Raw genomic sequence first — 72,089 nt, 5'->3', positions numbered from 1 at the left:
TCAATTTCACCTTTCAAATACTCTTTCAAAATCTTTGCTTCACCCATGTTTACTTACAATGTTTTGTTGCTATTCAATTTTAAATGTTTTCTCCCTTTCCTCTGTAGAGATTTGAGCAAATGTCGACGCTGCCATTTTGTTCTGCTACAGACAAAACAATGTGACGTCAATATTCTAAGGGCAACTACTCTAATTTTAAAAAAAATTCAAAGGGCAACTACTCCAAATACTTTAAGAACTTACGGCATGCAGTTTATGTATAAAATAATATGAAATGTCGAAATGAATAAGCGAAGCGTCGACCAATGACGGCCATATTGCCTAATATTATTTCTCACAGAACAAATATAGAGATATATGAGGCAATCACGTGCTATGTTTAAACCAATGAAAATGTTACATTTCAGTCCAAGGGAAAACAAATGGCCATATTGGCCCCACCCTAGAGCCAGAACCCCTGACCCAGGGGCCATAAATTTCACAATTTTGGTAGAGGGCCTCATGAACATCATAACCATGCATTCAGTTTTTTCCTCACATGTGTGGAAGTAGAGAAGAAGATTTTTGAAAATTTGGCTTTTTTTGCATATTTGGCCCCGCCCGTGGCACCCCAGGGGTGGTAGAGCCATAAATTTCACAATTTAGATTCTTCTTACCATAGAGATGCTTCACATTAAAAATGGTAACGATTGGCCGGGTAGTTTTCAAGAAGAAGTTAAAAATGTAAAATTGTTAACGCACGACGACGGACGAAGACCAATTGCAATAGGTCACCTGAGTAACTCAGGTGACCTAAAAATTACTGAAATTGTAAATCATGCCAGTAATAAGAAATAACTGCTGTAAATGTGATTTATATATATATATATATATATATATATATATATATATATAAGATCGAATTTTCAACTCCAAAGGCTCCAGAACGTATCTGGAATTGGAGGAGAATTTGATGGAGCATTGCTTGGCTGTCTCTGCTCAACGATTTTTGACCGTGGTGTTCTGCGTAGCGTAAGCAATTGTCTTCTCACTATGATGGGTGTGTACGTTGTACCAGGGTTTACCGGAGATGGTGATTCTCTTGATGCTGTGTATGTTCCATTTTTCCTTAAAGGCGTTAATTTACAATTAGGTCTTGATTTGCCAGGAGGTAAAAGAGGTTACCGAGTTGTTCGCCATATTGTAATTTTTGACGACTCATTTTGTGCAGCTATAAACTCGGAAACCGTAAGAGATATGAATATGAAATTTTCAGGATAGGAAGACTATAGTTTGAAGTTGTGCAGCATGTACATTGTAGTTGTTTAATGCCTGTTGCGCAATTTCTTGGAGCTCGCCTGGGCACGAAAATTGGGTACGAATTTTCATTCAAAGTTTTCACACGTTTTGATTTATATCTTTCTACCTATCAACAACAATTAATTAAATATGTTACAAGTATATTATGCATTATTTTAACATATAGTTCAATAGTTTAAAAAGTATTATGACTACAATACTGTAGAATATTAAACATAATTGGACATAGCAAGTACCTTGAATAGGAAGAGACTTTGTAAGGGCATTGTTAGGTGGTTTGTCTTTGTTATCAGTAGTCAAAGCTGATCTTCCAACAGTAATGGCATTCAACTGTCTTGGGGTCCTTCCACTGACATATTCTTACACAGGAGATGGTGAGGATTCATCAGCATTGGATGGTGTAGTGGTCCCAGTTGATTTCACCGGTGTTAAACATTGACGTAACTCACGTTTTTTTTAGGAAGAGAGGACACACATTCACCTTTAAAATAGTAAAATAAAGCACATCAGTTCATAAAAATAAGATTTAGGGACTGTTCTATGGATGTGCAGTATGGTTTAAAAAAATTAAATTTCATCCAGGGAGTCAAATAGTAACAGGAAATTGACGTTTATCACTTCAACAAAAACCATATATCCCAGAAATCTTCTTATGATTCACTAGACAGATTACGAAGGTCAATCAAAAAATACGAAGACTTTTGTCATAGCTATGTTACTTAACGTCATATCATTACTAAATTTGGTAGACATATTTTAGCAAGAGTTTCAAACAGTTTCCAAGGAAAAAAGTTAATAGATTCCTTTATTTCTAAGAATTATTTAGAATCTAATCCTGCAAAAATGAGGTCACGGCGCACGGTCAACATTTGTGTAATGTCAACAATAATCCATATAATGTTGAAAGTAATATCTCTATAAATTGGGCTTAAAAACAAACGATATTGAAACCTCTAATTAAGTTTTGTCTTGGTATTCTAAGTTCCAAACACTGACAGGATAGATTGTTTCGGTGAACAGATATTATTAACAAAAGACAGATAGTCCTCTTTAAAATTGACTAAAAACATCGACGTCGCCGGACGTCACGGCGCAACGAGAGGTACAAACAAAATGGATTTAACCCAGAAAAAAGCCGACACAAGCTGTGAAAATGCTCAATGGTGCAAAAAATAAGTCAACAATTATTTGCAAGTTTGTTTTTAACTGTAATAAATTTTGTTGGGGTGGTGATAATTGTATTTTGCATATAAAACAGTCCGAAAGAGTAGAATATCTTTAAATATTTGGTAAAAAAAAAAAATAAGTAACGTCAACTGACTTCTAGGGTTATCCTTGCTGTAAACTAAGAGATACACGGTTAGAAAATGAAAACTTTGAAGAACTAACTTATGATTCTCGAACAGATGTGTGCAAGTAAGATGTTAAGTGGTTCAGTGCCATTTTAAATTGTAGGGAGAAAGGCACAAGAGACTAAGCGTGATAAAAAGATGAGGTATATCTATAAACTGTGCTTGTTTAATCTTGACGTCGTATTTTGAACGGTACCGTGCGCCGTGGTGACAAAACATGTTGTTTTTAAAAAGGGATAACAAAAATACCGTTTCATCAAATGGACTAAAACTTCGCATATCAATAACATAAGTGTTGGTGCACAGATTAATCTGTTATGTATGACTCTCATTAAAAATATATGATAGACAGGCACATTGTCTTCGTATATTTTGATTGACCCTCGTATATCTTTGGATTTAATAGGAACCGTTCTATAGATGTGCATTACGGTTTGAAAAATGAAATTTAACCCTGCGCCCCATTACCTACATACCGTTTGTAGCCCTTTAAGGATCAAGGATATATATGGTTATGGAGTGGGGATCTCAACCGTTTTCGAGATATTCGTGCACTTTGAGGGTGAGGGGCGTTACGACCACCCCAGGAGCCTATGACTTACATACCGGTTGATGCCTCTCCTTAGTGCTTTCAACACCTTTTGGAATTGAATAATATATAATAAATAAACATGTACCTAATTCAGTGCTTTCATATTTAATTTGTTTGTTATATTACACGGACATGTAAAATTATCAAAAACATAATCAAATATCAAAATTAAAAATATACACTTGTTTTGTGTAAGTAATTAAATAAACATATGCCAACTTCCATATGCAAAACAAATAAGTGTATTTCACCAAATATGAAGTCAGAAAAGATCCTCTTCTGGGGTTTTCTCTTAGGCATAATTTCGTCGTCAATACCACTTTCTTCCTCGTTGTTGTGTAATCATATTGTTCACATTCTTTCTTACTATCTAAAAGTAAAATTCAGCTTGAAAAAAAGGTAAACAGTCAAATTAACTTACAGATTTTCTAGCGCGCCATTCTGTTTAAAAAAAATAACCAATACTGTTTTATAAGGAATTATGGTAATAAAACCGACATTCATTTTTTTTTATTGACCATAATTTGTGTCCTTATTTTAAAATACCTCATTATCTGTCTCGGAAATTTTCTCAATTCCAGCTTCGTCCAAAGGCATCTCCTTTACACAAAAATTACACATATCAAAATATTGATCTATTTAAACAGCTTGCAGATAAAAAAAAAATGAACTGAATTAAGATTGAACGTAATTGTACTTACAAGAGCAAAATCATCAGCCTCATTTTTCGACAAAATGTCACTCGAACTCTGTATTCTTGCTCTTTTGGTGTCTGCAAATCCAATTAAAACAATAAAGAACGTTACACTTTGAGTTACAAAAGCCAAGTTTAACGCCTCACAACTTTTTTTCAAAGAAGACTTGCGCTCCGAAACACTTTTTACCTCTTTTTACCCAATTTTGGACATCCGTGTTTTTGTGGAATATGTCAAAAATTCAATAAGACCTGAGTGCAGCTTTGTTACCTCTAAACTGACAAACGAATCAACCGACTGAAATGCTTTCTTAGAACTAGTCTAAAAGCTTATTCAGTTGGTTTTTGAAGCTTTCTCCTGTAAGTTTTCAAAAAACTTCAAATAACAGCAAATTGACTTCCAAGATTCATCAGAATGGACGGTTCCGCTTGGCAAGTATTGTTTGATTGCTTTGTTTTTTCCTCTAATATAAAATCAAGGTCTTGGCCTTTCGATTTGTCTCCGCTAACTGTAAAAGACGCATTTTGATCCTATATTTCACGTTTGGCATAAATTATTGCATCAAAAAGTTCAATATCTTAATAATGGGGATGAAAAAGACCGTAAAAAAGTTCTTTGATGTGAAATTTTGCGCTTCTTACAAGCTCTGCATAATTTCGCCGAATGCCCATTCTAAAATTGATAATAGCCTGAGAAAATCGAAAGACTTGCATATCAAATATGCACAATTCGGATTTTCGGACATTTTATTTTAGTAATACCTTATAAAGGACTCGACTGATGTTGGTTGAGATCTTTGGCATGCTGTATGTAAGGATACACCATTGTTTGCAATGCTGTCATGTGAAATGTTAGCAACAGCTGCCAAGCGACGTGGTGGTCTTTGCAGAATTTTGCAAAATGTTTTGCATACTCTGTATTAAATCCCATCAATTCACACATTTACCCTAAGTAAGGGATCGAACTAAGTTCAAAGAAAGCTTTGACTGCATTCATTTCAAAGTTCCCAGCGCCAATTCTCATATAGCACCAGGCAAATCTTGAGCATAATGGGATACATTCTTTGTGGTTTTCTATATGGTGTTGTTTGTAAGATGTTCAAGCAAGGCTCATTGCAATGGCCATAAATTATAGCCTCGTCCAATATCCTTTGAAAAAGGCTATGTGGCCTGCCATCACAGAATGCAAACATCCACTGTCGGTATTTTCCTCGATATCTTGTTATCCCGCCGTTCATACCGATATGTCGTAGAACAAAATACACTGCTTCATTGCTGTTTGGGTTGACAAATGTTGACATCCAAAGCGTGACATCAGCTGGTGTTTTGTGGTTCGTTGGACATGTTGGTACCTTTCAGTTTCTTCTTTCTATTCCGTTGTCTCTTCCACACTAATTGGAACGGGCTTTGGCTTAGGAATATTTTGTTTTTCTTGCGCGTGCGTCTTTTTGTCCTTCCCTCCTGTTAAAGCCATCACAAACCTGTTTCCGTCTCGAATGTTCTTCTCCCCACAACAAGAAAACAAGAATGTTGTTCGTTCTTCCGGTATGGTGCATAGTTTCTTCAATATGATAACCAGATTTACTCGTGGCGCCATACTGTTTTTTTGAGACAGTATTTATGGCATTTTGGATGGAGTGGTGAAGTTACACAGAAGAGTTCCACACATTTCAAAGTAAAATAATCAGAAGCAAAAGTTTAACACAAATCTATAATGTGAACATTTATTTTTTCAAATAAAAACATTTAAAACCGAGTTAAAGTAATGTTGTATGCTATGCTATGATAGGTATGCTATGCTATGACGAATGAGATTGTATGCTATGGTATGATATTCCAATGTTATGCTATGAGATTTCAATGCTATGCTATGAGATTTCAATGCTATGCTATGGAGTATGTTGTAAAAGATATGCTTGAACCGACTGTACCTCCTTTGGAACCGGGGTATGATAACAACAATCACATGTGCTACTCAGCATAGTACATCAATGTGACATTAGAGTACATGTATATCGCTCAGCATATTGCCATAATAATACTATAGTTTTGAGTTTGCATGGACCAAGCCTAAAGAATAGTCAGGTTCTGATTTAAAGTCCACTTGTGTCTTGCTTGTGCACTATAATATCAAAATATGACCACTTCTTTAGCATAGTACAAAGAAAATAAAGCACAATAAATTGCAAAATACAATCAAATATCTACTACGCATACTTCCATTTAACCTTTTTATGATTTCTCATTTTTCTAGCAATTATGAAAATAAGTTCCTGTAATCATTTCTTAGTTCTTCGTGTAAGCCTCTCTAATTCAAGTATAAAATTAAAGGGGGTTGAAATGAAGAAGTGGTTCACAGTTTGAAAAAAAGAAAAGAAACAGAACTTAATAATGTATAATAGGATAAATGCATTGTGATTTTCTTGCTCTTATTCGCTATTTTGTGACCTATTATTGTGTCAACAAGTATGACTCTTTACTATATTACAATATTTTTAGTAATATCACATATTCTAACAGTATTTCTTTTTGTATTTTTCATTTTTTTAAGGGAAAATTGTCTACCATGTTAAATTCTGTAGAAAATGCTATTTTGCTGGTCATTGTTTTGATAAATGTAAAGAACATTTTATCAGGATTGTAGGACAGATATATACAGACGATTAACAACATCTGATCAGAAAAGCTCACTTGATCCTAGGTTCTGGTAAGCTAAATAGCTTACTTTGAATATATCACATTCATGACCAATGTTGTCTCATACCTGATCACTTTCTTCAGCTGCGTCATCCTTTGTAGGTGAACCAGTTGTAAAATCACTCAGGCAAGCTTCTTCTTGTACACCTTTAAATTTTATGATTTTTTTTTTATCAGGCTAAAATAATAATTTAAAGCAGCAACTGATATATTGAACATGTTTTCAAAATAAATTTCAACTCTTTCAGCATTACATATTTTCTCTTAAATCAAAAATGATCTTAAACAGTATATAATTGTGCAACAGAATCTGAAATGTATATTAATCATATCATTAATGCATAATAATAGTCACCACTTGGGTCTGTAGCGTTTGCAACATCTGCTAGTAGGTTCTTGAATCTTTGTTCGGACTCCTCTCTTTCAGATGATTCATCTGCCTCTGAGCCATGATCAATCCATGAATTTGTATTTATGTCAAAATAGCTGGCATAGTGTCGATAGAAGCTCCTCTGTGGAAAATCTTCATGGCATATTGGACATTTTTTACGCATTGGCATGACAACCTATTAAAAAATGATAATTATACATTAAAAGAATGTAAAGGCAGTATAAATAACAATGGGTCTGTACCCCGTAGGAATGTCAGACATCTAGGCCCAACAACACCTGGACCCATCGACAGCTCAGCTTAATAGACAGGTCGGCCCAAAATTTGATACACCTCAGCTCAAGGAAAATTAAATTATTTTATTTTTCATATACATGTATATATTTTATATTTTATACATATCAATAAAAACACCAAAGAAACTGAATTAATGGAAAAATGAAAGACAATTAAGTTCTTGATGTTAAATTAAAGGTACAAGAAAGTAAATAATGAAAAATCAATAATCAAGTACTTAATAGTTAAACAAACAAACTCTCAAACTAGTGTCACTGGTGACAATGAGGATTTAATTACGAGCAGGCTTAATTATAAGGCGATAATCACTGATGTATATACATTCCCTTCCAATGATCATGAACGCTGAATTTACCAACAAAATTCAAAGGTGAATTTTTATTAATTCATAAACACCTCAAAATCACACTGAGATTTTATTCATCAATTTTGCAATCTGTAAGATATGAAATATGATAGTTATCATGGATGGATCGGCTATCTTGAAAGCTACAAATGGTGTATTTGAACTAAAAAAAATGCTTAAGACTACATTATATACATATATTATATACATATGTCAGGGACCATTCCGGAGTAAATCAGTCACCATTCAATCATCATTCAGTTCACTGGATGGTCGATGTTCATCCTGTGATCATTACATGTTTTGGCGATCCATAGACCTTATAAAGCGGGTTTTATGCAATTGACAAATGAAGCAACGTGTAAACATTCCGTACATCTAGGCCTAATTCCCCGACCCTCAGATTGCACTAATAGTAACATCAGTGTTACTGTTAGACTTGCCGTTATACCTAGCATATTTACCATTATAGCCGCTCTTTGAAACTGACCTATTTTTTCCGTATCAATGATTGTTTTCGAGAGTATTCGATTATATCCGTAACTTTACGAGAAGCATTACGATATCGGTTATTTGTTGTTTTCATTTGTTGAGTATATACTGTAAATTTTTTAAAAAAATTAAATCTATGTCTTTTTAAATATATGTTTAGAGAGAGAGAGAGATACTCTAACACATTGATGTTATTTCAAAACAGTTATTTTACGTCAACTGCATCTTATGCAACACACACACATGTTAATCTTATCAATATTTTATAATAACTTTTAATTGCAAACATCATTATGGTGATGTGCTTAACACATTCTATCTTTAATCATAATTTTAGAAAAAATACCAGTAAGGGTGTTATCCGCTTCACTGGTGTAGTATTCCGGAATTGTCTTTGTCTTATCATGTTGGTTTTGTCTGTTATTTGTCATTGTATGTTTTCCGCCCTAATAAACTACATGTGTTTTGTGTGACTGATTTCTGACTAACTTTTTGGACAGAACAGTGGCGACGAGGATTAAAATGTCAAGATGACAGCAGTTTTCGGGAAAATTGATTCTTTCGAGGAGGGCAAAGAGACATGGGAACATTACTGTGAGCGTCTGGGACATTATTTCATAGCAAATGGAATCGGTGACACCGAAGAGGCGGATAAAAAAAAGAGGCGGTCTATTTTGCTCAGTGTGTGTGGCAGTAAAATATATAAGCTGATGAGTGACCTATTAGCACCAAATAAACCAGGTACGAAAACTTTTGATGAACTTGTAAAATTAGTGCAAGATCATTATGCACCCAAACCCTCGGAAATAGTCCAAAGATTCAAATTCCATAATCGTTTTCGCAGACCAGGAGAGTCTGTGGCCTCGTTTGTGGCCGAATTACGTCATTTAACGGAACATTGCAATTTTGGTGCGGCTATTGAAGTGATGATTAGGGACCGTCTGGTTTGCGGGATCATGGACGATAAGATACAGAGACGCCTGCTAGCGGAGAAGGATTTGACTTTAAAGAAAGCATATGAAACTGCAATATCAATGGAAACTGCAGCGAAGGGAGTACTTGATCTACAGAGTGGAACTCCACATGCTGAAACTGTAAACAAAGTGAGTGATGGTGAAAAACCACAAAAAGACAAAAGTAGCATAAAGTGTTATTATTGTCACTTGTTTGGACACTTTGCCGCAGAGTGTAGGAAAAAGAAGGCCGACCAAGTTGCTAATCGGGGAAAAGGAAGAGGAAACTCGAGAGGCAATTTTTGGAGTAACAAACCAAGGGATCAGTTCAGAAGAGAAAATGTGCACAATGTATGTGATACACCTGATGAAGAAGAAGACCCCACTGAGTATACCTTGTATCATATGATGGAGCCGGGCAAGCAGCCACCATATCGTGTGTTTTTAGCATTGAATGGAGTAGATCAGTCTATGGAGTTGGATACGGGAGCCAGTAAGACCGTGATTAGTGAAGAAGTATACAAGACTTTATGTAAATCTGACTCTCGGTTGAACTTAGAACCTTCATGCACAAAATTGCGTACTTACACTGGGGAACTTATTCCCATCCTAGGAACAGTACAGTTGATTGTGAAGTACAAAGATAAACAGTATGATCTGAAAGCAGAAGTGGTAAAAGGGAAGACACCGTGTTTACTTGGCCGTGATTGGCTTGATGTCATTAAACTGTGCTGGGATGAAGTATTTCAGATTAAAACAGAAGTACAGTCTGATGTGGAACAGATTCTGAAAAAATATGAAGTTGTGTTCAAGAAAGAATTGGGGACAGTCCAAGGAGTGAAAGCAAAAATATATGTTGACTCTCAGGAAAAACCGAGATACTTTAAAAGTCGTTCACCACCTTTTGCCTTGAAAGAGAAAATTGAACATGAGTTGGACAGATTAGTTCGTGAAGGAACTGTTACACCTGTAGAGTTTTCAGAGTGGGCAACGCCTATCGTACCAATAGTAAAGAGCGACAAGACCGTACGTATTTGCGGTGATTATAAAGTCACAGTGAATAGAGTTTCGAAGCTGGACAACTATCCTATTCCAAAAACGGAGGATCTATTTGCAATATTAGGGGGTGGCGAACATTTTTCCAAACTCGACCTGAGTCAAGCCTATCAGCAGTTAGAGTTAGATGAGGAATCCAAGAAATACACCACTATTAACACACATAAGGGGCTTTTTCAGTATAATCGTCTACCTTTCGGAATCTCATCTGCTCCTGGCATATTTCAGAGAACTATTGAAAACCTGCTCCAGGGCATATCCAGTGTTATTGTTCGATTAGATGATATACTTGTGACTGGAAAAACCCGTGGTGAACATTTACAAAATCTTGCGGAAGTGTTAAAGAAGTTGGAAGCAGCTGGAGTTCGACTGAAAAGAGAGAAGTGTGTTTTCTTGGCAGATGAAGTTACATACCTTGGACATCGCATAAATAAGCATGGAAGACAGCCAACTGAAGACAAGGTGCAAGCGATCAAGAACTTACCTGAACCAAATAACGTTAAAGAATTACAGGCTTTTCTTGGAATGCTTAACTACTATGGTTGCTACTTACCAAATCTGTCAACTGTATTAGCACCATTACATGAACTCTTAGGAAAAGATGTTGCATGGTCTTGGGGTCCTAAACAGTCAAATGCAATGCAGGAGTCAAAAAACCTTTTGAGATCTTCATCTATACTAGTTCATTTTGATTCAGCCAAGAAGCTTGTCATGTCCTGTGATGCCTCGCCAACTGGGTTGGGTGTTGTGTTGTCACACATTACAGAAGAAGGAGAGAAGCCAATAGCTTATGTGTCACGAACCCTGGCACCAGCAGAAAAGAACTACTCTCAGTTGGAAAAGGAGGGACTTGCAATTATATTCGGAGTGAAAAAACTTCATCAGTACCTGTATGGTCATCATTTTGTTATCTATACTGACCACAAACCATTATTGGGCCTGTTTAAACCTGACCGAGCCATTCCAACCATGGCTGCCGCTCGAATTCAGAGATGGGCTCTGATCCTGGCCGGATACGAGTATGAAATATTGTACAAGGAGGGTAAGAAGAATGGTAATGCAGATTGTTTGAGTCGTCTTCCACTCAAGGAGAGTGTGGATGTACCTGTACCGGGGGAGACTATTTTACTCATTGAACACTTAAACAGTACACCAGTACATGCTGAAGAAATTGAAGAATGGACACAGTTGGACCCACTCCTGCGTCAAGTAACCTTTTGTATAAAAAATGGATGGAAAGAGAAAAATAAGGATGAGGAACTTCGTCCTTATTTTAGCAGACGAAACGAACTAAGTGCTCATGAAGGGTGTATTCTATGGGGAAGTCGTGTGGTGATCCCAGAACCAGGAAGAGAAAAATTATTGGATTTGTTGCATGAAGGACATCCTGGAATAGTCAGGATGAAAAACCTGGCAAGGAGCTACTTGTGGTGGCCAGGAATTGATGAAGCTATTGAGACCAAAGTACGGGGATGTGAAGATTGCCAGGCACAAAGCGCCATGCCGGCAGTGGCGCCCTTGCATCCCTGGGAATGGCCAGATCGCCCCTGGTCTAGAGTACATGCAGATTATGCAGGACCTTTTATGGGATCCATGTTTTTGATCCTAATTGACGCTTATAGCAAGTGGATTGAGGTCTATAAGTCATCTACTTCTACATCTGAAGTGACCATCGAAAAATTCAGACAGGCATTTGCAACACATGGAATCCCTGATGTACTTGTTACGGACAATGGGACCTGTTTTACAAGTCATGAATTTTCCTGTTTTACATCGGAGAATGGTATTCTACATGTGAAGACCTCACCATACCACCCCGCATCCAATGGGTTGGCTGAGCGGGCTGTTCGAATTTTTAAGGAAGGGATGAAGAAGATGGATAAAGGCCCTGGATCATTGATGACCAAGTTGCAAAGGTTTTTGTTAAACTACCGAACAACTCCACATACTACGACTGGTGTAACTCCAGCAGAACTCCTCATGAATAGGAAATTACGAACAAAGCTAGACTTCGTCAAACCTGAAATTCGAGAACGAGTAGAAAATCGACAGAAGAAATTCAAGCACTACCATGATGCACATGCAAAAGGACGAACCTTTATGGAAGGAGATGCCGTTATTGTGAAAAGTTTTCCAAGTGGACAGTGGAAATGTGGGGAAATTACACAAAAGACAGGACCAGTATCATACAGAGTCGCACTACCAGACGGAGGAATCGCACGCAGACATGTCGATCATATCAAGCAGCGACATTTTAAACCATCTATGGAACTGGACAATCCTGATGGAAGCGACTATACTCATACCCCAGTAACCATAGAAGAGAGTCCTACATCCAAAGCATCCGACTGCGAGTCCGTGACCGATACGACTTTACCATTATCCACTACATGTACTTCAACATCGTCCAGCGCTCCAAGCGTAACCAGTCCACGCAGATCATCTCGTTCTGTTAAAAAACCAGCCTATCTGGACGACTACGTAACTCCATAAATAAACTGTTGAAATGGAAGGGACAGATTTGTGCCTTTATGTTGTGTGTACCCACCTTTTGAACTGTTAAAGTTAACGATATAATAACTATAATTTTGAAGATATTGCATATACTGATATATATGTAAGTAGTTTTAATATGTTTTATTTACAGTTGATGATCTAGTCAAAATCATTATGAAATTAACTTAAAGGGGGAGGAATGTAGTATTCCGGAATTGTCTTTGTCTTATCATGTTGGTTTTGTCTGTTATTTGTCATTGTATGTTTTCCGCCCTAATAAACTACATGTGTTTTGTGTGACTGATTTCTGACTAACTTTTTGGACAGAACAACTGGTATCATCTGAGCCTGGAAACATGACATGCATCAATGCATCTCAGCTGTCTGACATTCTGGCCCGCCTTTCTTTCAATTCCATGGATGACGGCTCTCTGTTTGGTGGAATGAAGGAGGATGCAGTAGTACTTATCATGTCAGGACTGTCTTCATGATCTGCATCCGATGTTGCAGACTCTGTTTCCGCATGTGGTTTCTAAAATTTAAGAGGAAATGTGTCAATCAAACAGCCTGTTGTGAAACACCAGTTATTTGATGGAATTTGGAAGCAGAACGTTGCAAGAAATATACCTGGCTTTATTTCCCAATAGCCAAGTTGGGAATCTGAAGCCTCTGGTTAATCTGTCGACCTATCGAAAAGGGGTGTTGTGTAATGGTACACAGGTGGCCAAGTCAGTGTGTAGATACGTCTAAGCTGGTCAAAGAAACATGTGTAAATGTTGGCCTTCACATCTGCCCTCCACATGATCTCTGCCAAATGACCGTCGGATTGAGTTAACTTTGTTCCGGCCATTTTTCTGAAGTGATCCTTAGCATGTTTCTACGCACCTTTAATTCTGATCGTGTGAAAATCCACCTCTTCCTTTGTTTCCTTGTTTACATACGTTTTCTTGAATGCGTATTTGCTCAATACAGTGAAATGTTGATAGCCGAGATCATTTAGAGGGCAATATGCAGACCAACCGTCACTGTAAATGGACGGCCCTTTTTCAACGTGTCTCTCTATGATGGGAAGAAGTGTAGACTTAGTTCGATTGGACACAGGATATAGAAGAAGCCTATTTGATTCCCTCTCAACTAATCCAAAAATCCATATCTAGAGAAAATGTTACGCTGTTGTTAATTAGACCACAGGGGCCAAGCCCGTTTTAACATTAATTTCAATGTAACCATAAATAAAGAAAGGGGTCGAACGCTGACCCAAATAAAAAAACTACCAACTCGCTTCAAAGGCCTAATAAACAATTAAATTTTAAAACACTCGCAATATGCATGTATTTTTCGGAAAAGTAATGTCTGAAATACACTTGTGCCGAATTTCAAGTTGATTGGTCTTAAAAAAGCAGAGATGTTTTGTAGTCACACAAGACTGTCACCTTAATATTGTTTTGTAGATTTTTTTAATGTAGAAAATATAATCATCTTAAAATAAATGTAACGTGTAATGATAATTATCATGATTATTTTGATTTACATGTGAACATGTAATTCCATAAAATTGAAGTGTGATGGAATAATGGTGTATGTCTGTAATATTAATATGCATGTAAACACTCAAAGACAGCATTTAAAACACTCAAAGACATGAATAATATAATAAAAGTACATGTATCCCCCTCCCCTTTAAAGTGTTACTATTATTTATGTACTATATTACATTGAAATACCATCTTCCCAATAATTTTAAATCAATATTCAATATACATGGTAATAAAAAAAATCCAAACTTTAATAGTGAAGTAAATCAAGCATTTGCATATTTAATACTGACGCGCCATGTTTGAAAACAGAAAACATGTACTTGACCACCAGTGTAAATAACTACTTTACTGCTGTATTTATATACATAGACACACACACATATGCCTAACCTCTGTTGTCTCTTTCAATAAATCAAAGGAATCATCATCATTATCCTCATCAACTGGTACAGTAAAAGAAAATTCAGTATTACTCAATCCAACTTTTTTCCTAGATAAACCCATGTCATTATATATTGAGTCATACCTCAAATCATTCATTATTTAATGTTTTGAATTCAGTTACGGTTTTCATAATAATTAGTAATTAACAACAACTAGTACCTTTGATTTCCTCTCTATTTACTCTATATTTAAAAACAGACAAAAAGTGCATATACTAGTCTATGTGCAGAACAATTTTCATTCTCATTCCTTCATTAACAATACAAGTTTATTTTACACCCTTTTAAATTTACACTTAATCGGTAATCATGAGAAGTCAAATACTGTTTCCGCAAAATACTGTTACGTATGCATGTACTTAAAGAGGAGGTTTCATATTCTAGCGCTTCTGGTGCAAAATGACGTTGCTTTAATTTATGATTAGTTAATAAATGAATGCAATAGATGATCTGTGATGACCTCTTGTCTAGTATTAGTTAATGCCAAGTTACGAGGGTTGTCCCAAAATAATGTAGACAGGACACATAATTTATAATCTGTTCACTGGAATTTCATTAGACTTCTATGTTTTCTTCTGACCCTTTGGCAAACAATGCTGAAAAGTTCAAATCTGTACTTTATTTATTTCTCGAGAAAATGAATAATTAGTAACAACAAGTTTTGTCACGCGGCGGCAATGTGCGACGTCAAAAATTTCCAGTTTTACGTTGTTGCTAAACCCTTCACATCGTTCACGATAACATTTACGTTTTATTTCCGAAAATGTCTTAGAAAAAATATTATCTTTGAACATGTACTCTGCGTGCTTATTCAATATATATTTCTAGTTTTGTTTTGTTTTTGAATATTTTCTAAGTACAAACGATTTGTCGGCTCCAAACTTGCCCTGTATTACTTGTTGTCTAACGTCCGTCTTACCGAAATGTGTCGTTCAACATTTTGACGTCCATTGATATCGTTCGGGGTTTCTTTTTTCCACTTATTGTCATCATACTTGTTCAAATATTTTCAATGTTGTTTAACTACTTATGCACAAAACGCATTTATCATCGATTTTGTTAATTTCATTTACTTCCAAAGCCGCTTAGGATTTATTTTATGGTCTTTACAAAATTGCATCAGTTACTGCTGCGCCGCCTTAAACGCTGAAAACGTCATTTTATTACCACTTAACTTTTCAACTTGTCACAAAACGCGCTATAAAATATTTAAAAGTTTTGTTATAGCCAAAACATTTTCTGAGTAAATAATAGAATTATTATCAAATATCGGTGAATGTTTTATTTGAATTTTTTCATTCGAAAAGTACTTTTCCGCCCAATTTTTAATTCAATATGTTGATTTTAACTTTTTGTTTTTGACATTGCGCCGCATGTAGAATTTCTGATCTAACATGCTTTCATTTCACTAATTTAATCTCAAACAATATTCGATTTTAAAACATTATTTGAATGCAAATTTCTTGAACCATTTGTGGCACAAATTTCATCTTCCTTTGTCTTCGATTAACTGAATAACGCCACTTGTCTACGCCATTTTGGGACAACCCTCGTATATGCATACACATACACCTTAAACATTTAATTTATAAAATATGAAAGTGAAATAATAGGGAGGTTGAGATTTCAAACGTGTACGGGTACGTGTACGTGAACTAGGGGAATCACCTAAATTCTTCGCGTATTACGTCATCAGTTTTTGTGACGACATGGTTTCTACACGTTCTCTAAACTTGTAGAGTGTCGTCTACACGTAAGTACAAACGTGTAGCTTTTTAGAACAAATAAAATCTTATTGATGAGTGAATGTATTCTTGTGATACATTATATAGATTTTTAAACTTCATTTGCATGAAAATTGATAAGAAATTTACCATTTATTTGGAATTAACTAAATAAATTCATGTCACAAAACTGCGTCGATTTACGTACACCTATGTATCCTACAAGTTAAGAAATCTCAACTGACAAATTACAAAAACGTGTACGTGTACGTTTGTTTTAATACACGTACGCGTACCCGTACACGTTTTAAATCTCAACCTCTCTATTACCTTTCCCAAGGACTATTTTCATCTCCATAGTCGTAACGTATCTCCTCGCCAGGATCAATGTCTTTGGCAGCAAATAAACAAAGCCTTGGGTAATTGTTAAACATTTTCAACTTCATGACTGCATTTCCATGCTTTTCGTCGTTAACAAAACGACATAGTCCGTGTAAAACATGTGTTAACATTTAATTTCAGGATAAGCTAAACAATAAAATCCACAAAAAATTGGTATTCAGCCAATATTAATGCAAGGATTACTCTTGGTTTTGGGGAAAACTACCCCCTCTGTAGAAATTGGAAAAATCAGCACGGGGGGAAGGGGGGAACAGAGGGCTGAAGCCACCTGGCTGAAATTTGAATTTCAGCATTTTATTACTATTAAGAGTACACACATTTCAATTGCTGATTGCTCACATTATTTACATATTTAACCCCATTAAGTGTAGCTATGAGCATGTAAATAAAAAGAAAAAAAACATTATCTAAGCTTTTAATATAGTAAAGGGGGAATTTTCACCTATCAAAAGGGAAAAAGAGGAGATTCAGGAATTTTCTTTCAGGGAGAAAAAATACTGAATGTTAGTAAAAAAAAATACGCCATAAATTAATCCCTGTGATGAAACCACAGTATTTTACCTACTTAATATTATAACAGATTGTAAAAGTCTTGTGTATAATATGCTTAATACACTCTTTGTTCCAGCCAAAATTTTATTAAAAGTGGGAAGTGCTGATAAAACATTAAAAAATCTATCCCATTTTTTTTTAGAACCTGTTTATTTCTTTCTTTTCTGCTTCGAAGAGAGATCTTCCTGTCTCCGTCAAAACTATCTTCCTTCTAGGACGACCACTGGTGTCCTTCTCTGTTGGCTCCATATTTGCCATGTGTGCTTGTAAAGCAAGTCTTTTTACTGTTCTGGATTAAGTTTGCACGCTTGTTTCCATACTTTATTAGTTAAAAGCTACAAAAGACACATGAATTGTTGTTACAATACACATACATTTAAAGACATAATAACAATGACAATAACGCGACTCCATACATTTCCGTATATAAATATATTTATGACTCAAACTGTTTTCCATAAATTTTAGTTTTATCAGTAACCACATGTTTAGCAAACCCTTCCAAAATTACTACATTAACATTTACTTATACATTGTAAATCTGCCGAGAACTTAAACTGCATGAAAAAACTCAGACTTAAATTGTATGCTTATACAATAAAACAATTGCATGCTATGCAAAACATGAATCTGTGCACAATAAGGTGTAATTGTAATTGCGCTATTGCATTCTACATGAATCAAGAATGCTCGAACAGAAAGACAAGAAAAATAAGGGTTTTGAGCTATGAGTGTCAGAGATTATATCAGAGATGTTTTGAATTGTCTGATTATTTCAACGTTTAAATCTAACCATACTCAAAATCCAGGAATAAAGCTCGACTTTTGATAGCACAATATATCACGATCTCGCGAAAAGCTGTGTGGATCAGAAACCCTTAACTACCGAAAATGTTTTTTCGGCGAATGACGATAACAAATCAAATTTCCAAAAATTAGTTTCAGATCATTATTTATCGGATATCAAAGCTTCTTAAAAATTATTCAATTTCCAAGAAGAAAGAAATACGGGGAAAAAAATAAACAAAGCAATACTAGTTCCATGGATGGGGCATTTCACACTGACAATGTTAGAGTTCACATCTGTCGTAACATCCGTCTTCTTAGCTGACACAGCCATTTGACGATAAGCGTTGTGTAGTCCACTCTTGCTCCTCTGCTGAGCTGGGTGTGTGTTTCCATGGCCAGTATGGGTAGAGGAACTCTCAAACAGAAGACTAGGATCGTTGTGCACACGGGCGAGATCACTCAGAAATTTCGTAAACACAGAGAATGGTACTTGCGAAACATGATGGTTCATCTTATATCTGTCACATTCTGAAGCCTGAAGAACTAATTTCCAAAAATTAGTTTCAGATCATTATTTATCGGATATCAAAGCTTCTTAAAAATTATTCAATTTCCAAGAAGAAAGAAATACGGGGAAAAAAATAAACAAAGCAATACTAGTTCCATGGATGGGGCATTTCACACTGACAATGTTAGAGTTCACATCTGTCGTAACATCCGTCTTCTTAGCTGACACAGCCATTTGACGATAAGCGTTGTGTAGTCCACTCTTGCTCCTCTGCTGAGCTGGGTGTGTGTTTCCATGGCCAGTATGGGTAGAGGAACTCTCAAACAGAAGACTAGGATCGTTGCGCACACGGGCGAGATCACTCAGAAATTTCGTAAACACAGAGAATGGTACTTGCGAAACATGATGGTTCATCTTATATCTGTCACATTCTGAAGCCACTTTTCACGGAAACGCTTTGGCAGTTTACGTATAAATTCGTTGATGCCACTGGATGTGTCATAGTATGAAAATGCTGTGCTAAACACAGGATCGCACTTCACTGATTCCAATTCTGCAGCTAGATCAGACAAGTCCAGAAATTTCTTGCGGTCACCATCTGAAAGAGCAGAAAAACTGCTAATGCGCTGCTTAAGTGACAGTTCAATAGTCTCTGCACTACCATATTCACGGTTTAGACGCTCCCATATATTATTGACTGCTTTCTCTGGGTTCCGCGAATTTGTTGCTCGGATATTTTCTGCTTGGATTTTGGACTCTGGTCCAAGGTGATTCACTAACAGGTCCAAGTGTTCCAGAGTTGTTGCACTGATTTCACTCATGACATTCATGAAACTGTATTTCCATGTCAGGTATCGACCAGAATCATCATTAAAGTTCCAGAGTCTCCTAGGCAGTAACTGGTTCTTGGCAACTAATTTTGCCAAGTCAGCGGCTTCAGTCGGATTCTGCTTAGGAGTGGATAAAACGACATTTGGGTTTGTTTCATATGTCTTATTTTCTGTTGCACACAAGGAGGGCTTGGTACATGTAGGTGTGGGTTTTTTAAGGTAGAGGTTTGTCATTATCATGTCCATGAACATTCACTTCAGGAGGAACATCTGGAGGGGGGTACAATCATCTCTGTTATTATCCATATAACGAAGCACATGAAACTTGGATGACACAGGGGGTTTGTAACTGCCATGATCACTCTCCACGGATTTTGTAGCAGACTGGGAAAAGTCCAACACTTTACAGATAGCACTCAACCCGGATTCAGCTTCTTCCAGTTCACGCTTCACCGGGGGCCTTGGATGATTCCATCTTTGGCAGTGCAGACTGCAACTGATTGACAAAGGCTGCTGTCTTGTCACATAGAGATGAGCGGAGTTGTCTGTGAGAGGCCTCTTCATTTGAACTCTCCACGGTTCTGTGACCCCTTAAATAAGTTATATACTTGTCACTAAGAAGCTCGAAATACTCCAAGTGCTTACGGATATTGTCAATGATATTTTGACTCTGTGCTAAGTCCACATGTTTCGTTTTGGCAATGATAGAGTCAATGTTTCTTTTAATCTCTAACAACTTTGATGTAAAGTTTGAAATACTTTGTTCATATTGCTGAAATCCAACATCAGTCATCTTCCTAGTCTGGCGAAGATCCATAGGATATAGCCCGAATCTAAGGATTTTTCACTGTAATGTATATCTGCTTTATTACTTCCAGACCTCGTGAGAGGGTGAAAAACTGAAAAGTACAATAATAAAAGTCAGAATTTGTCTAATATAACAATTTCCAAAAATATGGCAGTAATTATAAGCTGTGACAATACTGAATGTTATATGACTAAACTTTACCCGACGACATACAGAGATAAATGTGTGACTAGAACATGCTAGCTAAACAGGCCTATGCCTATCCTATATTGCGAACACGCGCTTACACAAAACAATGCAGTTGCAGAATTTAAACAAAGTAAGAGATATTGCATGACATCGTTAAATACACAAGATCGTAATGGACATAAATTGACATGAATAAAATAAAACTTACTCCTTAGATAGGCCGAATTCCAGAAAATGATGCAAACAAAAACAGCAGGCCAAGCTCATGGCTGCCATTACCGATAAAACAAAAAACCAAACCGGACAGAACATATTATTCCGTTTCGAGAGCAGCACAAATATCATGCCCCTTGGTCTACTTTTCGCTAGCCAAATCCGGCGCATTTCTCGCTCTTTAATGTGGAGATGCTTTACATCTTTTGTCCAACCAGAATGGGTATAGGGATTGTAGCTAGAATGCGGAATAGTATGTGTGGCTGACAGACGAGATCGTCATACAAAGTGTTCATGTCGGCCAGTGTGTGTACTTGACGGGACAGTTAATCGTCTAGCACGTGATGCATACTTGTCCTGTAGGCTACATTATTTATAGTGTTTGTAGAGTCCTGTACCGGGAGTGAAAAAGTCTCTGATATAAGAATGCATTCATGCCATATAACCAGGTGTCGTCGTCTTAAATACTGACAATACAAACAATAATTAAATAAAATCAGCTTGTTGAACATTTAAAACCGATAACAATTAGCAGGGACGTATATGACACACGTTAAAAAGACGGGATAAGCAACTTCTACATTCGCCCTCGAAATCAAACCAGTCTATCTGGTCAGTCAAGTCATATGACAAATTGACCAATCCCTCACCAAACATTTGGCGGAGAAAATGATGTTGTTGAAAGTAACTACATTCTGAACCGAACCAGGGCGTTTTCAGGTGACGAAACAGTACATGTACAATGATTTTTCTATACATAGCAGATTGTGAATAATATTCAATGGATGAATACTGTAAAGTTGATGCACTAGAAGGGAAAATATAAGTCTTATAAAAAACAAAATAAAACTGAAATTAATATATATTTGAGATTCCTTGTCTGGTCTGTGTATGGGCTATGGTATTAAAGTGATCGTTAAGGCCTGTTGACCTCTTATTTTATTCTAGAGAATGGATGTAGATTGGTCACAAAGGTACAGTACCGATCAGACCCAACCTAACACCAGAGTAATCCCCAACTTAACCCTGGGTTTACTTGCTGGGTTTACTTTTTGAAAATTTGGGTCCACTCGGGGTTTACTTTGAGTTTACTCGGGGTTTACTCGAGAATTGCTTTTGGAGTCAACAATACGCAAAGTGTGAAGCAGACCTGTATTTTATCTTATCATCCTACTTCCTGTAATTCCTGCCCCTTGTATATTCTAAATACACATGTAGCGTTTGCTTTCGGGGTATTCTTCTGTTCGGGGTTTACTCTCTGTGTCCACTCTGGGTTTACTTGGGGTTTTCTCTGGGTCCACTCTAGTAAACCCAGAAAGTCAACCCAGGGTTTAGTTGGGGTTTACTTTCTGTTAGGTTGGGTCTGATCAGTACTGTATGTAAGATTAATGAAATATTACTCAGGAAGCGATGAAAACAGCAGCGTAATACAGTCTATAGTTGTGCAAGTTTTAAATAATGCTAACAAGTATTGATCAGCTGAACGTTTTGTCCCATTTACATATTGTTCGATTATCACTCTCTATTTATCAAGGAAGATATTCAATACCGTAGAAGCTTTATACTTTTTTTCCTCAATGATCGTTTATCATGTTATGTACAAAAGGCAAAGGAAATAATAAATGATAATTTTGTTCGTTCGATGCGTGTGTTTGGGAGTAAATCGTTAAGAAAACCTTAAATACTAGACGTCGGCCATGAGTTTCAAGTGTGCAAATGGGTGTTACGTAATCGATGGGCTAGTTTACCCATGTGATGGTTTCTTTTTATTACTTTTGATCAGTTTCAATGAAACGGTCTTGTACCTTCAGGTATACAAAAACATCTATCATATCCTCAATGACGTTTGCATTTATTGAACAAAGATTCAAAATATTATTGTAGAATTCTTTTAAATTAAAGAAGTGATTGCAGCTTATAAAAAAACAAAATTAGAAAATGTCATGTTGTTATTCAATGAAATTTGTGTACTATTTAGATACTTGCGTTATTTTTTGGAAAGTTTCTAAATTGAGTAGTCAAAGTGTAGTTCCTTTTTATAATGATATTGATTCAGAACCCCCGAATTCTACACAAACTAGATCTGATAAGCGTTTTAAATAACTGTTATGCTACAGTAAATATTTCCCATGTTACCTAAATCCTTACATACTATTGCGTATATAACAGTCCATTAAAACAAACAAAAAAAACGTGTATTACGCACATTATTTATTTAAATATTTCCGATCAGCTTACTATATTATATATTCATGTGTTTCCTGCTTACAGCAAGGTTTATAACAGCCATGTTATCAGTGTTCGTGTATCATGGACTTTTAGCGTTCTCCTATGCTTATGGTTGGTTTAACTTTTTTAAAATCATTTTAGTGTTTTTGTAAAATAATATATTTAGATTAATAAAAAGTTTGGTAGCAATGCATAAATGCTTATTTTGATCTATACATGCATATAATTGTATTCGAAATAATTTACAAAAGTTTTACAAAATCTGATCATGTAGTGGAAAAGAAAATCTTTAAAAACGCCAAGTATATAATGATTAAATCATCATAACTCAGGTCAGCATTATTTTAATTTTAAAAAAATATCAGATTTCGAAACGGCGATTTTTTAAAGAATATTTTATATATATATATATATATATATATATATATATATATATATATATATATATATATATATATATATATATATATACACACACACACACAAACGAATAAGTCCTTGGTATAGGTAACGATATAGAATAAGGTTTTCAGTAGACGATAACACAATAATCCATTTCTCTCAAATATTATCAATGGAGGCGGAGAAAAAAACATTGGCCAAACAGGGACCAAATTAGCCGACCGTGTGAGGGTACATAGGCAGTAGATAAGGGATCCTCATGTTTGTAACACTCCGTGTAGTGAACATTTTGATGTGTGTCGAATTTTTCTATTTTACAAAGTACGCGAGGAAAGTGATCTCAAGAAATTGTTTACACTGTTCGTGACGTTGTCTACTTTATGACGTCTTAATAACGACGTGAACGTTTGTTATTTCTGTTACAATGTGAAATCAACTGAAGAGCCGATCAGTCGAAAACGCCCTGAATTAAATTAGAGAGAATGGATTGTTGTGTTAACGTCTACTGAAAACCTGTATATAGATAGATAGATAGATAGATAGATAGATAGATAGATAGATAGATAGATTGAGATAGATAGATAGATAGATCGATAGATAGATAGATAGTTTAATTATGGTTGTAACGCGGCATTTGATTGGATAGAAAAATTTAGTTAAATTTGTATAACCTGGTTTGCACGTCACAAGACACGTCACAATGCACCAACGTACTAATTCACTTGACGTTACGTTTGAATTTTGAACAGATTTATATCATTTTTAAAAGTAAAACGGACTCAATTTGTACAGCAATTTCCAGAAAATTAAATTATAAGGAATGAACTCAATATCTACCCAAGTTATACTCGTATAACCTGGGTTGGAGCAATTTACGCTTTTTTATAATCCGCTTCGCGGATTATAAAGCGTAAATTGCCCCAACCCAGGTTATACGAGTATAACTTGGGTAGACATTGAGTTCATTTCTTAAATAATTTAAAAATAAAAGATAACCAGAATAAAATCACAAATTGATCCTATTAACCGCAAACGTTTTCGCCATTCCTGGCTCTTTAGGCAGATTTGTACATAACTGCCTGAAGAGCCAGGAATGGCGAAAACGTTTGCGGTTAATAGGATCAATTTGTGATTTTATTCTGGATATTTTTTTATTTTAAAATTATTTAAAACTGTGCCGATTTATTTTTTGTTGTATTGGGAAAATATATATATATATATATATATATATATATACACTCCCAAGAGGAACAGTTTTTCTTTTTCTAATGTTAATTATTCTATCCGGGAGCAATACGCGATTACTGTAAGCATAAAATGAGAAATGTACTCGGTCATATACAATTATGAAGTATTTTTGTCCAAAAAAATCTAAACCACAAACTAGAATTCTCGAATTAATTTGAAAGGTAATATGTATCGTAATAAATATGGCTTATTTATTTTGATGTTTTATAATACAGTCACGGAAGTTTCCTAATACATCGGACTCGCTACACAAGGTTTTCACAAAACGCTACATGCTTTAACGAAGCCAAATGGTTTGCACGAAACACTGAAGGGTTTACGCTTTAAGAATCATAAAGACGGTTACGCTCTTTAATTACGACATACTCACATTATACCATATCAACTCTTAACAGCTTGTAAATTAAATCGATAATATTTCGATTTTTAGCAGTAATTTATACTCTTATATGTGACTAAGTTTATTTAGAACATATGGGTTTTTTTTTTTATTTAAAGTGAATATTGCCCTAAACAAACCAACATTTCAACAACACCAGTATTACCATGATGATAACAGATTTGATGCTAGTAACGCTGTGGATGGGCTCAAATCTGATCTAAATGGATTGGGAGGTCAGTGTGTGGTTTCAGCAGAAAAACATTCTTCCGCCACCTGGTGGGTGAACTTGACTACCATCCACAGTATACACCACATCACGATATATTACCGGACGGACAACGTACCATGGGGTAACTAGAAATCATAATAAATGGTAATTTCGTAGGCAATTCAGATTCAAATATTTCAGGACGAAACTACATGTCAATAGTGATGACTTGTGTAAACTTCGAAGTTTATTAAACTATTATTTCCTACTATGGTAAATGGCTTGTCAAAATTGTTTCTTTTTCTTAACTTAGATATACACAACAATTTCACAGGCAGGTTTTTAGGATTCTCCGTATTTGTTTCGAATACAACAGATAGACTACAGGGAACACTGTGTTTCAAGGACAATCACTTTAATCGGACCACAATCCCAGCTGTCTTCACTACACCATGCTATGTGCATGGACAGTTTGTTATTTACTACAATGAGAGACTGGCTGGAGTTACATACCCTCCCGGATATTCTACGGAAGCATTTAATGAGCTTTGTGAATTAGAAGTTTACGGTAAAAATATATATTACATCATATAAATTATTAATGTGGTGACGAGTTAATAAATATATTAAAAATCAATAAAGGAATTTCTTATGTCCTTATGTCCTTGAAAAGAATATCAATAGCAATATTTTTTACATCAAAAATGTTCAAATCATCTATGATTTGTCTTGGTTCATTCGGGTTCGTAATGTTTTCTGTATTTATGAAATATAAAACATTCGAATTACTTTTTTTTCTTTTGGCTGTAGGGTGTACTACAGGATTTAATAAATCTGACTGCTCCGTTCCATGCCCGAATGTTAACTGTGAACAATGTCAGTTAAAGACAGGAATATGCCAGAGTTGTAAAGCGGGATATCAGGGCAATCATTGTGAATTAGGTAAATTGCCACCCTTGTTTGATAATCGTTTAAATCGTGGTTAAGACTAACTTTCGTTTTGTTGATTACTTTTGTATTTTAAATGCCCTACACTCATCTGCTCTATTGATAAACTCACATGCTTTGCGTGTCAATATCGACTCTTACCCTTCCAAACGTGCACTATTTATATAATACTATCCCTCTCTTAATTGGTCCGGTAAAGTATTTTTCTTGTAGATGCTTCGAACGGACTATATGATATTTGAAAGTTGACTTTTTGTATGGAATGCTAAATACAGGGTGCTTCATTGTATACGATGATTTAAGAAATGAAGATAATAATTTTTCTACTAATCGTCGTATCAAAGAAAAAATTGACCGGAAAACTTCATCAATGCGCGTATCAACAGAAAAATTATTATCTTCATTTCTTTTCAGTTAATAACACATTTTCAAATCAAGAAATGTGAAGTGTCATTGATAAAAAATGTAAATAACGTAAATGAAGCGGCGCGTATGAATAAATTAAGAGTGTAACCAGTATCTTATAAGGATTTTCCCTCTTATGAGGCTTGGTTAGGATTATAAGGGGTGAATTAATGGATGCTGTCAGTGGTGGTCACAGATCATGTCTTCAGATTATCTCCCCCTGGATTTAAGACTAACTGCACATTATCACTTGCTGAGTTTAGAAAACAAGCGTTGAGGGGATACATGACCTGTGCAAGCTAATTAGAGATCCTTTGTATCAAATTTCAGTATTTTAAGATGTTTTATGTGTTTTAATTGTATTTACTTAACTAAAATTGTAGGGAAAATTAAAATAATAGAAAATTTTGGCTACCATGTAAGTGTTTAACCTTGATGCAATAAGTCAGAGTTGGGAAAAATCTGTTGATATAGAATCTATAGGCTCTGTAGTATTTCTCTACTTCTTGGTCGTATTCAGTCTTTTTGAGTTCTTGTAGTTTGGACCCTTAATAAATGACAACTCATACTTTCTCGGAAAGAACTTTTATTCAAAACCTACATGTTTTGTTCCACTGGCATATTTCATTCTTCATAGTACCTATCTTCAAAATGTTGTCAAGTTTACTCCGTCATAGGCTTGGGTAGCCTTTAAGGTAGTTTCACCCCTATTTAAGGATGTTCACTCAAAGTTAAAGGTAGTATAGTGCTAAATGGGGGTACCCCCACCCCACAATTTCATGCATAAAAAAACTGTCCCCTGCTACCTAACCACATTATTATCTATACAGGCTACCGTAAAAAAAAATTGCTGAATAGATTTTGCAGAAAGATTCGTAATAAAACTAGTTTTCATGTGAGATCGCTGGAATATGCAACTGGACATAACCATCCAAAGAAAGGCGATCGTGGACGAAATTAGTTGATATGTCGACAAAAATAGTATATATAAGCGACTTTTGTAAACGTTCTGGTAACCAGATAGCCAGTGATGTACTTAAAGGGGCATGGTCACAATTTTGGTCAAATTTTATTTTCCTGTTTTTATTTTTTACAATGCTTCATGAATCCATTTCAAATTATCGAGTGAAATTTGGGTGGTTGTCGATGAGTTTTTAGCGAGATGCAGGGCTCACAATTCTTCGTCATGTAAACAAGGCTCGTGCCCCGTTTTTGTTTACATATGTTCAATATACCAGTAAAAAATCTTTTTCAAGATGATTTGTCAAAATTCTTATTCATTTTAAGCATAAATAAACGGTTTCTAACGATTAACACATTCATTTTAGGTCTAAAACTGGAATTTTCACTTCAACAATTAAAATGTAAACAAAACCTTTGTTTACATAGCGAGGATTTGTAAGCTCTGTAACTCGCTTATAACTCAACAAAAGTCACTCAAATTTGAGTTGCCTATTAAAAATGCCTTACTGAAGCATTATAAACATTAAAATCGTAAATATAATTTTTGACCGAAATGCCCTTTTAAATGGTATGTCTGCTGTTTGGAATGCGCCGAAGGAGTTGATGCGCGATGCATTACTCATAGCTTTGCTTTACGATGATTATTCTGATGACCGATCATGTACGTGTGTAAATTTAATCAAAGTACTGAAGTACTGAAAGCCAAGCTCTTTTGGTGTGTCTTTATGCATATTGTGTAGTAAAGACTGAAAATCTCTCTCTCTCCCTCTCTCTCTCTCTCTCTCTCATGCTTTTAAAGTCGGCAAAGCATCAGAGAGCGACAAAATTTTGTAAGCGGCTATAAACAAAAAATATGTCTGTCTAGTAGAAGTTAAAAAGTTCAACAGTTGCTGCCTTGAATTTTGCAACACGCATTATATATTCAATCATCGCGCAGCAAAGTAGTTCATGGAAATTCATGCGCATTATATGTGTCCGAAATGCATAGTAATGTTTTAAAAACACGTTATTAATAAGAAAACTAAAACGATAGACAATTCATTCGAAATTTATAAAAAAGAAACAAAAATGCCAACACTTTTGACAAAACGTGGCTCTTTGTGTAACTATTTGGTATAGCGGAAGCTTTACCTTGACGCTGTTTGGTTTTTTGTTTTCTTGTGCTATTTATAGTAACATTGGCGATTTGCCTGCCTTTAGCTGGGACTCTGCTTTCAGCAGAACCCGGCTAAAAATCATCGCTACAAAATATGACCATCAGTAGTAACCGTGAAAGTGTATAGGCCTATATGTTCGTTATAATTATACTGGAGAAGGAACAGCCAGCATCGCAGTAATGTTGACTGATCTCAAGCAGACGAAATCGTTAGAAGACGCTTAATTTTCTATTTCGTGAATCAAATAATGTGTTTTGTTTATTTTTAAAGGTTAAACTTTCAATTTTTTTATGTTTATAAAGTTGTATTTTGATTGCTGACCAAAAAAAAACAGACACAATTTAACATTCTGTTGACAGTTTGTATTTAAGAAATTCCCGTTTTATAAATAGTGTTAGATCAATACACTTGAGAAAAGTAGATCCGGCAAAAATTTTAATGATGGAGGTATCAAAGAAATTTTTCGACCAATCAGAAAAGCTAATATCTCATCAAACGAATGAATATTAAATGATACCATTTTCTAATTGAAAAAAACTACAAAACAATTGATTGAATTGAATTTTCATAGATGTTTAAAATGTGATTTTTCACTAAACGAATCTTATGTGAATAACCTCTTTCTAGTTTATATGACACCATTGCTTGTTTCAATAGAATGCACGACCGGTTGGTATGGAGATCGGTGTAATCACAGCTGTGGATATTGTTTGAATGGTGCACCATGTTTCCATGTTTCTGGATCCTGTGATAATGGATGTCAGCCAGGCTATCAAGTTCCATACTGTATCGAAGGTACATAACATGTCAAATTAAACTCATCAATATAAAGGTTAAAAAATTACAAATACAGATACACGTCCATTGCAAAAAAATGTTATTCAAAGTGTAACTAACGATTCGATACACCTGCTTTGATGTATTAACATATAAATAATTAAATGATACCAAGACGCCTTTAAAACTGTTTTCAAAAGAATATACAAAACAACAACCTTTTTAATATGGGATAAAGTTTTGCGTCTGTTATTTTCAGCTAAAAAAAGCAGTCTATTCCAATATATTGTCGATGATAAAAAGCAATATATATATATATTTCTTTCTTTGATTTATTTAGATTACTAAGTTAAAATTTTAAATCTGTTTTCATACATGTATTTAAAAAGTACGTTACACTATTTCTATGTACATGAACATAAAACTATATTTTACGGTAAAGCATGTGAAGAGGGAATGTATGGAGTGAACTGTAGCACACCCTGTGGACACTGTCTTCATTCAGATCAGTGTCATCATACCAACGGAACCTGTATAAGCGGGTGTGACAGTGGATACCGGGGTATAAAATGCCTGAAAGGTGATCACTTGTATACATCGATATGTGGTAACCTCGCTACAATCTCTACAGTAGCCGTACTACATGTATATTATTAGTAGTTTGTGGGCTCTATTTCTTAATCTTTATTACAGAGTGTGATGAAAATTATTTTGGGCGTAATTGTGAAAATATGTGCAATGTGACATGTAAAGGTTGCAATGTTACAAATGGCATATGTGACAAAGGTTGTCAACCAGGATGGAGTGGACTATTTTGCCAAGACGGTATTTTTTGTGAAATGCATTTTAATTTTTTTTTTAATGGCCAATCAATATTTCTTTTTTTCTGTGTACAACATACCATATTATTGGTTGATAATTATATGTCATAGCAGTAGGTTCAAGCACATTTTTTTTATTCCTGATATAAGGTACGATATTTTACAGGAACTACATATGATATGGACAAATACATGTATCTGCGCCCCTTGCCACCACCCCTTCCAATTTTTACCAATTTTTGAATTGTATCATATTAAAATTTAATCTTCATAAAACGTTAGACAGAGAATGTGTATCTTTATGATTTTGATATTATTGTTGAATAGCTGTCAAGCTATGACATCACTAAATTGAGCTAATAATGACAATTTTGCAAAAAATTTAAAATATTTTGATTTTATCATCAACGTTTGTCTTTGGAAGTATTTAGCTCTGCTCGAGTACCATTTGTTATTTTCATAACAGAGGTTGCATATCCTAAAATAAAATTATATGCAGATTTATCATAAAAATATTAAGGTCATGATATGTGTTGGGTACGATCGAGCACATTTTGACAGATGTCCCTTGGACTTAGACAATAACCAATTATTTTGATCTCCGGTCATTGTATGTCCAAGGTATGGGGCATAAGTGTTTTAAAAAACATTTCTTATAACATATAATTTTGTTCATATTATTATACACATCCAGGTAAAAAATGGTACATGAGCAAGCATGCGCTTGATGTTTCTTAATAAAAAAAAATGTCTGGAAATACCAAAAAATGTATATTGCTCCCAAATATTAACTTATTCGATTTTTGGAATGAGATGATCTTCTTAATGTCATATCTCAATATTATTTCATCGCGCCAGAAATATTTTTTAAACTTAATTTCAATATGATTGCAACTATTTTTAACCTTAAGTTTCAAGGTTTTTTATTTTCTTTGGTTTAGAAATGCATAATGTCGCATGTATGATTTATATTCACCGACAGAAATATTGTAGAAAAAATAAACGAATGGCATTTTGCCTTTCGCAGTCATAAATTATAAATGTAATGGAAAATAATTTAATTCTGGTTGTAACGCGCTTTCTGATTGGCTAAGAAGTTATTTTATATCGTATAAAGAATGTTGCCTACGTCATAGTAAGATTAACGTCAAAAACGTATCAATACGCCTGACGTTACGTTTTAATTCTGTACAATTTAACGTCATTTTAAAAGTCAAATGACCGTTTTTATCTACAATGAAGGGTAGAATAATTAATTTATAAGCAATGAATTCAATATTTATAAGTTTGATGCGATATAAAATGGTTTGAAACAGTTTACGCTTGTTTAAAAACCCCTTCGCGGTTTATAAAGCGTAAACTGCCCCAAACCATTTTATATCGTATAAAACAAATACATATTGAACTCATGCCTTAAGTACAACTTGATACTTCAGAATACACGCAATTTTGAAAATTGTTATTGTTATATTTGTAACCGGATTTCAAATACTTGTTATTGTTATATTTGTAACCGGATTTCAAATACTTCTTATGACTTATTTATACTTTTTTTTTTATCAGAGTGTACAATTGGTTACTATGGAGAGGAATGTAACACTAGCTGTGGGCACTGTCTAAATGACTCAGCATGTCACCATGTCAATGGAGTCTGTGTGAAAGGTTGTGAACCTGGGTATCAAGGACCAACCTGTAAAGAAGGTATGTAACTCTCAGGTTATATTAAAATAACTTGTGTATATCACATGACCTGTGATTTTATATTAATTTTCGAATTAATAAATTTCACTACGAGAACTGACTTTTCTGTATTCAGTATGTAATGAAAGACTTGTGGAAAGAAAATATATTCGGTAACAAGCTTAATATCATCCTTTGTTTCCAAGAGTCATACACACACCATTTTTTGGTTTGATTTCAAACATTCTTACGAAACAGATTAAATCTACTTAATTATACTATAAATGTTTAGTCATTATTAGACATATAATCATATTTCAGTGTTTTGTTCATTAAAGCATGTGACAATCGGATGTATGGACCAAATTGTAAGACTCCCTGTGGTCACTGCCTCGATTTAGAGCAATGTCATCATATCAATGGTATGTGTGTGAATGGGTGTGACAATGGATACCAAGGTTTACACTGCACCCAAGGTAACTTACTAAATAAAATATAAATAAATATAACTTAATATGATGCTTACTATTTATTTCCTAACAAATTTGCACGTGATTGTATAAGAACAAAACCAACGACATTATACATAATGAATTAAGGCTCAAACCAACGACATTTTCGATGTTGAAAATAAACCATATATATATATATATATATATATATATATATATATATATATATATATATATATATATATATGTTCATACTTGTTTTCCGTTAACTTCCCTAAATTTTTCAAAGATCTGAATAATCATTTTCATCAACTTAATGATGAACGATATGGTACATATATATCTTAAAAACCTAAGATTCTTTTACCAATTTCTTTTTAGAAGAACCAATTATACTTCACTTTGAAAGCAGCAATGATTCAGTACGAGAAGGAAAACCTGCATGGTTTGAACTGCAAGTACTTAGCAAAGTAGGGTTCGAGGTCCAGTGGTTTCACAATGAAGACTTGATTACTAACACATCAGCAAGATATAAACTGACGTCTAGTAAAACTGAGAACGGCACATTATCGCATATGTTGAGCATTGCAAGCGTTCTCCAAAGAGACAGAGGTAAACATAAGATAGAAAACTTTTAAAAGAAAAAGGAATTTGCCTTATCTTGCTTTAATATAGTGTTTATAACTTGCTTATTTGTTAAGGTGTCTGGAAAATCGTTATTTTTTGGAAAGGTTTGCTGTTCACAAGAAATCTTACAGTAACAGGTTAGATTAACAGAAATATAATTTTTTTTTTTCAAATCAATAGATACTTTAAAATATCTTAAATTATATTTTTGTTCCATTTACGCTATCATTTGCTCTATCGACTTTTATAATGAATAAGGTCGTATGTGTAACTTTTTACTTTACGTTTATCTTTCATAATGTTTGCAAGGTAAAAACATATATCCGACGTTTATTTTTCAGTAACACATGGCACAATTTATCACGTCGTATGAGCAAATGTTAACATCATCACGAGTTTTGAATAGATTTATTCACAGGATGAACCTCTGCCATTCAGTCAATTGAAAGGTGACTGAAAGGTAACTGAAAAATGACTGAATGGCATATATGTGGCATTCAGTCACCTTTCCAGACCCTTCCGTTATCATTCAGTTGACCGAATGGTAGAGCTTCATCCTTTGATTATTGTTCGATTTGCTATATTTACGTCCTCAACGATATATATTTTAGTTGAATGCTCGTAAAGTTGAATAATATCATCTCAAAATCGTTGCTTTTAAATTTATTTGGCACTAAATTTTCCACCGCAGCTTGCAAAACAGCAAACGTTTGGCTGTTCAATCTACGGGTAATATTCAAATCAATATATCAATGGCAAAGAGCATGTAGTTTTTAAATCAAGAATCACACTGAATAAATATATCATACTTTCAAGCATTAGAATTATTATGAACATTGAATGCTGATTTTTACATTAGTTCTGCAATACATCATGCTGTGTAGACATTATCAAACTTAATAACTAGATAATTACAAAAACTAACGAATGTTGCATGTTTAGTTATTCCTAGATTGAAGCTTTTAATTGCCCCACAATACGACATCGCGGTACTGAGTGGTCACAGCGTTGATGTTCAATGTATGGTCAGTAATCCAAAGTCCTTGATCGATGTCAGAGATGGAAATCTTACAATCAGAAAAAATGGGTTACCATTACCAGGTTATAGTTTAAATCCTAACAATACTTATGATCTTATTTCATTTCAATTAACAATAACCAAGAATGTTTTATAATATTGTAGATGTTAGTTATACAGCAGTGTCCATCGTATGGACCACGTCGGCGGTAACGAAGGCTGACTCTGGTAGATACACTTGCCTACACACTGGTTATCCAGACCCTGTATTTGTCTCCGTAAATATTACTGTCATTCAATCAGGTTAGATTTTAAAAGGATTTATGATAATAAAGAACCACACCTAACGGATTAACAAAACAACAACCACGAAGACAATATATGATAATCTTGGATTAATTTTTTTTAGAAATATTGCATCCAATATACTTTGAAAGATTCACACACATTAACACTACACATGATATTAACGATATGAAATTTAAAAAAAAAAAGACAATGATATCAAACAGAATTTTAGGAAATTATGTAATTCGTTAGTCCTTGTGTAAATTTTCTTTTTCTTTCTTAAATACATATAACAATTTGTAGAACAAAGAAAATGCGAAAGTGAAAGATCAGAAGGTATTCTCTGGACAACTACACTTCCAGGAAAAACAAAACAAGAACATTGTCCTGAAAATCAAAATGGTAGCGCTCTAGGTCTATGATTCACCAGTCGTTCTATCTTTACATCAAGTATTGTTGCGTTTGTAAAAGTTAAAAGTACACATACAATTTAAAGCCTATTATGATTTACTATTTGAAAAAAAAATGAATTTTCGTTAAGGAAAAGCAACAAGATATTGTGATCTAAGTGGAATATGGCAATCACCTAGCCTTATTTATTGCTCAAATGAAGCTTTGATGAATGCCTCAACACAAGTGAGTTAATATGTCTTATATTTGACAGATATAAAAATACAGTATTGTAAAGATTGCAAGTAAATTCTAAAGTATTAATGTAATTTTTTCTTCACTTGTTTCCATTTATTTGTTTTTAGTTGGACAGCATGATAGAAGATGGAATAGAAAACACGGAAAAGGTTCGGGGGTTGATAAACAGCACGTTACAACTGATGAAAAACCTGACATCATCGACCATTGAGATTAGTGCTGGTGACCTCAGAGCCTCTCTTGACGTCATAGAAAAAATTGTCACCGTCACAAATATAACTGGGTCATCTATAGAAAAAGAGGTATTAAGTTTGTCATTCATTTTACCATCATTATTGTTTTTTGGTAATTTGGAGCAGTAATGGATTGCATGATTTTTAATCCTTAAATAGAGGATCAAAAAGATGATCTTTGTCGTTAAATAAATATCATAGTTAACATAAATGTTTTTTAGTCGCTGACCTACAACAGATTACACGATGACTCCCAATACATCTAAATTGTTTATAAGGTCATCGTAGCTCCTAATCTATAACCGGTACCTATGTTGATTGAGCAAAATTTCGGTTAGTTGCCCAACAACTATGATCAATAAACCTTAACTTTAATTTGATTTAAACATTTCAGACTTTGATTCGAGAATGTTAATATCATATGTATGGCTGATGTTAGTTAGATCTTATCAAATAAATTAAATTTCACTGCAATACATACTTAATGGCTGCTTATAGGTAAAATATATTAAATCCATTGATGTGAATTATACTACCAGTCCATTGTTTACACTTTCGACAGTTGGTAATACGTTTATTTTAACGGTGAAATATTCTTACTTTACTATTATATATATAATTTTTTTTCAACAGACTTTCTCTAAAATGTTTTCAAATTTTATCTCAATTTTTCTTTCAATCGCCAACTGCTAAGTACCCTATTGATCGCGTGGAACATTTTATTTCTACAGTTACATGTACGTGAAATTAGACCTTGTTTAAGGCATCGACTATAAGTATGTAAACAGCGCTTGACCAGGGTTTTGTTTATAAAACAAATAGTTGTGTGATTTGTACTGCCGCTTATTGCTCGCTGATTGACACTAAAACATTAGATGACCAGTGTAAAAATAGAAAAAAACGATTACAAACATTGAAAGAAAAATCCTTTTTTTACCATTGTTACCTTTATCGTTTGCTTTGCATTTTACCTGTAACCTATAAAAAAAGAAAGTTCCAAAACTGTACATTTATTAATATTCGTGTGTGAAAGTGCTTCTATGTACCTTAAACCTTAGTTATAAACTGTTAGCCTATTGTTTAACATCACTTGATGGATGAAACTATACTTCCTGTGATAGTGAAGCACCAACTATGGATGGAAATCAGGGACATAGTTTATAAATAATACTTACAAATGTGGGACACCCTATCACTGGATCATCACAAGATATAAAGGACCTTTCTCTTTTTTATGTACATTGTTTTTAAATACTAAGGTAATGGTAGGTGTAAGACCAAATGTTTAAATGGGCATGGTCAAGATTTTGGTCAAATTTTATTTTTCGGTTTTTATTATTTGCAATGCTTTAGGCATGCATTTCTTATGATTAAATGAAATTTGGGTGCCAGATGTTGGGTTTTGAGCAAGACACAGGGCTCACAATTCCTCGTCATGTAAACAAGGCTCGTGCCCTGTTTTTGTTTACATAAGTTCAATATACCAGGAAAATATCTTTTTAAAGCTGGTTTGTCTATCTTATTATTCATTTAAAGCATAAATAATTAGTTCCTAACGATTAACACATTTATTTTAGGTCTAAAACTGGAATTTTCACTTCAACATTCGAAATGTAAACAAACGCTTTGTTTACATAGCAAAGAATTGTAAGCTCTGTAACTCGCTTATAACTTATCAAATGACACTCAAATTTTGGTTGCCTATTAAATATGCCTTACTTAAGCAATGTAAACATTAAAATCGAAAAAATAATTTTTGACCAAAATCGTGACCATGCCCCTTTAAAAGACGTATTTTCTTTAATGTATGTCAAGAAAATTGTCATGCATAGCTTTATATTAATAATGTACGACCACAGTTTTGGTCTATTGAATTAATATAAAATGTCATACTGGGAAATCAAAGTTGTTCTTGGGGGACCAATGTTCGTTGCATTCGTGGGTAAATATTGCCCACGAATTTACATCTCCACTTACCTATCCACAATCATGTTTAATATCTATTAAAATCATCGTAATTACACTACCAACGAGATTATGTCCCCACGAACCAAAAAAGTTTGGTTTACCAGAAACAGTACTTTTTTTTTTCTTCTGAAGATTTTTTATGCTGTTGTTGACAACGTGTTGTCTGCAAATAACTCAAAATCATGGACAGCAGTCAGTGAAAAAGTAAGTGCTACTATAATATTACATATCTTTGTTTAATAATTTATATCCTTTGCTTGATACTGTGAGTAAAAACTTCTTGAGAAATGTTTTCATATTCATACACTACATCATGCCTGGTTTAAGACCAATATTTTTTTTTCTTAAAATTTCACCAATCTACTTAGCAAATTGTTTTGTTATCTAATTAGGTTGAATTCAAAGATATATATTAAACAACAGTTTTGAATCAGAAAAGTAAAATTTGTTGTAAAAAAAAGAAACACATATATTCTGAAAGGCCAAATATACTCACAAATAAAAGCAAACACTTTATCGTAATTTAGCAAAAAAGTTTTCGAAACATTATTTATATCGACACATTGAACATCTATAAAGTATAACCACCTGTAATGGTACTTCTATAGGAATGTAGTAAACTGAATGTGACCCAGATTCTGGGACCTAATTACGAAAACTAACAACATTGCATATTTCATTGTGTTCTAGACAGAGAAAGATGGTAGTTCCCTTTTAAAGAACATGGAACGCCTTAGTGAGGTTGTTATTCGAAACGACAACATAACGGCGACTAGGTTTAGTGGCGTTAATTTTGGTAAATATATACTCGTCACAACAATAATTTTATGACAATATGTTGAAATAGACATCTATCATAATTATGTTTAAATTTTAGAGTTATCAATTAATGAAACACAAATGGATGAGAAAGGGATTCGTTTTCCAGAGGCATCATTAGAGAAAGACACAAGACAAGTCGAGGATTATTCTACCTTTCTACAACTACCAAAACAAATCTTGAACACGAAAAAAGGTATGAATTATAAAAGAAGCTAAAATCTAAAAGGATACGTCATGGCTAACAAAATCTATAAACAAAAGTTTTGATTAAAAAAGCCATTTTAATTAGATACTGGCTTGTAGTAAATATAAAGTGTTATAATACATCTTATAAACAATTCAGCACCCAGAATTCATGTTGTTTTAATTGAGAAATAGAATGAATGCTACATGAGTGCAGTGGCTGTATAAATAATGCTATTAGGTTATCACTAAACAGAAAAGTACAATTTAGTTTTTATAGATCATTATTCTCAAAAACAAACATGTAGAATCATGCAATATATGATTATCTAAATTGAAATATCATCATATGCATATATTACTACTAATAAGAAGAGGTTATAAGATATGGTTAACTAATATATTAATATATATTTATCACTAAATAGAAAAGTAGAATGAAGTTTTTTAGTTCATTGTTCTAAAATTTTCATATACCAACAGGTAAAAATACGCATTATATAATTATTTAAATTGGAATGCCATCATATGCCTATTTTACTAATGAACAAATAAAACAGGTTATAAAAACTGTAAACTAATATTTGAATAAGCAATTTACTATAATCAGGTTTTTTTTTATAATTAGTTAGATGATGAATGTCAAACGATAATAATCTGTCATGATTTAAAAAAAGATAATCCATTTTTTACAGCAATTAACTATGTTGCTGTGAAATACAAAACAATGTCAGGATTCCTGCCGTCAAGTTTGGACAGGTCTGTTTATATATTTCCTCTGTTTATATATTTACAGTACTTATAAGATCTTGTTTTATATGTGCTTTCATACAACATTTAAAGTATTATAGGGGCATGGTCACGGCTTTGGTCAAATTTTATTTTTCTATTTCTCGAGTGTGCCCCGCTTTAGGAATGCATTTCTTATGATTAACCAAATTCTAAGTTGTAGTCGTAAAAGCAAGATACAGAGGTCACAATTTTTCCTACTAAACAAGGCGCAAGTCATACTTTTGTTTACATGTGTTTAATATACGATTATTATTTTTCAAGATGATTTTTATGTGATCATTTGTTTTGAACATAATCAAAACTGGTCCTATCGTTTATCATATTTCTTAAGGTCTAAATCCAAAAAAAAATCTTAGCGTTGAAATATAAACGAAAACATGAGCTCTGTTTACAAACCAAAGAATTGTGACCTCTGTATCCCTCTAATCACTCAAAGATTGACATTCAAAAGTTGGTTCACTGTTGTGCCGTGAAATAGCATTAAGGATATAAAAACTCCCAGGAAAAATAGATATTGACCAAAGGACTGCAAACGATAGCATTGTCTAGCCGCCTAACTAAAAGTCATTTTTTGGAAGTTGTCTAATTAAAGTTATTTTATTATTATAATGTAAACATTTATGTATATTTTCATTAAATATAAATGATTTAGTCAAACAAAGAGAGATAACTTTGTATTTTGGGTTAAAATAGCTCATTTCATAATAGAAAAAAACGGAAAACGGAAATGTTTTTTAAAACATCTCCCCCCCCCCCCCCCGTGAAACAAAAATTCAAAATTCCTTTTGAGGGGTTTTAATTATTGTTATTTAGCATACTTTTACCAAAGGGTTTGTTGTTTCACGGGGGGGGTGGGGGGGGGGGGACATATGTCTACAGACCGAAATACATTTCAAAAAGACTTTTGTTTAAAAATAAATAATCTGATTACAACTTTTATTTTGATATAAATTGATTAGGATTTGATTATACTTTTAAGTAGAAAACTTAGTTTTTGAATATCTGACAGAAATTCCGAAATATTTGGATGCAAAATATAGGCGGGAAACGGGCGTTAGCGTTCGCAGTTCTTCGGGAATATGCATCTTTAAAGATTTGAAACATAAAGAATGTTATCATTAAATTGGTAATTATGATTTGAAAAAACTGATTAGATCAAAGAACTTGACCCACGAACCATGAAAAATGGCCTAGTCTAAAAAAATTATGATTTTGTTATATGCTGTTTTCTGGAATATTTACTTTTAGGATCTGTTTTTCTTTTTTCAATGGCGTCATATTTTTTCTCGAATGACGACTTCAACGTTGGTGTCATAATTTTGTACAATTGCCCGTCGTAACGTCATGCCTATATACATGTATATGTATTATACATAATGTGTTCGACACTCGTATGCACACGCATATAGCTACGTAGATAAAACTTTGATTGATTATAATGTATTAATGTGCATTTGATATTATAGAAAATTAATGAGAAATACATCACATATTGAGTATGGTATTGTTTGATTTTACATAAGAAAATAGCGTATTGAAACCAGCTATTTTCATTTCTTGCCGGTAGTATTGACTGGCCAATGCGAAGGCGGCATACATGTAACGTTATATTCAAAAGCTGATCAACTGTTATTAAAAATCAATGTATAAAAGTATACAGTTAAAAATTATCTAATTACAAAATATAATTCGATCAGTTGAATATTGACCTCGTCATTATCAGTTCAACATGTGTTCCACAAAGATACTGAATACCTCTGATAGCGATCCAACGTGAAACCGTTTCCGGTAAATATAATGATTTCGAATTTACTCGATTCTACATGGTGTCATTGTTGATTATGCAGAAGCTTATTCAGAATTGGTGGTTTGTGTTTTGCTGTCTTCAGAATAGTAAGTAACACTTTTTTGGTGTCAATAATTTAATTTTATGAAATGTCATTGGTATTGTTGCATCATCATTTGATACGATTCACAAAATACACTTCAATCAGCTGATTGCATCTCACAATTAACTCCTTAATATGAATTTTATATTATACTTTAAATGTTGCATAAGTCCGTGTAAGTTTTAGTTCTGTGCATTTCCATTACATGTATGAGTGTTATAATGTCAAGAATAGAATTCCAGGGTCCCCCGCCGGTCAAGCAGTATACTAGTATCGAGTCTATCGACCAAGGCTGATTTTCGAACTTGACCAAGGTATTAGTGGTATAAACATTTGGTATAAATTTAATGAAAATCCGTCAAAATTTGTAGGCATGAGAGCGCTTACAAGGTCAATTTTTGGATAAAACGGAGTCATTATTGTGGTCAAAGTCCCATAACTCCAACAAAAAGTATCGACCACTGCTGATTTTCGAATTTGACCAAGGTATTAGTGGTATAAACATTTGGTATAAATTTAGTGAAAATCCGTCAAAATTTGTAGGCATGAAAGCGCTTACAAGGTCAATTTTTGGATAAAACGGATTCATTATTGTGGTCAAAGTCCCATAACTCCAACAAAAAGTATCGACCACTGCTGATTTTCGAACTTGACCAAGGTAATAGTAGTATAAACATATGGTATAAATTTAATGAAAATCCGTCAAAATTTGTAGGCATGAGAGCGCTTACAAAAAAGTGTGACGGACGGACACACGGACGGACGCCCGGCATTTCTATGTCCCCGCACCGCGTTGCGGCGGGGGACAAAAATATTAGAGAGAGAGAGAAAGAGAGAGAGAGTGAGAGAGAGAGACAGAGAGAGAGAGAGAGGTTACATACATGTACTATATCATGTGTATATAGAGTCAAGTTTGAAGCTCTTCACATTTTAGAAGCCATTTTAGAAACTTAATTAATGAATGAATAGAAACTACATGTATAAGGTGACACATTCACAAAAGATTAAATTGGGTACAATTAACTTTAATTGGTGAATTATTATGTGAAAAAATTCTAAGAATGCAGTCATTGTAATTAACAGGGATTCCATGAGGTGATTTTGTTTCACAATACATATAAAATGCATATAGTACATAAGAAATCATTTGTTAAGTCATACTTATATTTATATTCTCTCTCTCTCTAGATACAAGTAGGAAATTAAAATGACTCAGAGTATGTACAAAATATAAAACACTAACATGTATTTCTAATCAAGTAAGAGTTTGGCAGATATCTGTTAATTAAAGTGAATGTTAATTAAAAGAATAATAGAATTGAAAAATATATTCACTTTATATAAACACAATCCCTAAATTAATTACAGGATGAAACAATGAAGTTAATTCATTCCTCTGGTTCACCTTCACTCGAATTGTCGGAGTCATCAACTAATGAAGCGTCACAGATGAACTCACCCCAGTCTCTCACACCCAGTTTACCCTCCTTGTGGTGACGAGCATAGCCAACATACCACATAATAGCTGCCACATGGGCACACATTCCTACCACTCGTGCACCAGCTCTACATTTACAGTACCACCCACAGATCTCACCTGCTTCGTATCTTATCCACAATAAGTAGGATTTTGAGGAGACATGGCGGCTCTGCAAACGCACTCGTAATAGACCTGGCTCCTCTTTGTGTACTTGAATGGCGCAGTCACCTTCAATGTGCTCCTGGGCATAACTAGGCGATAAATTTAATTGGTATGTGCCACATGTCAGGGATCTTAGTTGCTCCTCATCCAAGCAGGGAAAATCAGTAAGATCCTCAACTTCCTACCAGCAAACTGTTCGACGATCTTGTTTATTAAGTTCCACATACTGCTGCAGAGTGTTTATCTGCTTGGAGAGGTAAAGCATCTTCGAACCAAGAGCCAGGTCTACTTCGGCATCACCAGCAGAGAGAGGTTTCAAATACCTAAGACAAAATACATGTATGAGCAGTTGTAATAATGTAAATAACAATCTAATAAAATATGGATATTTAACCAGTTTTGTATTGTCATAGAAATTAAAGTAATTTTAAATGTATAATCTAACAGTTAAAAAGCTTACAAGAGTATAGAATATATATGCATATTTTAGTTAATATCTTTATATATTAATACATGTACTTTTATGTGTAGTGATATACAAAATGTACATGCATGTTAGATATGGAACACACAATGCGGACAAAGTCCCCATTGTGCGGAATTTTGTTTGATGGGAGAATCTTTCCTAAATAACGCCACTGTTTAATTCGGGCATTGGCCGATTCTACAACCCACCGGATCTGTGAATAGATAAAAAGATATATATTATATATATGATGATAGTTCATGTATAATCATTGCTATAAAATTACATGGTTCAGAAAATACACGTTTCTAAATTAATTGTTATAAAAACTGGAACCATTTTTTTAAAGACCTTAATTTAATTCTTATTCATATATTTTATACCTTTGTTACAAGTTGACTGGAGTTTGCAATTTCAGTTGGCATCTGTTTCTCTCCCTTTGTCATGAAGGATGGCATCTGTGCTTGAATTTCCATCTCCTCAAGGAAGTCAAGAGAGTCCCTGAATCCTCTGTCAATGACAAAAATATCCTCCTCTCTGACCCAATTGCAAATGTCCTCAATGTTGGTTTTCATGACATGATTTAATATGGTGGCATCATTGTTCTTTGCGATGTAAGGACCCATAACAGAGATAAAGTATCCAGTCGTTGACACAATTACAAGTGGTTTGACTAAGGGCCTGCCTTTTTGTAAACTAAACGATTGTCTCTGAAACTTAAAGTTACCACTCTTATTGATGTAGATGTATGTTACGTCTAGGACTAGTATGGCCTGCTGGGTTGCTGCATATTGATAATATTGATAAAAAAATATAAGCTGATATAAATGAATGTGCAGTTACAATATATCGATAATTTAATATGGATTTTTTTAGATGTTAAACCATATTGAAAAAATCATATATGCTACTTTGAAAAAAATATATTGCATATTGTATATTTTTACTGTGGCTAAATGTTGATCATTATTATACATATTTATGATTCTGTTTGTTATCCAAATTTCCCTATTCGTACAACATACAGTTTTTGAAGATGATGACCATAGTGATAATATGTTTGTATTTGAAAGGGGGAATTAATACATGTAAGAGTTGTTGCCCTTTAACGCCCGCTTGAAAGGTATTTATATGCCAGTTTTGGACTTTAAAAATGTTTAATCTTTTATTTTGAAATATCTATATTAATTCTTGTACATAAAATATTTGAATTTATATGTCTGATAATTTCCAAATTTCTATTTTTTAAGAAAGAATAAACTTTTTTCTTTAAAAACTATGTTCAATTACAATTGTTAAAATATAAAAGTCAAAACACATCCGGTGAAGGTCTCCCTAAATACAGCAGTATAAAACCCATGTTCATGTAACACGATAGGAACGCGGAGGCTGGTATTTTTATTTTAAAAGGCCTTTTAAATATACTAATGAGTTACCCAATTATTAGATTTATACAATGTTATCTATATTCATATAGTATGTACATGTAACGTGGCAGTATTGCCTATTAAACGTTCAATGCTTGTGTCGATATTTTACCCTTTAATCCGTTTATGAACGGGACCAATAATGAAAGAAAGTTATAAAACACTCACCTTTACGACGTTTTTATTCTGAAGTCTGTCAATCTTGAAAGTTACAATCGCTCTACATATTTTCGTGACGTTTTCTCTCAAAATTTGCGAACAGACGAATTTTCACGTGCCGATCATTTTATTTAATTTTTTTTTCAACATAAGCACACTCGTTACCGCAAAATATTTTCATTGAAATTGGCTTCTGAGACATTGAAGTTTGTGTTACTTATTTAATTTTTTGCGGTAACGGCTGTTCTGTATCTGCGAATGAAGTTTAATTATGCTATTTTTGGTTGTTTTTCCGGAAAATCTCAAACTACGGAAAGGTTTTGAATCTAGTTTGACAACATCAACATCCGGTTGAACAAAATTGTTACACATGCTAAAGGGTATGTCCTGTAGACTGATATTTACCACCGAGATTTGTTCAAAAGCCCCGTTCATAATTTTTATATTTGGTATGCCAAAAACGTTAGCAACTGGGTCGAGTTCTTTTAATGATATGAATATTATAAATATATAGTTTGCTACTTGAATTTAAATCTATCAAATTGAAAAACAGCAGGGATCCAAAAACATCTGAACAAGATGAAACAGCCTTGGGAAATGTGGTCGTCAATTCACCAGTATTGTCCCTCACAACCCAGACTGGACTAGGAGTTTTGGTTCCACCTCTGAATTTAATGTTTAGACATGCGAAGAATGTAAGAATTTAAAATAAGTGTACGTGTATTTATTTTATAATAACTAAAACATATACTTAACTGTGCATCCGGACAACGTAGTACGTACTGCGTATTTTTTTTTTAAATTAGATGGAGTCTAGCAAAATGTATGCTGTGTGTGTTTCCTGGGATTTCGCTATAAGGTAGACCTGTTGTCAAGTTAAATTGGTACAGTGTGTAATCATCATTTCTGTAAGACTCAATAGACAGCTCAAACATATTTGTAACTTACAAAAACATAATAACTTTGTTTTCAATCTTTTGTACCTACTGTTTAATTTAGCAAATGGACAGACAAGGGATGTAGCGTGAATGAAAGTGATTCTAGAAGAACAGTTTGTCAGTGCAATCATCTGACAAACTTTGCAATTTTGATGAGACCATATTCAACAGTAAGATAATCTGCGGTTTTAGAGACGGGTGAATTTAAATATCAAACAGCTTTTGATATAACAAGTTATGCGTTTTTGGTATTTAGGTTTCTGAAGACCCACAGTCCCTGAAAACGATATCTATTGTTGGCGTTATAATTTCCATAGCTTTCACATTTCTTACGTTTGTGACATATATTCTGACCTGGAGGTAAGATGGATTTCTTTGAATTCGCCTACACAATGCGAATTAAATATGTAAAAAAAAAAATGTAGATTCAAATTCATTTGCTTCAGTTTACTTTTTTCTGCTATCTAGTACATGTATTTGTGTGTTTCAGATGTATCAAAAGTGACCAAAACATCATTATGTTGAATCTGTGTGGATCGTTGGTTTTGTCTTACGTCGCTTTTATTATCGGAGTAGAAAAGACAGGCATTGAGGTACACATATACATCAGTATTAAAGTTAAAAAATCTTTTAATTCATCATAAGTTTAGAGTACATATAACTGTCCCAAAAAGTATATTCATATTCAGGCTGATATGGTAATTAATATATATATATATATATATATATATATATATATATATATATATATATATATATATATATAAAAGCACTAAAAATAACCAACGACACGAACAATAAAGTAAAATATTGTCAATTTTTCGGGACAACCCGTCCCTTCTTCATTTTGTCAGAAACAATACGTAGGGGAAACAGGAGACCTCCGCAGGCGCATCAATAATCATCGTTCCACCATCAAAACTAAGAAAATTAAAGAACCCGTCGGGGAACATTTTAATTTAGATGATCACAAATGGGAGGAAATGATGGTTTTGGTCATTGATCAGAACCCTAACTGGACAGATGCGGAGAGAAAAAATAAAGAAAAATTTTAGATGCATAGACTGAAGTCATTCCGCCCTGACGGCATTAACAAATTAAGTGACTTCACCAAAATGAACATCAACTAAGTACTGATTTTTTTTCGTAGCAATATCACCATCTTCATCTTTTTCGGTCCATGTACAAACTATTAATCATGTTATTTATTCAAATTATTAGCTATTTCCTTAATCGGTTTTGTTCTTTTGCTTTATTTCACTTCCATTAGTTTTTACATTCATGATTATTTATGTGGTCTTTTACAGGGCCAATCTTCCCTACAAACTTTCACTACGAATTATCTTACTAGTACAACTTAATTAACAGCAACCCCCAATAAGCAAGTTAATTCGTTCGCGTTATCTTTGAGCACTTCTTCACAGACCGTCCGCTGCATCGGACGGGATTTTTCTTTCTCGGGCTCGAATTCTTACCTTAAATATAAAGTTTTGATCCGGTGTTTAAACATTATCTAGTTTTTATATATTATTTAGTTTAGTTTAGTGCTAGTTTTGTAGATGTTTTTCTTCTTTCTTATGTAGTTTTTATTTTGTTGTCCTGAAGAAGGGACGGGTTGTCCCGAAAATTTGACAATATTTTACTTTATTGTTCGTGTCGTTGGTTATTTTTAGTGCTTTATATATATATATATATATAAAACAAACACAAACATTGCAATAACTCTCAAATTGACATATACCTGCCCATAGTGAATGATAAAGATATATATAAAGCACAGAGAAATTCACTTTTGTTGGAGCTCCACCATCCGCCCCGACCGAGGCTTCAGCTCCAACAAAAGTGAATTTCTCTGTGCTTTATATATATCTTTATCATTCACTATGGGCAGGTATATGTCAATTTGAGAGTTATTGCAATGTTTGTGCTTGTTATATATGTTTGTATCTATGCAATGTGTATCGTTCCGATCCTCTCAGATTGTCGTTTAACTGTATTCCACCTGTATCTCAAGCGACTGTGTAGTGCGCGGCCAGCGCGCTAGGTTCCGTTCGTTATCGAAAGCAAGATTTGTGTCTTGCCTAGATAGCCGAGTGGGGAGCGCGGTGGCCGCTCACTGCTAGGAGAATATAGCCGAGTGGGGAGCGCGGTGGCCGCTCACTGCTAGGAGAATGGGTTCCAGAGGTCGTGAGTTCAAGCCTCGGTCGGGGCGGATGGTGGAGCTCCAACAAAAGTGAATTTCTCTGTGCTTTATATATATATAGTGTGTGGGCTAGTATGGAATACAAAAGTTTTATTTACACTAAAAACTAATTAGAGTTGCTTAGAATCAACAGTTAAACTACAACTCAATATGAATTGATAAGGTTATATTGAAGATGATTTTAAAATGATTTTTCTAAGTTTAAACGATCAATCACCAGTAGAAAGTAAGAAAGTAAATGAAGGGTTTGACCGTGTGTTTTAACCCTTTAACCCCCAGAACTTTTCACAATTTACCAAGATAAAGTTATATAATAACAAATTGAATTTAACTTAATACTGATGATATTTTTAATCAAATAAATATATATGGTATGAAAGACATTTTTTTTGCAGATTTTAAATTTGATTACAAAAAGTCAAATATGCGGTTGCCATGGCAACGTTTTGGGCTTAAATCATAAAATAATATTTTTTCATAGATTTTTCATTGAATAGTGGAATATTTTGATACCATATTGAATGATAAAGTAATTTACAGAATATTCTACAGAAAAATACATTGTAAAGTATTATTGAACAGCTGGATTTCTAATCAAAACAATTTGAAACAACTTTTTTTTATGTTGCTTTGCGCAACATTTGGCAATTTCTGATCAAAATAAAAGTAACAACAAACAATTGTAATAAAGTTTCAAAGTGTGTCTTTAGTGACCCAAAAAAGGCAATAACAGTCTACAATGTGGTATATAATGTTACCGACGATATATTTTTTTCTAATTATACATCCTGAAAATGCACAAACAATAGTTACCATAGCAACAAGACCACAAGCTAATTAAGGTATCTCAATAAAATTATTTCGTTATGAATACAACAAAATTCAAATGGAAAGAAACGAAGAAGTTTTATCAATTTTTCAAGAAAATCAATGAATAAAGAATTCAGCTTTGGTATACAATAGAAATATGAAATACATGTTCATAAATTAAAAATGGTTGTCATGGCAACAGTTACCAACACACAGTGATGAATAGTTTATTTCTTTTCAATAACATATTTAGATTATTTTTTAGATTTAGGTTTTAAAAATACATGGTACACGACAAAATCACATTTTTTAAAAATGCAAACCATTTGAGTGGATTAGATAAGTGCTTGGAGCCACCAAATAAAGTAAACACATATTATTTGAACAAAACATGCAATTATAAACAGACATTTCATGATATATAAACCTATTCCATAAGCAAGTGATGATAAGTGTGATAGGCCTGAAAACAAGCTCCTCTACACAGATGTACATTACAAATGCTACAACCAAAAAATGTGTCACTTCTTCTGCCATTCTTCTTGCACTGTTTGCATCTTCCTCGCGGTCTTGTCAACTTTGTGCTGATGTGCCGGTTGATGTTAGCAACACTAATACCTGCAACTCCCCTTCCACATGAAGTTGCCCGCTTTCTGCTAGAGAAATCACCAATAAGTTTCTCTGCGACAGACAAGTTGCAGTCAACCATGGAGAAATGTTTTGTTGGTTTTCTTGTTCCTGTGGTTTCAAACCAAATAAGGAATGTGTTGATCAGAGAAATTTCAAAAATATAGTTGACCAGATACTTCCAAAACTTTTTGGATGGACGGCCAACTGGACACTTGGATCTGTACTGTTGTGTTCTGTCTACACCATAGTAGTGTTGTTGGTAGTGCTCAACTGCAGGCGGGCGCTGAATGATGATAACACCACCACCCCGAACCCTTCTTTGAGCTGGGCCATCTCCGAGAGGGTCAGATGTTGTAAATGCAATGTGAACCTGAGATTAAATTTATATGAAAAATTAAATAAACCTGTCTTTTGGAATCATTTGAAAACATGTTTACTCTCGCAATATCCATTTTTTTTCACGTAAAACAGATAAGCACTGAACCTAGACTTTTACAAATACAACACCTATTTTACCACATAAAAACTACGTACAGGTTTAGCATCATTCCACACGGTGGCAACAAGGTTATTATGTTGCATCTGTTCAGCATCTCCTCTCTCAGGAAGGTGTGGGTTCTTCAGCTGTGAGGGAAACCCTTTCCTGTTTGCCATTATAGTCCCACAACCATAAACACCGTAGGATTCAAGAGTTTGGAGAAGAGGAATAGAAGTGAAATATCTGAAGGAAAAGAAAACCAACAATATAATGAACTTAAGGTGGTATGGGACATCTGTCGATATTAATGTGGATTAAAATACATTATAATTGACATACTTTCAACGGTTTAAAATTTTCAAATATTACAATATTTAACCAAAAAATAGCTTTTAAAAATATTCTATCTGAGAGGTAAAAATTGTAAAACTCCCAGCAGGATTCGACCTCATGTCTACTTTCAGATTCGTAGCAAACCCTCTAACTCACTGCGCTAAGCTATTAGGTGACAATATTGGGAAAGAAACTAGCTACTTATATAATTACACTTGGTTTTATTGTTTATTTCGATAAACAATACGTCACAACATGGAAGTGTCCCATACAACCTTAATTTCAAAATTTTAATAAAATAAGATTAAGAAAAAGTCATATGACTGATGGACTGATTCTGATGTTTTATAAAGTCGTTAAAAATATGACTGCGAGAGTAAATGTTTCATAAAATGATTTATATATTTAACCTTTGTTTACAATAAAAAAAATAAAAATATATGACTGCATGCGCGAGACACGTACATGTTATTGTATGTTCCTTTTATAAATTCAGTCATTTCAAAATGAGACATCAAACTTAATTTAATAATCAGAGACAATATTTTACCCATTCCCATTTCAGTCTCGAGCAACTATGACAGGATAGAATGTAAACATATGTAAATAATCCCCTAAAATGGAGTACATGAACACGGTCAAGATTGTAATTCAAAACTTTTGCCATTGGTTTACATAACTGTCAATATAGCAGAGACATACTAGTAGAGATATAGTAGAAGTATACAAAAGTTTTCTATTTCACAAGAACATAAATGTGTCACATTTCCTGCAAATAAATGAAGTAGCATTCAAGCATTTCATGCATCTCTAGAAAAAGTTGCCCCCCCCCCATCCCCAAAAATAAAAATTAAATAAAACACACAACTGAGAAAACCTATCCTGTGTCACAGCAAATTTATGGTGCATAAACTCTGAAATTGTTATAACCTTTGTTCATAACAAGTCATTTTAACTTGCATATAAACAGACAGACATTTTGACAATAATTAATTTACCTATCGAAGAACACATGATGACCTTTCCACTTCAGTGGCTTGCATAAATGTTTGACGACTCGTTCCCCTAGTGATGGGCCACACATTGAATCATGTTTACCAAGATACACTCTGTAATCATTGGTGTAGCCACTTGGTTCACATCTCATCCATATCTACATGAAAAAAAAGTTTCCATGTCATTACATTTATGATATTTAACGTTTCAATATTTTTTCAATTTCACATAAAAGTGTCAGACAGTCAGTAAACTTTCTGGTTTTTTTAAATAAAACTTATAAAATTTCTTTAAAAAAATAATGATCACTTAGGGATTCCAACGTTTTGAAAAAAAGATATGAAGATTACAAAAGATATAAATATTTCATACCTTTAGACCGCGCTTTATTGGTTTTCCTGGCGTGTACTGCTGTGCATAATGGTGTCCCTTGTATCTGTAAGAATATGAGAATTGAATCATAATATAGGCAAATCTATTACATTCTGGATAAAGTAATGTAGTAGGAAAGGAAGAATGAACATATAAATATAATGAAAATATATGGCTTGACTGGAAATCAAGGCCAGGACCCAAGCAGCTTTCACTAGCATAATGCTAACAAGTTGCGTTTAGAAAGCGGATAGAAAAAGAGCAAGGATGAAATGCCATGACATGTACCTTATCATTCCTTCATCTATAATCTGACACTTCCCTGGTTTGTAAAATTTCTGGAAATTTCCTCTTGTCATGTCGATAAGTGGTCTGATTTTATGAAGTCTGAAATGTAATAAAACATGTATTCTAAAATACATTTGGGGAGGAGGGGGGGGGGGGGGGTGGCGGATTTCAACTGCAAGCCCACACTCCCTTTGAAAAATTCTAAGTCATATAGTTCACATAGTAAAGTACCATAACTAAAAATAGATCTTGGAACCCACCCACCCCTTCCCTGGCAAACAGAATTTCTGCATCCGTGTATACATGTAATATACTTGTTCACCGAGTTACATGTAGTAGTTTTGTATTCTAGTTTTGATATTTCTGTTTCAGTCAAAACTCTAAACCATGGTCCAAAACTTGACATGCCAAGACTTTACTAATACTGAACCACTGATTGTGACTTAGGACATGTCATTAACATTTGGTTGTTCATGTTATTTTCAAAGTGAAATAGTATGTGAATAGAAGTAAGCTATGAAAATCAAAACCAAATACAATATATATTACTTTCAAAAAACTTGAAGAAAAAATGATCCAGTTTATATTTCATCAGGTTTTATTTTTACTTTTCTCCCCGTGCAATGCACGTGTTGGTTGGAATCACTCATACTGGGGGACCAAGTTTTATTACCAAAAGAACTGAATGATATAAAAATTGTTTCCAGCTTTTCTGTTTGCTAATATTTTTTTTTTTTTTTTTTTTTACAAATATGTCTTTACAATCTTTACTAAAATTTAATAATAGCAAACAAAAATAAATCAAGTTCCCTCACAAAAAGAAATTAGTTTTGCATAAACCAAAGCAAACCCATGTATGATACCTGTCATAATTCGGTGATCCAGCAGGTGCTTGAGCCTGGTTGTCATTTATGTGCAGATACTGCAGCAATTTTTCAAACCTTGTTCTTGTCATGCATTTCTTGAAGCCTTCATTTCCTGGGAGAATGAAAACCAAAAATATTAATTCTTAGGGGGTATATTATTTAAATTTTCTCTTTCTGTGTGGCAGGTTGTTTTTGTGGTTTTTGTTATTCTATTTTTTTTTTTTTCAGTATAATTTTGTGTATTTTATATCGTACAAGCGGCTTTATAAGCTTAGTGAATTTCTTGCAATATATGCAATGCAAACCATATATTTTATTTACCAACAATTAAATGGGTTTTCCGACCAGTACATATCGATGCGAGGTAACTGATTTATTCCCATGATGATATTCAGTCCAACGAAAGCTTTCATTTCTGGGCTAGTTGTGGGGTACCAAATCGAATCGCGGGAACCTTTGCGAGTCATTTCCTGTTCTGCATATCTGTTCGTCTCCTGAGCCGCAGTCTCAAAGAAATCTTCGTTTATCATAAGATAAAAATACTTCAACAAGTCATTGTCAGGCAGTAAAGTATGATCTGGCCCTACTTGTTCAGTAAATGGTGCTATGTCCACTGGGTGGAGATCGTAAGACCAGAAGTCATCATCAGTTGCTTCTGTTTGTTGGCTGTCAGGCTCCATTGATGACTCTCTCTGCTGTGTATCATCGTCACTGTCTGTGTCCGATGAAAATTCATGTTCACTAAATAGCTGGAGATCTGAACCCTCAGACAAGGTATCGCTATCGTCATCCGATGAACTGTTCTCCATTTCTACTGTCAAACTCGGAAATCCCGCGCTTGTTCAATGTTTACATTGTAGCGTAGTAACGGAAAAGGGAGATAAATTCAACTTGTTGTGATCTCGGTAAAAGACTTCGTATTTTATAAAATGTTGACAAAATATTTATGATTATAAGAAGCAGTTACTAGCTTGGTCCATTTTAGTTTTATATACAAATATAAATACGTAATGCAATCGATACTAGCCTATACCGTGTGAATGAAAACTAAAAAATATATGTACAACAACGTAATTTAATACTATTGAGCCCTGTTTATAATTCTGTTCTTCTAAAAACATCACATGAAACATGTATAAAAAATATCAAGGATGTTATAAAAAATCGTGTATTACTTGTTTACTTAATAATTACGGTGATTTTTTTTTTTATTTAAATCGGTGCTTTCGAGCTGTAAAAGCCACCCTTGTCCGACAATGCGCATTCAAAATGTAGAGCTAAAAATCATTTTAAATTTTAACTATGATTTATTTTTTAAGTTGTTAATCATTTTTCTTTAATTACTCCTGTTTTTCTGAGGATTTGTATTTTCTTTTGATATCTAGTTCTTTATCATACGATATAAAATAAGCGAGTAATTAAACTTTTAATACATGAATTATCAAAGTGCGTCCAAATGCGTCAATGGGGGTTAAAGGGTTATTACATTAGTATAATATATTTTTTTAAAGATCGAAAAGATTTTTTATAGTTACTTAAGTAATGAATAGTAAACGAAAGAAAATTTGTTTTAACAACTCAGTAAAAAAAATAAATATTGTTACTTTATATTTAAGGGATTGTGCATTGGAATTACGGTCCTGCTTCAATATCTTTTCCTGGTCACCTTCTTTAGTATGCTTGGGATGGGCGTCTATTACTTCATGAGTATTACAGTCACGTACTACGCCATGTATGTGGCAAACAACTTCAAGTCTAAATCAAGGCTCCGCTGGTTTCTGTTAGGAGTATGGGGTAGGTGTACGAAATTGTTTTACAAAAATGTAACTTTCAGCAACACGGATTTAGTGAATTCTTGTTACAAGTGAGTTCTTTTTTAACCTGATCACCTCGTTAATTATACTCCTTCAAAGTGACAAAGACGTAAATTTTATAACACATTTAATCTCGTATGTTGCATTACCTCTGTCATTCAATTTATACTGTAGAGCCTAGTATCTAAGAACTCTAAATTGCTTCTTCAAAACTTCGTTTTGTAAAAAAAAACTTCATTGTTGTAAAAAGAGTGATGCTGAATATGTAAATTAAATTAAATCATAACATATTGTTCATCATCTTAATACAGGTATCCCCGCCATCATTGCAGCAACAACTCTAGCGGCGTTCTATGGAAAGGATTATCACCAAAAGTTTTAGTACGCATTTTACTACTTTATTATTTAAGTAAAACTGTTAAAGAAACAAGCTTATTAAATCTTATATTAGTTTTATCTCAGTTAAAACTGTTTCAAATGTTTTAAATGCCATATTTGTATATTTTGCTGCAATTCGTGATCATTTCTTTTTAGTTGCTGGTTGTCCATGAAAAGTGGCTCTCTGTATATGTTCATTATTCCAGTCTGTCTAATCATCGTGGTAAGTTGCTATAATAAAAAAAAAGATAGTGTAATACAAAATATTATTTCCATATATTGAAGTTCGTGCATATAACTGCCTTAATTGTAAGTGCATTTTCGAATTGAATTTAGTGTAATGCTAAAGTAAAAACGATGAAACCTTTTGAAAGAAATATCAAGAGAATACAAGATCAAATCAGCAATACTGTAAATTGTTTTAAATTTCAGTTAAACCTTCTTATCATTGGCTCACTAGTAAGGGTATTGTGTGCCTCAAGCGTAATGACAAAATCATCACTACAGAAAAAAGCAACGTGAGTAAAAACGACATGATATTATATGGTTTAAATTCATGCATGGTGTGGGGAGATTGGTTAGTTATCGATATGATAAAAGGAAGACTCAAAGTTTATCCCTCATGTATTTTAATGAATGAGTTTTAAACATTTAGTATACATTTGAATGTTCGGTAAACATTGGGAATACACTATTGAACACCGTATACATTAGTTATTAACGGCAGTCTGACAGGTGGTCGGAGGAGGTCATGTTTAGTCCTCAGTAATATGAACAAAGTATTAAAGACATGGCCAATTATAACCGGTACTATATTGCGACGTGTTTCCATAATAAATTCTTTCTTACAAAATTATAATGTCTTAAAATTATAAAAATTATATTGTTATTATTGTATTTTAAAAATGAAGTGTTGAAAGAAACAAAACTTAAATAACCGGCTATCCAAATTTTTGCTGTAAATTACACAAGCTATCCACTGTTTGAAAAATCCGTCAATATTTATATTACCTAACAATCATTGTCATTTACCGTAAAAATAACAAGAAAGAGACATCCCATTAGTTTCTAAAATAACAAAGTTCGTGACGTATGCTTTTAAATGGCTTTTTAGAACCAAATAATTGTTAAAATGTTACATGTAACACAAATCTGTATAAATTTTTAATTGGCAAGTAATTTTAGCTCACCTTAGCTGAAAGCTCGAGTGAGCTTTTCTGATCACATTTTGTCTGTCTTCCTTTTGCCCTACCGTCTTTTCGTAAACTTTTCACATTTTTAACATAAACTGAGTAAATGTCATCCACTCTTGACGCAAAGGGAATTCAAAGTTGAGAAAATTAAGGACCACGCGGTTTTCCAAGACGAGACGATTAGGAAATATCGTCTTTTTACATACGGATATATAAAATTCTATAGTAAATTCTTCAAAAATCTTCCTCTCTGAAACCAATCAGCCAGGAGAGCTGAAACTTGTGTGGAAGCATTCTCAGCTGGTATACATTAAAGTTTGTTTAAACCTAGTCCCCAGGGAATGGGTGGGGCTACAACGGGAGTCAAACATTCAGGTAGTCAAAATATAGAAACTTTTCTAGATATCTTCTTCTTCAAAAAAATCAATTGGCCAGAAAAGCTGATTTTTTTTTTGTGGAAGCATCTTCAGGTAGGATAGATTAAAGTTTGTTCAAAAGGGGGGATTTTTATATAATAATGTTTTATGTAAAAATGTGATATGACTATAAAATAATATTGTTAAAGAAGCGAATTAATCACAAACATAAGAATATTCGGAGGGGGGAGATTGAATTTATTCACACAGAATCTACATCTATTCTTTCACATAGTGTTCATATTTTGTTTAACACTAGATTAACCTGATTTTATCATACCTATTGTTGCTCTGATGAACGATGTGCCCATTGGGCTCTTGTTGTTCATTGTTAATTAAAAGGAGTACTGCAGAATACAGTATTTAATGCATATTTTTTTTTACAGTTTTATGCTTTGCTTTGTAATGCGATTTTAAAGATGTGCTATGATATTTTAATGCAATGCTATGAAATTTGTATGCTATGGTACGATAAATTGAAATGAAGGGCTTAATTATATTAAATGTTTTGCTATGCAATGGTATGCTATGAGATTTGAACTAAATCGCCTCCGTGCACACTTCGAAGTAAAATAATAAGAAGTCAAAGTTGACCACTAATCTGCAACGTGAACATTAATTCCTTAAAATCATTAAAACCGAGTTAAAATAATTTTGTGTCCTATACTATGGTATGCTATGGTATGATATGACGAATGAGATTCTATGAAATTGTGTGCTATGATATGGGATTTTAATGCTATGTTTTGCTATGGTGTATGTTGTAAAATATATGCTTGAGCTGACTGCATTGATGGGTGTATGGATACACCCACATTTTAATAAGTCCTGCCAAATGTCTGGAGAGTTTTAAGATTAACAAAACACTTTTTTAAAAAACATTCAAAGAAAATACAACTTAAATTTGCCACATATTAAACGTAAGCAATCTTTTATAATATATTTCAAATACTTATCTCAAATGTGATTTGCAATTATTAACTATTGCCATCTTTATTAATACCCGACGCTATCAAAATCAAAATAATTAAAATTTCATATAAGGAGTTACTTCACGATAGAGAACAATGAAGTACAATTTGACACCAATTCCTCTCTACAAAAGGTGTATTAAAATAGTGTCATAAGTGTAATAAATTGATATTAATGTAGCATTCAATACGTTTACTATTTTTAAAAGATATTATACGACATTAAGGAATAAAGATTATATTGGGAAAACAATTCTTCTTTAACATAATAGCATAATTATAAAGAAAAGTTATGGTAAAAAGGGTTTTGAATTCTTTTTTTAGTTTGGCTTCATACATTCCTTTAGATTATTGTGCAGTAAAACTTAATAAATCAATTATTAGAAGTATCTCGAGGCAGCATATCGAAAGAAAAATCAGATCACTTGACTGAGTCATAGACAATAACGACAATTTATATATATTCACTGAATTGATTAATTCATTAAGAACACTATTGATAATTTAAGACTTTCCAATCACATGCTTTTTTAGTCAGCTAATTTTGATATTACATGTATGAGGACACAGGTACTGCCCGCATTTTACTTAATATGTTTTTCAAAGATTTTTAAAATTGTAATAGTATTTGAAGAATTATTTCAAAACATTTAAAATCAAATAACTGTAAATGTTCTTTGATCTTGGTTTTTACTTTAAAATATAAATGCAATCAGGAATGATCAAGAATGTATGAGGTATGGTAAGTATTAGTCCATTAATTTTTTTTTCTTTCACTAGCGTTTTTCGAATGTTTCCTTTTGCAGGTCGGCTGTACGATCCCTAGGAACTCTGATACCCGTCCTAGGAGTCACGTGGTTATTCGGAATTTTGGCCGTCAACGAAAAAGCAGAAACGTTTCAGTTTATCTTTGTTATTGCAAATTCACTTCAGGTGCGTCCTCTTTGAAATTTTATTTCATAAAATTGTAGACAATGATATACGTTGGTTTTTTTGGTTCTTTAATTTATAAATCGATAAATTTTAAAAATCTACATTTCAGGGACTTTTTATTTTTGTTTCACATGTTGTACTGAACAAAAAGGTAAGACTGGAATATTGACCAAAAATTCCAAATATTACATCTAAAAAATGTCCTTAGTCTTCTCTTAATTTTTATTTTAAAAGAAGGATTTTTTCCTTCTTATTTTTACGTATCTAGATATTCACTTCAAATGTTAGCAAATTAAATGACTTTCACTCTTCATTTTTTCGATGTTAACGTATAGCCTCCTGCAAGGTCAGGTCATTATGATATGTAAATGAACTTTACGCAAAATTTATTTAAATAAAAGGCATGTGGGCTATATTGGTTAAATTGTTGATTTCGTTCTTTCATATATATATATATATATATATATATATATATATATATATATATATATATATATATATATTCTTACAAAGTATTTCTTAGGTCGAGGAAAAGGGTAATGAACTTGACCTGACCTTCCTATAAGTATAAGATTTTTAAGTTTAATGTAATTGATACTGTCAATTCTAAAAAAGTTGCACTTCATAATATGGAAATTTCATTCATTTCTGAATATAACAAATGTGAGAAGACTTCTTTCTAAATATGTTTACTGTCAATAGTGATGTAGTTTCATTTATTTTGACAAGGTGATACAAGGCTTACGAAATAAATATCCAGTCTTCAGTAGTCTAATGAGTTTCACTGAGGAAAGCAAAGAAGAAACAACTTCTGTTTCCCGAAGTCAATCTACATCAAGATCAGATACCCACAAGCTGAAAACAAAGGTATTACTTAGTAACAACTCTAAATATCCATTATACAGTTTTGCATTATTTTCACTTTTAATATCACATAGTTTCAATTCTACCATAGTACTATTCCTTTCTATATTTACATTATTTATGAGTAAATTAATGTACATTTGCACATATAGAAAAATGGATGGATTAAGAGATTTCATGATTTAAAATCAGCCGTGAAGAATAAAGTGAAAAAATCAGAATCGTATCTGCCTGAGAAAACCGTGTCTACTGAATGCTCAACGAGTGATCTCAATGAAAAGGTAGGTATATTTATATGTATCACAAAGAAAGATATATGACTTGGATAAATCAGAAATATTTGAGAAATATGTCTCTGTATCGACCATGTAAAATGTATCAAATACATATATTTCAGAACCCCGTAATTACCGAAAATGAGTCGACCAGTCACACGTTAGAACTTATTTCAGAAGGAGGACGCGCGGTACGACGACTGTACACTATATATACTTGTTAAAATCGTCATTTATTGTATTAATAATGCAATTGTAGTTTTGTGATTTACATAGTGATGTAAATGTCGCAATTAGAATTTGATTTGAATTTGATTTGAACATATTTTATTGTATACATATATATAAGATACATATACAAATGGTTATTATTATTATTATTAGAATATGTTGACTTTGCCTCTCTTTGTTTTTCAGCTGTTGGATATAATTATTTCTTTTCGCTGACAGGTAAAAAGATTCCCGTTTCCGTTCAATTTAAACCCATGGAAGAAAAAATACAACGTGACGGAGATGTAGACAGGATAAGCCCCAAAAGCTCTTTACGATTTATAACGATTGTTCTGTGTTTGTTGACATTTAATTCAGAAAATCAGAACATACATAGAATACATACATGTACCACTGGGTGTTGCACTGTACATGTATTTATTTTGTTATCGAATGAATTCATCTGCATGCCATTTCATTTAATTATGTTTTACTTTTCTTTAATTATGCTTTACTGCACTCGACAACATTCCTACAAAAATTTACGTAAATGTTTTGGTTTAAAAAACATAATTCATTTTCCAAATGCATCTGAAAATCACTTGTCAAACAGTTCTTACTCTTTCTGTTTATCTTTTTGCTAAGATTTTGTTTGTTTCTATTTTGTTATCGAATGAATTCATCTGCATGCCATTTCATTTAATTATGTTTTACTTTTCTTTAATTATGCTTTACTGCACCCGACAACATTCCTACAAAAATTTACGTAAATGTTTTGGTTAAAAAAACATAATTCATTTTCCAAATGCATCTGAAAATCACTTGTCAAACAGTTCTTACTCTTTCTGTTTATCTTTTTGGTAAGATTTTGTTTGTTTCTACATGTATTAGTTATTTAATTTCAGATTTTGTTTAACATTTATGTACCTAATGATATACTTTCTTCAGAACATTTCTATCTATCAGCACTTTGTGAATGTTTGCATTTAAAACATCAGAAAAGTTTTAGATGTTGATATATATTTGCATATCCATTGTTCTTTCCCACTGTAAGTTCATACTAAGGAACTGCAATTATTTTTTTATAATCGCAATTGCTCTGTCTGTATACTATGACGTCATAAAGGTGTGACGTCCTATACTTTTCCATGACCCACTATACATCATGTGTTTTTTTCTAACTCCATAAAATTGATGTATTTAATTGAAACATGTCTTTACTAACATTTTAAAGGAATTACTGTTATAACATATTATTGATTCTGTTAACAAATCTATGTGGATTAAAAAAATACATTACAGTCTGAATGTTTATAGTTGATGAAATAGCTAAATGTCAAGGTCTAGGCTAAAACAGGGTATTTGCGAGTGGTAGAATGCAAATATAAGTAATAAACAACGATTACTTAGTGAACATGGCGTTATGAAAAGCAACTGCTCTGCTGGCATATTTTCCATGATGCGCTAGCGTGCATCATGGAATATGTCAACAGAGTTATTGCTATTCATAACGCCATGTTCACTAAATAACGTTGTTTATTTCTTAAGTAAATACTTAAATTAAACATAACGCATTTGTGCCATCAAAATATCTAATTAAAACAATGATAAAGGGACTTGGACACGATTTGACTTAAAATTTTCAATTTTTATTTTTCCATTTTCAATGTTTATACTGATAAATAAGAAGTTTATAATGTTATGTCAAAATTTGAAACTCAAATATCAAATTATAAGTAAGATACAGAGTTCATAATTCGTTGTTTTGTAAACAAAGCACAAATGTTATCATTTTTTACATATGTGTTGTATTGGTGTAAGTTTCAATCATATGTATCTTTCTTTTGTTGAAAATACTATATGATACTGAATTAGTTTAAAATTTTTTACAACTCATTTCCTCTATACATGTATAAAAATTGTAATCTCTACATTACATTTTTTGAAACAACTATAAGACTCGAGCTTTGTTTACATAACAGCCAATTCCTACCTCTGTATCTCGCTTGTACTTGACTTTAACATTCATTATTTTAACTAATCATTCAAAATGCACCAGTAAACCATTTTATACATAAAAAAATAAATAAAATTGTTGATCTTAAATCGTTTCCAAGTCCCTTTACAATAATAATGGAGCTTTAACAATACAAATCCTGCTGATATTTTTTATTTGATCAATATGTTAATTTACAATTTATAACCATTGAGGTGCAACATTCACCCCGTTATCAGACAGAATACTAATACATAACTCATTTTAAACAAGACGGTGATTCATTTTCTTATATAAATAAACATTTATAAGATTTTGTGTTGCTGTTACTATTTGCAGTGAAAGAACGTGCAACAATATTTTGAAATTGAAAAAAAAGTTTCAATTTGACTCCATTTGGTAAAAAGATATTACAGCGATAGTAGACAGCAAAGAGGGCAATTGACTGCAAACGTACAGTATCAATCAATCAAACCTAACAGAAAGTAAACCCAAACAAAACCCTGTGTTTACTTTCTGGTTTTACTATTAAACCCAGAGTAAACCCAAAGGAAACCCAGAGTGGAAACGGAGAATAAACCTGGTCAGATGTATAGCCCTGAAAGCAGACGGAGTATACAAGGGGCAGGAAATACACGCAGTAGGATGGTAAGATAAAAGACGGGTCTGCTTCACATGTCAATGCGTAAAGTTGACCTCAAAAGCAATAATCAAGTAAACCCTAAGTAAACCCCGAGTTGACCCACATTTTCAAATAGCAAACCCAGAGAAAACCCAAAAAAGTAAACACGGGGTAAGGTTGGGGTTTACTCTGGTGTTAGGTTAGGTCTGATCAGTACTGTACATATCTACTCATCTACGTACTTAAAGTCGAATACTATTGAACATGAAAAGGAAGTCTGTTATTATGATTACTAAGGAATTTTACCATTGTATCTTTACAGATTCGTAAAACAGAGTAATATATGTTTTTGGCACCTAAAATTTGAATGCACATCTACATGTTGTGATTTAATTCACTACAAACTCTGTGCAACGGTTTAAGAGGAGTTGCTTTACATGAAAAACCTAGCTGACGGACAAACTGACCGACGGACAAGTCAAAAACATATTATACTCCTCACAACTTTTGCATGTGGTTTAGTTATAATTAATATATGATCCTAACATGGTTTGATATTTCCAAAATAAGGCTACTTTTCTACTTTTAAAGTGGTTTAGACACTTAATTTCCGTAAGCATCAGATATGGTCTTTGGCCATCGATAACTGGTACTCATTGACAAAATGATCCTAAAAGTAAAGATTAGGGGGCATATAAACATACGGACAAGTGAAAGATGAACACAGAACAAAGAAAGCACATACCAGTTGAAAATGAGTAACCTGTCAACTGACAGGCACTTTACTTTCTTACCAAAATATTGATTGATATAAGTTAAATCTGAAATTATATCCATTAACTTTTACAAATGAATGTAACTTTTATAATCTTTAACTTTCAATTAATCTCTTCAAAAAGGCCACCTCTCTTATAAATATTAGCAAAATGATGAATTTTGAGAAAATGTATGCACCATTAAGGTACCTCACTACACCTAAACTTATACTTTTTAAGACACTACGTCACAAGATGCCGATTTAATTGTGTTGTTAAACTGTTTATATCGTTCGCTTGCGTTGTATATTGTCGTAGGTCAGTGGTTAAAGTATTGGGTGTCTGATCCGCATATTATGAGTTCGAATCCACCTCGGAGCTTTTGTTCATGATCAAAATATTTGAAAATGTAATGTTTCATCCAAAATTTCACATATTTTGCCTATTATACTTAAATATTTCTTATCCATTATGATGTCTATCATAATCAAGTTGTTTTCTGCTGATTTGAAAAAAATAACTCAAGGTGTACTACATGTAAGCCACCTTAAGGTAACTCCGTACCTATAAAATCATGGGTTCAAAGTTAAAAACATAACTTTTTTTTAACTTAGTGGACTTGAATTTCATCAAAAAATCAATAAAATATATATGTATCCATACTATTTAAGATATAAGGTAATAAAAACCAAAGGCTGAAATTATCATCTGAAAATCACACTTTTTTTGTTTAAAAATTAAATATGAGTGGATGGATACTTGTGTGTATATTTAAATTTTATTGCTTACTTTGCCAGAAAACTAAAATTAATTTTAAAAAAGAAAAAAATGGCATACATTAAAAAAATTATAGCATTTAGATATATCACTCAGAGAAAAGTAGAAAAGAGTTATTTCCCTTTGTCATTATTGGTTTATGTCGAATACAAGGATGAAAAACGCTTATTAAATATCTCAAAGTAAACAATGATTTGAGTTTTTGATGTGCACCTATCATACCATAGAAATTACAAATCTACTTGCAAGAATTTTAATGAATTCATGGTTTATGTAAAATGTATGACGTCACAGGAGGATGGATTTACTTTAATATAAAGTTGACAAAAATATGACCTTTTTGATAAACCAATCATTTTCACTGTACTATTTTATATATAACTAATCTGTAAGGTATATGGTTTTTTATGCATAATAAAAATCTGAATTTCCAATCAGTTTCATGTTACATAGGACTGATCATCTTTAAGAAACATACATTATTAAAATATATTTGTATAATCAACATTAACTAAAGAATCAAAATCTTTAGAAAACATTCTAATTCATGTCACCTCCTCCCATGCACTCTATTTTTTACTTCTACATGTATATAATTAACATTCATTATAATATGAAACTGCATGCTAAAAACTTCTTACTTCTCTACTGTACATCAGGTGAACCGGCATGACCCAAGGAACAAGAATATATATGATTTATGGGAGGGGATCTCAACTGTTTTTAAAGATATTTGGGCACTTCCTGTTCAAGGGTGGTCAGGACAACGCCCAGGGCCCATAACCTACATACCATTTGATGTCCCTTAACACAAAGAACAAGAATACAAATAGTTTGGATGGGGGATCTCAACTAAATTTGAAAAATTTGGCACTTCCTGTTTAAGGGGTAGACGGAACCACCCCGTGTGGCCATAATAGATACACCATATGATGCACCATTACACAAGAAAGTAGAAAATATATAGTTCAGGTTGAGGATGTGAACGGTTTTTAAAATATTCTGTAACTTCCCAAACCGTTAGGGAATTGCCCCCAGAGATCATATCTAATGTAGCATATATATAGATCATAACACTCAATATATTTAGCATTTGAAAACCCCATGTCAATATCTTTAACGGTTGTCAAGATATAAGCGCGCATTTACAATATAGTGTATAATTTTTCCCATAGGATTCAATGTCTCTTTATCTCGTGGGGGCCCTTTGTATTTGCATCTACATGAGGAAATATGCGAGCTATTCCTCCTGTGTCATGCCTAAATGTCTCCCCACTTTGTAAACAGAACCAACAGCTATATTCTCAATTAAACTGGTTGTAATTATAGACCATTGCTCTTGCAGGAAGGTCACAAATACATGTCAAAAGAATACATTTGCATAAAAAGTTAGTGCATTCCCAGATCCCCAAGATTTTTTCTTAATTCTTGGACCCACACAGGATGAACATCTGCCATTAAGTTAACTACAATGTGACTGAACGGTAACTGCAAGGTGACTGAATGGCATAGCTGCAGCACTAGAGCAATGAGCACCCCCTCCCCCGCATGAAGTGACTTTATTAAAGGGGGGGGGGGGGCATTCCCAGATCCCCATTAATTTTTTTTAATTCTTGGACCTCTGCCATTCAGGTAACTGAAATGTGACTGAACGGTAACTGAATGGCATACATGTAGCTGTGCCATTCAGTCACCTTTCCAGACATTTCAGCTAATTATAACATTCAGTTGACTGAATGGCAGTGGTTCATCCTGTGCCAACACTAATAAAATACAAGCGTCTCTATGTCTCTATGTTTCTACTTATTATTATTGAATGATCGATCACGTTCATTTAGTTATGGGTTAATAATGTCTATATTATATATGCATTGGTACATATAGCTTCCGTTTCCTGTCTGCACGTGCACACGTAACCCCCACCCCCTCCACCACCGTTATATAGCTTCTTTACTTCTTTATTGTAACATTGCAACTACAAAAACTACAAAAAAAAATCTTTTTATCGCACAAAGGTCATTATGACATAGGAATGGTCATTAAGTTTCCTCCCTGCCTTAGTCATCCCCGCAAGGGGTAGTGTTATCTCCGAAACTTTCCACTGAAGCCGTGTCAGTTACGATTGCGCGGCAGCACTTGCATGACCAACTGCAGACCAAGGAACAATAATGACCGATTTATTTTAAAGAGAAGATCCACATTTTCTGGTGTTTTTTGATGCAGACAAAACTGTTCAGTTGTACTTAATACTTCACTTCAAAAGTCGATATTAAAGTATACGGATGCAATCAAATTACATTCGATGTATATTTTAATCGCACTATTTGTGTTGTTTCTTCACGGAAATATTAGACATCGCATATTACAGGATAAACGGCCCCAAGATGTTTAGGCACCAGCTAAGACAATTAGGACCCGGTATGTTTAGGCATACATTGAATACGTTTAAGCATCTGTTGTATATCTATATATTGTGTAAATATGTATGTATTTATTTCACACAGTGCATTGCTACCCTTGGGGCTTATTAACTGTTAAACATCAGATTAACTCTAGTTGCCCAAATGTGTTGCGACCTAAAATTCCTGCTACCCTTTATAATCTTCCTCATGTTTACCTTAGTTATGTAAAAATATTGTTCAACGATTTTTGTTGTGTTAACATCGGAATGGCAACACACTTTGAGATTGATTATTCAAATCACACATTGATTGCTGTGGGATTTCTTGATGTAGGTTTAATTTAATTAATGATCCAATAATTAATTAATAGTGATCCATCCCACCTCGGGTCAACACGTCAAAACGTCCCACTTTTAAAATATGGTAAAGAAATAGGAAATCCCGACGATCAAGAGGGGATTGGGGTGGAGAGGAAATATCCTGGATATATGGCACATAAAAATTCAAAAAACCCTGAACACAATCAATTAGACCCCCCCCCCTCCCCCACTCCTTGGCACTTAATTTTAAGTTGATGAATTTATGAGTCACTAAACCTGGTTTGGTTTGTTTAAACAACTAATTCTATCATTAGAAAAATGAAGCTAGGTTTGAGTTAATATTTTTCTTTTTTAGTATTCTAAGTAATTTATCAATTAAAATATACTAGGGCACTTCCTTTATATTCTGCAAATTTTTTACAGGTACATCAAAATGCAGAGGACTTAAGACAAATATCAATGAAGAAGTTAATCCGAGCAGTTACTCTGACTACTTTGAAACCTTACAAAAACTTGCTGAGGAGCTACTGGTATACTTCGGAAAAGTCCAAGAAAACAAAAATCAACAGCCACTCCTGTTAATAATCTGGACCTCCACCAAAATTCTAAATCTTCTAACAGCCCAAAAGAAAACATCAACATTATTCAAACTTCAATCAAAAGCCACAGACAAGCCAACATCTGAAACTCAACAAAACTTTGGTCTTGATTCTGAAACTGCAACTTCTTCACTTGTATCATCAAGGTTAAACTTACTAAATTCAGTTGCTGAGGATTCTAAGGGAATGCAGTTTGATGATGAAGTGAGTTTAAAATTAAACTAAGTTATATATCAAATTAAACACATGCACAGTGCTAACCATCAGAGAAAAAAAATCAAAAATTAAAAATTAAATGCAGAAATTATTTTAATTCATTTTTCTTCAGCTCACAGATTTTGCCGATGCCTATTATTCTCCAGAATACGGATACAATGTAGATTCCAGTATGGTTGAAACTCCGGATTGTAGACCATTTCCTCCTTTTCAGGGTTTAATCAGTAAGTACATGTACCGCAGGTATCTGTTATAAAGCAATTGTGGTTATTAGGAAAGTAAATATTTTTAGAATTTATTTACATGTATGTGTGTACACATATGTTTACTTTTGATGTTGTCTACCAGTAGCCCTTAACTGATTTCACCTGTTTTATCATTTATTTTATAGATTACTAAAATCAACTGCACCTCAATGCACAAGTCACAGTGTTTTGTTTTTTGAATGTGCTTGTGACGGAGTTGCAAGGTGTCACATATGGACATTCATCATCAGATTCCAGCTTGATTAAAGCCCAACAGCAGTCAGTAAATTTTCAGCAGCAGCCTACGGGTAAAAGTGATCAGGTACGACTGTAAGCTACTTGTGTGATACAAAGTAATGATCAAGATTTCTGATCTTTTAGATGTTCTTTTAAGATTGTAAGCGGACTGATAAGTAGGAAGATTTAACATTTTTTTTTAATTTTCAGTGTTTATGTATTTAAATAGGCCCTATTAATTTTGTGACTCTGATAATGTTGAAAAACATGTCTGTATTTAGACATTAATGTATACAGAGTAAAATCCTATTACTCATAGAAGAACGTGGAACTTATGATGATATATTTGAGAATCTGAGTAGACTTTGACAGGCAGAGTCGAGGGCTTTGGTGGCAAAATCTCCAGCTGCTTACCTACTGAACAAAGTGTTGAAATTTAACATTTACAAAACAGGAACTTGCAGCAGCTAAGTGTGTAAGATCCCTAGATGCCCACAAAATGGAGGCTGTCAATTGTAAAATTCTAATTGTATTGGTTATTCTTTACAGTTGATTGTCAGAATATTTTTATGTCATATTTTACAACTGTTTAATATGATCAATTTTTTTATAATTATACACTGTACAAGACATTGCGTACAACGAATAACCTATCATTATATTTAAAATTTAAAGCTGGAGTGGCAGGTTAACAAATAATATACCCTTAAAGAAAATATGTATTTCATAATTGGTCACATGTATTATATTGTTACATTTTTTTATTTCTTTTAGAGTACATCCATGCATGGACAAACAATAAGGAATGTTGACAACATGAATGCAAAGTCACAAACCAGCCCCATTCAGAACAAGATTGGAAATTTGCGTTTTCATAGGAAAAACACGGCTGGTGCTGTTTTAGTCAGCAAGTGATTTAACCCATACCAAAATTAAGTACAGAAAAAGTATTCGAAAAAAGTACAAAAAATGTATGAAAAAGAATACTTTTTTGACTAAATTTGAAACAATGCTAATGGTCGTTCCAACTTAAGTAAAAAAAATTATACTTTTTTGTACTAAAAGTCTACTTTAAAACTTGGTCACAAAATAATAAAACAACAAAGTATACTTCATATACTTTTTATTCTTCATCAAAGTACATTGAAAGCATTTGATAAGTATAAAAAAGTATTTTCACATAGAAAAAGTACAAATATGTATCAAGTACAAAAAAGTACTTTCACTCAAAGTATAAAAACGTGCTTAGTACTTTTTTGTACTTTGTGCATTTTTGTACTTGGCATATTTTTGTACTTTTAACAAGAGTACTTTTATTGTACTTGATACATTTTTGTACTTTTTACATAAAGTACAAAGAGAAAGAACAAGTATAGTACAAAGTACAAAAAAGTACCCGCTAAAAAGAATGTAAGAGTATACAAAAAGTACTTAAATGAACACAGAAAAAGTACAAAAATGTACAAAAGTTGAAAAAAAATACTCATTAAAAAGTATAAAAATGTACAAAGAAAAAGTATTTGATAAGTATTGATAAGGAATTTGAAATATTAAAAAGATATGGAACAAGTATTCATTTTAAAGGAATGATCGGCAATGATGATATATTGATAGCTAGAAGCAATCAACATGATCCGTTTGATGTAAAATAATTAAAAAAGTACGGTATTTTTTTTTTTTTTTTTTTTACAAAATATAGAATATTTTGAATCCGTACACCATAATTTCATCATTATAAACCGTCAACAAATTTAATTTTGAAAAAAATTTGGGGAAAGGCGTTCGTAAACTCCTTGTCTAGTTTTATATTTTTAACGTAATTATCAAATGTTAATCTCAGCGGCGTCAGAAGAAAATTGAAAGTGTTGTCTATTTTGCGGCAAATACAATACAAGGATTTCCAGGCATTATACTGAATGTCATTACAGAGAAAGTGAAGTGGCTAGGATATTGTCATTTCCGAAAAGATCACTTCAAAGGAAACAACTTTGGACTAAACTTGTGAATCGGGGGAATTATGAACATAAGTACGAAGTTATCAAATAGGATCAGGAATGATAGTACCAAAGTACAGACCAAGAGAAGATGAGCATAAAGAAGCAAAGTTGTATATCCCATGCCAATTCTGTTTTGGTACATACAAAAAAGAGGACTTGTGGAAGCATAAAAAAAGATGTACCTTTAAAAGTCCAAGTGTTTCCAACAAAAATGCTGTCCAAAGTGGAAAACTCTTACTGCCGATTGTGGGAGAGAAGAAAGAATTTTATGAAAAAGTGCTTATCAAAATGAGGGATGATGATGTAAAATCAATTTTACAGACTGACGACTTGATATTGTCTTTTGGATACAGACTATTCGAGAAAGTTGGCTGCAATGATCATCAGTTTCAGTATGTTTCTCAGAGACTACGAGAACTTGGTACACTTCTGATAGTCATGAAGGATCAATATGGTATTAGAAGTTTGGTAGAAGTAATCAAGCCAAAGAATTGGGAACAGCTTATCCAGGGAATCATGGTTGTTGCAGGGTATGAAAACAATACGGTTAATGTACCATCCTTGTCACTAAAGATCGGACACAGTCTTACCAAATGTGCACAGATCCTTCGAGCACAAGCTCTAATTGAGGGAAATGATGAAGAACTAAGTGAAACAGATCGTTTTCTTCAGTTGTATAAGGACGAATGGGAGTACAGGGTTTCCTCTTATGCCCTCAGTGCACTACACGGAGCAAAATTCAATAAACCCATGTTTGTGCCTTTAGCTGAATATGTTATTGTTCTGAACAAATATCTAAAGCAAAAGGCTAGCAGTTGCTGTACCCTCTTACATGCAAAGAAAGATTTAGCAACTAATTACAGCAACCTGATTGAAGTTCTTTTAGCACAGATAATCCTTTTCCATAGGAGGAGGAGTGGGGAAGCGCAAAGAATCAAAATTGAAGATTTGGAGAATGGCCTTCAAAACAATTCTTTAGATGAGGACATTAAGAAAAGCCTATCAAGTTTTGAACAAGAACTCTGCTCAACCCATTAAAGAATTGAAATCAAAGGAAAAAGGGGGAAGAAAGGTACCTGTGATTTTGACAGATGAAATGCAGAAACACCTCTCCACAGTTTTACAAATTAGAGATGAGCTGGGAATCAAATCACCTCTCATATTTATCAAGCCACAGTCATCCTGTCCCGTAAGGGGAAGTGATTGTCTACGAAAATTGTCAAAGGCCTGTAGAGCTAAATGCCCAGAAACTCTTACTTCCACAAAGTTAAGAAAGCACTTAGCAACAATGACTCAAATTTTAGGACTCTCGGAAACAAATCTGGATGTATTGGCTAAATTTATGGGACACGATATCAGAATACATCGCCAATTCTATCGACTACCAGAAAATACTGTAGAACTTGCAAAAGTCACTAAAATAATGCACCTTATTTACACTGGGAATATGTCCAAATACAAAGGCAAAAATTTTGATGATATAGAATTTAGCCAGACAGGTAATAATTTTTATAGTTATCTACATGTTGAAAGCTTATTACTGTAAATTTGTATTGAATAAAAATGCAATTTCTTTGCAAAAGGAAACAAAAAATCCATAGTTACCCATTGTCAATCTTTCTTAATTCAAGATGAAGTTCATGAAGATGAATTGGATGCCGAGGAGGAGGAAGATTTCTGTGAAATGCCAAGTAATTTTGTAATTGAATTTCATTTTAAATAACTATTGAGAGAGAAATCATTTTGTACACTGAAAGCTCATATTCTTAATTCATGTAGCTACGTCTGGACAATATACATCAGAGCACGAGCATTTTGATGGGAATAAACAGGGTGACGAAGAACATGACTATGACATGGAGAATATCAAAAGGAAGAAAAAGACAGGTAATATGACAGTAAATCATTTGGAAATACATACCTTGCATGGTTACATTCTACATTATTAACAATCATACCAACCCACTCCTTGATTTAAAAATACCACAAAGAACAGTAATTCATTGTTGAAATTTAAATTTGGTGAGTTGTTTCATTTTCCTTCACGATTTTAGCTCACATAAGCCAAAAGCTCAAGTGAGCTTTGCTGATCACATTTTGTCCTGAAAACCTTTCACATTTTCAACTTCGCAAGAACCACTGGGCCAATTTCAACATTCTGGGATAAAGGGATTCAAGTGTGTTCAAATAAAGGACCATGCCCTCTTGCAAGGGGTGATAATTAAGAATTGGTGAAAAATTGGTGTCATCTTTCAAAAATCTCTTAAAGAACCATTGGGCCAGAAAGAAACTTTTGTGAAACCTGTCATTACATAGTGTAGATTCAAGTTTGTTCAATTCATGACCCTCGGCTAATGCAGCATTTCACAACTGTCAATTTTGTGGAGCCAACAATTACCTGGGGCAGCTATTGTATAATCTGGTCTACATGAGCTCTGTGAGCACTGATGCAAAGTGAAA

General features: G+C 33.4%; 3 protein-coding genes across 3 annotated transcripts in view; 2 read left to right on the top strand and 1 right to left on the bottom strand.

The window, feature by feature from the left end:
- Positions 1-22,911: 22,911 nt before the first annotated feature.
- LOC136273655 (uncharacterized) lies at positions 22,912-60,767 on the top strand. Its single transcript, XM_066078647.1, has 35 exons — positions 22,912-23,001; positions 25,039-25,272; positions 25,444-25,698; positions 25,941-26,072; positions 29,261-29,398; positions 29,823-29,960; positions 30,074-30,205; positions 31,765-31,902; positions 32,220-32,357; positions 32,715-32,945; positions 33,035-33,097; positions 33,903-34,061; positions 34,144-34,281; positions 34,570-34,668; positions 34,808-34,902; positions 35,022-35,216; positions 37,248-37,319; positions 37,806-37,911; positions 37,993-38,130; positions 38,816-38,879; positions 45,049-45,190; positions 45,302-45,354; positions 45,495-45,603; positions 45,690-45,793; positions 45,924-46,026; positions 54,026-54,203; positions 54,535-54,604; positions 54,758-54,824; positions 55,034-55,119; positions 57,988-58,114; positions 58,224-58,265; positions 58,844-58,981; positions 59,131-59,259; positions 59,376-59,444; positions 59,704-60,767. The coding sequence occupies exons 1-35, from the start codon at positions 22,914-22,916 to the stop codon at positions 59,770-59,772; spliced, it is 4,239 nt and encodes a 1,412-aa protein (XP_065934719.1). The 5' UTR covers positions 22,912-22,913; the 3' UTR covers positions 59,773-60,767.
- On the bottom strand, positions 47,916-52,626 carry LOC117684941 (piggyBac transposable element-derived protein 4). Its single transcript, XM_066078610.1, has 6 exons — positions 52,407-52,626; positions 51,544-51,642; positions 51,256-51,319; positions 50,886-51,040; positions 49,611-49,797; positions 47,916-49,446 (listed from the first exon to the last, which is right to left on the bottom strand). Exons 1-6 carry the CDS (start codon positions 52,496-52,498, stop codon positions 48,874-48,876), a joined length of 1,170 nt encoding a protein of 389 aa, XP_065934682.1. The 5' UTR covers positions 52,499-52,626; the 3' UTR covers positions 47,916-48,873.
- An 8,197-nt stretch (positions 60,768-68,964) lies between the features above and the next one.
- The window catches only part of LOC105334983 (uncharacterized), a 4,089-nt gene continuing 964 nt past the window's right edge, over positions 68,965-72,089 (top strand). Inside the window, exons 1-3 of the mRNA XM_066080001.1 lie at positions 68,965-71,128; positions 71,261-71,320; positions 71,409-71,516. Of these exons, the coding sequence (XP_065936073.1) occupies positions 70,609-71,128; positions 71,261-71,320; positions 71,409-71,516 (688 nt within the window). The 5' untranslated portion in view covers positions 68,965-70,608. The remainder of the gene's footprint in view (positions 71,129-71,260; positions 71,321-71,408; positions 71,517-72,089) is intronic.

This window comes from Magallana gigas, chromosome 1 (assembly GCF_963853765.1).
Source record: "Magallana gigas chromosome 1, xbMagGiga1.1, whole genome shotgun sequence".
NCBI lineage: Eukaryota > Metazoa > Mollusca > Bivalvia > Ostreida > Ostreidae > Magallana > Magallana gigas.
The sequence above is the reverse complement of the archived record's forward strand: the minus strand, read 5'-3'. Positions and strand labels throughout refer to the sequence as shown.

Excerpts from the sequence above, each read along its gene's own strand:
- LOC136273655 (XM_066078647.1), top strand. The coding sequence starts at position 22,914 with ATGTGTTTCCTGCTTACAGCAAGGTTTATAACAGCCATGTTATCAGTG. Across the intron at positions 38,131-38,815 it reads AATCTTGAACACGAAAAAAG|CAATTAACTATGTTGCTGTG; the intron begins GTATGAATTATA and ends CATTTTTTACAG. Across the intron at positions 38,880-45,048 it reads CTGCCGTCAAGTTTGGACAG|CAGGGATCCAAAAACATCTG; the intron begins GTCTGTTTATAT and ends ATTGAAAAACAG.
- LOC117684941 (XM_066078610.1), bottom strand. The coding sequence starts at position 52,498 with ATGACAAGAACAAGGTTTGAAAAATTGCTGCAGTATCTGCACATAAAT. Across the intron at positions 51,643-52,406 it reads GGATCACCGAATTATGACAG|ACTTCATAAAATCAGACCAC; the intron begins GTATCATACATG and ends ATTACATTTCAG. Across the intron at positions 49,447-49,610 it reads TGTGGAATGATGCTAAACCT|GTTCACATTGCATTTACAAC; the intron begins GTACGTAGTTTT and ends ATTTAATCTCAG.